Raw genomic sequence first — 58,115 nt, forward strand, 5'->3', positions numbered from 1 at the left:
GTGTTTAAGGTTCTGTGAGCAAACATGCTTTACATTCCTATGGTCTGCCCAAAATTTTACTTCTTCATAAACTCAGAAATGTCGCTGCAGTGGGATTAAAAATTAAAAATCCCAGATTAAAAATAAAAAATAAAAATACCGACTTCAGTTGTATACTTAAAAATGTTTATTCATTTTAAAAAGTCTTTAAAAAAATGTATCAACAAGCACTTCCCCTTATAAAAGCACCTACTAAAATGCAAAAAAACCCATGGCAAAAGATTCACATTGGAGTGCAGGTCCACAGCTCTGAACCACTTACAAGAGGAAGGGTAAAGTCTTCATCAAACAAACATCAGTGCTAACAAAAACACAGACACAGAAAAGCTAAATACCTAAACCGAAAGAACAGATAAAAAAAAAACTTAAAATAAATAAGACAGGTTTGTCTAAATTTCTCAATATCAAATCAGACTTGATGTTAAAGTGATACAATCTGCTTCTTTAGCAGTTAAAATTTCAACGTACTGCATTTATAATGTATCCAGACATTAATCTTAAATGTTACAATTATACGCATAGTGCCATTTCCACATTTTAAAGCAAGTGCAAACGTTTTCTGGGACTATTTTCTGCCAATATCCAGCTTTCAATCTTAAGAACAAAGTACAATTTTTCTCATTATTCACCACCAGATAGTTGGACAGAATATTTGCCGGGAAAAAGAAAAAGCTTTCCAAAACAAAACAAAAAGTACTGCACGGTGAGGGTCTGCTACAACTCTTTAAAATGTACGCTACAAAACACCAGTGCAGGCCCGATTACTGTGAATACACGAGAATATAAGGTTCACATGGCTACACCTTCTGTACAAACAACACGCTGAGAATAAATAGCAGGAAAGAAACAAAAAGCTGTTAAGAAACCGGTCACACTCCCAGTCTGAGGGACAAGTAAAGCAGTGCAGTGTGACCAAAAACCGGGGCTAACACTAACACAGAGACACAGTTCTTCAATAAGTTACAGTGGTTTTTTTTTTCTTTGCCTCCATTAAAAAAAAAAAACCTGCTGTGTTCACAAAAGCATCAGCAACAGTAAACAAAGAAATCCTTCACGCTCCCCAGATTTTTTTTTTTTTTTAGAGACAAATGTCTTTCCAGTGTGGTAAAAGTAAAAAAAAAAAGCTTCACTTTTCATCACATGACCGAGTGCAGTGCGTGTGTTACAGCTGTTACCGGGCGCGTCACTCCCAGTATGCACAGAACATACAGTGGGAGGAGGTTACATTACTTTACACTCACCATCATAGTGCATGTTGTTGTAGGTTACATCTTTGGCATGGACATAAGGCTCAGAAACCAGAACCAACCCCCCACCCCCACCCCCCCCAGAGGCATCTTTTGAGTCGGTGGCTGCTTGGCATCGGTGTAAGGTTAGACCTTACATTTAACGACTCCTCGGGACAGACAGTAAAACCTTTACTGCACAGGCCAAACACAGTGTATTTTTGTCCATTAACACAACAGATTGTCAGTGCTTTACATTGAGTGTAATTGGCTTACAACAGAGCATGATGGTGTAGATTCGTTTTGTCATCTTCAAATGAAACGTAATCATTTGAAACATACTACATGACAGTTAAATGACTTTTCTTCTTTTTAAATTCACAAGTGCAACAATTACCCATTTAAAGGTCGTAGTTTAATAATTGGGTTTTAATTTGAAAGTTTTCCTTTTTTTTTCTTTTTTTTTTCAATTAAGGGACATATGTTTGAGGCCTTGCCTACCACACAAAATCCCACAATCCTGCACAACTGTTGGTATGACATAACCACCACATTAATCCTTAGTGCATAATTAAAGCTATTTTTAGGGCATCGGGTCATCCTTCCTTTCGAGGCATCACCTGTTTATTTGACGTAGTGCAGCGTTTGTATAAAGCGTGTCATTTAAAGGGATTTCAACATCTTCACCATACCGAACAAATTTTTTTTTAAACTCGAAAAACAATCATAAAATACACAATATGAGGCCAAGCTATTTATCGACATCATCGACATGAGCTGTTTGAAAACAGGCCGACTCGGATCGTGAAGATTACCGGCCAGTTCAGGCACAAATTTTGTGAAACAAAATCAATAAAACATTTTAAAAAAAAAAAAGGGAATCCAAACCTTTGATTAACAGTTCAGGCTTATATTTCCCTTCGTTTTTGTGGTTCTTCCAAACTTTTAACAGATGTTTTTTGTATATTCACCAAAGTGGCTGACCTGTAAAAGAGACTAATTAGATGAATAGCTGGCACATCATTTCAAATGTTTTTAACATCCCCACTCTGATATACTGTGATTACAAGTAAATATTAAATGCATTTACATGGATGAAATTGGTTCTATGTGTTTATTACAACACGATGGGTCAATAAGTTATATGTGCATCTTGTTAGTTATTGTTAATATCTTAAAAAAATGCCAGTAAATAAGTTTGTGTGACACACAAATGTCTTACTATTAGTTAAACAGGTAATATATATTCATAATTCAGGCCTTTATCACATATTGACTGCAGTTCTCAGGCTTTATACACCGTGATATACTTTTATTGCAAAAGGCCTGTTAATCATTATCTGTCACTTCCACAGCTCTGGAATAATTGTCTTTGACCTCATAATGTTCACTGTAATATGAAACATTAATTTTAGGAAGATGTTTTCTCTTTTAGTTTAGTCTACTTGCTGAAAATGCTCTTGATGAGACGACGCACGATGACGTTCTATCCTTTAAGGGAAATGACCAGCATTTTACTCCGAGCGTTGCAGCGTCATCTCAGTTCAACCTGGCACTTAAACTGGATCCGCCTCAGCGTGTCCAGAGTGGCATTTTACAGTATAAATGCCTGAAAATAAAGAAAACCCACAGATTTACATCTTCAACACGACATTAGAAAAAGAAAGATATGTTCTCAGCCCATTAAGCCAACAGTTGGATGATCTTTACTCTCTAACCAGTCGAGTCCACCTGAATGTGGCGTCTCGCTGGTCATTTGCTGAAACAGCTGATCGTTCACCAGCTCCTCTGGAGTGGCGTTTTGATATTGTCCCCGCTGCTGGTTTGGGTCAAACAACAGGTTGGTGTCCAGCGCGTTGAGGTCATTGATGCTACTGGAGAGCTCCGATGTCATTCGGATTTCACAGGGAAAGTCTGTCCCGCCTGTAGTCAGCTCAGACACATGTTCCATGAGCTGACTGCTGTCTGTTAGAAGGTGCTGCGTGCTGCTGAAATCCAGCTGCTGCTGCTGGAGCTCGTTCTGCTGCTGCTGCTGCTGCTGCTGTGAGCTCAAGGCTAACATTACAGACTGGTATTGCTGTTGATGCTGCTTTCCAGAAGCTGACTGAACTTGGTTGTCGCCTCCTGAGAAAATCATTTGTTCTTTAACAGCGTTCTCTATGAAGTAATTTGGCCTCTGTGAGTTGCAGGTGCTGGTGGAGTCTGACGACATCGGGCTCAGGTGCCTGTCAGCGCAGGAGAGGTTTGGGTTGGACTCTAGGATCTGGGTGAGGTTCATCCGCGCAGTATAGGTGGAGGATAAATTATTGATGCCCAAACCCCGCAAAGTGTCATCGTGGTCCCCATCCAGCTTGCTCCGGAGGACATTGGTGATGTTTTTGCTGCTGCATTGTTGGCCCGCTGTGGGCAGGACCTCAGTTTGCATCATGATGTTGAGCGGCACAGAGCGGCTCCTCTGGGCCATGCTGCTGGCTCCAAGACTTGTCTTGCTGTTGGCAAAGATGTTTAACACCTCAGGGGTCACAGGAGAATTAAAGGGGGATACCACTGAACGTGGGACATTGGGATAGGCGGTGTTTCCAGTCAGATACCTCTGATGCACTGCAGGGCTCACGCTGCGACATCGAAAAGCTGCAGTGGACGTGTTGGTGGTTTTATTATCCAGAGGAGCAGGCACAGCGAAACCCTCCTGCTTGGTTATATTTGCCATGCTGGCCACCTGCTGCTGCACAGGTGAGATGGGAGTCAAGCGGCCAAAATGGCTGTCGAGGTGCCGTGTGTGAGGAATGGCGAATGCGTGAGGCTTTTGAAAATGGTCGTCTATCAGGCCTTGATAGCCGGGGAGGATTCCCATTCCACTGTTTGACTTGTTAGCGCTAACTGTGCTGCTGTTGTAGCTGTTATTCATCCACTCCAACCTCGCCTTGTCTGGGTGGGTCGCCATCGGTCTCTGCATTGGCTTGACTGGACTGCTGGATAGAGTGCTGCTGTCATGGAAACCGGGCATGCTGGAGTTGATGGGTGTGAAAGCAAATGGGTTCCTGCACTCCACTGGACTGGGAGGAACAGTGCTGCTGCAGTTGGAGTGCGGCGTTCCAACTGGGGTGTGGCGACTGCTTCCCAGAGCGCTGTCCACTGGGGTCGTGGAGGCAATGTGGGAGCAGGGGCTCTCTCCGGTCAGGCTGTGGGCTCCTCCCATCATCTCTGATGTGGGTGTGGGGGTTTGGATTGGGTTGCTGCTGTTGTTTGCAGCATGATAGAAAGAAGTCATGGCCTGATTGTTGGATGCTATGATGCCTGGAATCACAGCGTGTTGGCTTTGCACGGCGTCACACTTTCCAAGCCCCTGCAGGTGTTTAAGTTTCATCTGCTCCTCCATCTGCACCAGCTCCTCCACAATGCTGTCCTGAGTTACATCATCATCAAAGGGAAAATAGTCCATATGCTCCTGCATTGAGAGCTGACTGGACGATGCTTGATCCAAAAACTGTAAGGGGTCAGTAGCGTGATTGGACTGAGCGTATGTCTGTTGTTGAACTCCTTCCACGCTCCCTGTGGTGGTGCAGTTTAAACTTACCGCTGTATGTTTCAGAAAACCAGGGTTATGCACATTAGCCACCGTGTGCCCTTGCTGTTCCTGTACAACTGCATGACTGACTGAGGTGCCAATTTCCATAGCAGTGGATGTATTTTTCTTTTGCATTAAGTTATATGCTTTGACAACAGAGTCAAACCCACTGGTTCTGAAAGAGGAAGTGTCTTGAGTATGGACTTGAGTGGACAAGAAAGAGCTCATTTTCCTCTCAACCTCTCTGGTGGCTGGTGCGCTCTCAGATCTAGCTGGAACACTTGGCCTGGGGATGTTACCGACTGTGTTTCTGAAGTCATATCCAAGACCAGCAGTGCCCTCTGCTGGCTGCTGAGGCATGAAAAGCCTTTTAATTGGGGAAAGGTCTGGACTGAGGCCTGAGCGTTTCCTGAGGCTCTTTGTTGAGGAGAAAGCTTCCTTTGTTTGGCTGCTTTCTCCAAACAAGGATAATCTGCCGGTGTGAAGTGAAGAAACAGCGCTGGTATTCTGACAGGAGGCATTGAAGTGCAAAGTGCGTGTATCATTAGCTCTATTATTGCTGCTCTCAACCACGCAATTAGTGTCTGAGGAAGATTTTTTGCTACATCTAGTGCTGCTGGTTTCCTCGAGACCCAGGAAGCCTTTGGACTGTGGTATGGGCACACTGGCAGCCCTCTGTACAGCACCGTCAGCTCTATTTGCCATCGCTGCCTGGGCCAAAACTTGACAGCTGGGACTTTGCATTTGGCTGTTCTTATGTATAGCTTCAATTTCCATTTCAACATCCATGCTTTGAGTGTTAATGGCCTGTTCTGGCCTTCCCAATGTGGCCAGAATGGGGACCGCCGAAGCACTCCTCGTGCTTTGATTGGAGTCGATGTCTGCAGTAGCTGCAGAACTGATACAGGCAGACGCTGGGCGCAGTGTGGTGTTTGTAAGGGATGTGGTGGTTTCACTGCTGTTCGGTGCCAGTGATATAGCTGTCATCTTGACCAAACTGACTGGGCTGACGTGACATGTAGTCATCACAGTCTTGATGGGGCTGTTGGCGATGATCATAGTGGAGGGCGAGCGCAAAGTGATAGCGGTGGTGGCCGAAGGTTTGGGCAGGATCTGAGCATAGCGCTGCCGAGCTGTGCGTTCCCCCACTGGACTGGCTAAAATATTTTGGGCAGGTTTGGGGCTCTGTTTCAGCGCCTGAACTGGCTGGGTGACCATTTGGAAGTTGATAGGCAGCCCTTTGCTCTCCACTGTTCCCACAGGACTTGGAGACATCAGCTGCCTGCTTCTCTGTACCTGCAGAGAAAAGGAGAAAGTGGAACCACTGAATTCTATATGACATCACAAGGTTGTGGACAAAATACTATGTCATTTCTACTAGTTTAATTACCATTGCTTTTTAGATTTTTGATTGTTTGTTCATCCCTTATTAGTTTTAGTCCCCCATCATTCAGTTTTCCCTACTTTATTGATCCCAAAGGATATTTAGGCATCCAGCAGCTTATCTCACAAACAAAACACTATAACATCAAAGAATAACTGACATACTACACTGGAAGTAGGATTGCACACAAAAGTAACCCAAACCCCAAAAAAGTGTGAATTAGACTATACGATCTTTGGAAAATTTGCAGTGGGATTGCTGAGACTGACTCTCACTTGCTAACTGCTAAACAATTTAAAATGACCACCCATGAACTATATGGTGAATCAGCCATATTGTAGTATTGTTAAAAAAAATAAAATAAAAATAAATCAACTGAAACATCTCATTCTCTTTCTATAGTGCATTACATTTGCATCACGTGGTACACAAAAAGTAGTGCACGTAGTCAGTATTTGGATATTCTTACCCAGGCACAGTACAAATATTCCTCAGATGTCTCAACCATGAAGAAAATGCCTGGATTATTTATTTATTTATTCATTTTTTGCCTGAGATGCTTCCTTTTTTATTGGTGCGGATGGGAGCTACAACGTCATTCCATTTCATTTCAATCAGTTTTATCTTGGCTTTTTCTGGCTTTGATTCGATTTACATGTTTATGTTGTGGTTTCATGATTTGTCAGTGCATTCTCATTTAAATTTGAAATTTAGATCAACTTTGTTTAATCCTTATGCTTTAGTCAAATGTGGTGTAAAAGTGCTGATGCTGCTGTTTTTTCAAGGATGCTCTTGCAAGAGACTTATAACAATAATTATATATAATTATAATAATAAAACCATTATTATATAGTTACAGCTGCTGTCAAACGTTTGTGATGGATGTCAATACAGTACAATTAAAAAGACTATTGGTGTTATACAGTTTTTATGTCGGTGTTATATGGAGAGATGTAAATTACAGCATGTTCTCTACCAAAAACACCATATTGTGCGGTCTGTGTACTATTTTGTGTGTACGTATCCTTTGTTTATGCAACACGTAATTATGAAGCACCACTGCATTCAAGTAGTGTCCAAAAGACATCAGCATCTCTTCAGTCCAACACATCGGACACGATAGTGGAACAAGTGGATGATCTGGATCTGAACACAGCACAGTGTAAACGGATAGAGATGAGACAAGCTGCTGATTATCAAATGTCCATCAGCCGTGAGTTCAGAGGGGCGGCTGAGGTTGCCATGGTGATAGCGCAGCATTCACTCAAAGTCTGCCCCGAACCACAGCTATTTAAGAAAAAAAAAAAGAACAGCTGTGCCATTGTGAGCACTGTAAGGGTTTCCCACACACATCAGCGTGACATTTGTGTTTCTTCTGTACAAAATGTGGCAGAATAAATGAGTTGAAGATGGTTTTCATAGACAGTTGGTGGTATTCCCGTCATTTGGAGGCATTTCAGTCAAAAGGTTTACCCTTGTTGGCCCGGGAAGTTACATTATGAGTAAGAAAACAGAACTATCTTCTTATTCAGAAGATAGAACTTGTTGACAACTACGGCCTGCTGTTTTTCGATTTAAATGACCATGAATGTGTTTGATTGGAACTCTTTGAAATGCAGAAAGACACTAAAGTAAAACATCACTAACTGACTTTGTCAATGTTTTTCATCGTCGTCCGTTTAGTTTTACTGAAATTATATTGTGATTTTTAACACAATGTGTATTAGTATGATTACTTCAGCTTGATGCCAGCACATTCAATCTGTCATGATTCATTAGTATGGAAACAATATGTGACTCTAAAAGCAATTCTGCAGTCAACTGTGCTTGTCTTCACTCATCAATACTGAGTTGTTAGAAAGCATACGGTCTCTTGAAGTGCCATTTTACCTCTACTTTCTATCAAGTTAGGTTATTTTCTCCTTTTTTAAACAATGAAAAGGTATCTAATTCTATGTCCAGTTTTCTCACCGTGATGGGGCTCGGGACGGCAGCGACTACGATGCCTATGGCTGGCTGTGGAGACGGAGGGGTGGGACTACCACAAGGCACACTGTCATCTACCCTCTTAGCTTGTCCGTCTCCAGGTGGAGGAGAGTGCAGCTTCTGCTCCTGTTGCTTCCTCTGGATCTTCCTCTGCAGCTGTTGCTTTGCATCGACAGAAGGTGATGTCAGCATCGTCACGTGAGGCTGGAAGGGGTGAGCTTCTACTGTGGGGGCGAAGGCTGAGACGGTCTGAAGAGGTTTGACCTCTGATGGAAGAAAAAAAGAGACTTAAATGTGTAAGTATATGCGACTGCAATGAGAATGCTTCCTTTGCTAAAGCATTGTTTTACTCTGTTTTATAACCCACAAAATTTCTGAGTAAAATGATGAATTTCTAAAAACTTTGAACAATCACCTTTGAAAAGACAAGATCTCAAACAAGTGGTCAATCTAAAGAAATGTGCCTCTGGTCACATTTCAAAAGTCAAAATCACTCCAAGTCAGTCCAAAAAAGCCAAACTAAAAAGATCGCTGAAAGAAAAAGTCAACACATATCTTACCAGTGTTGTACTGGTACTTTTCAAAAAAAGTATATGAAAACTTTAACTACTATTACAGAAGTTTGACTCCTAATAAATCCATGTGGAACACGGAGTTTCCTTGGGAGACAGATGGAGGCAGTGGGTGCAGTAACAGACAGCTACCACCAGATGGCACTACCACCACCTTTGGTGGGCCTCAGCTGTCTTACCTGTTGCTGTGCCGGTCATAACGGTGAGCGCTGCCAAAGATTTGTTGCTGATGTTGTGACTGTCGATCAGAAAGCGAGCTAAGTCTTCCACAGCATCAAACTGACGTTTCAGAACCTTCTGGGCCCATTCACACACAAGATCACAGGCTGCGAACCGCACCTCCTCCTTGATGCTGCTCAGCTGGCCCGGTGACTCCAGTACGTCACACTGGTGCTACACAGGGAACACAGAGTTTGGTTCTATAGACAGGATTCAAAGAGAGTATTCTGAAATACAGACGAGGAACGGGTTAATGTTTTTACTCCATCCGATGTTTTATGGAGATCCAAAGTGGGTAAAGACGGCATGTGAACGAAGGGCCTCTTCCTCAGTCCACTATAGCAATATGTAAGTCAGAGTTAAGAGAAAAACACACAATTGCACAAAATAATTACATAAGAAGGAAATTATGGTTCATGTATGATCTGTCTAATACTTAACAGTTGATCAAAAACAGTTTTTGCTTTTATTTGTCGGATCAACTATAAGAACGCATCTGAATTAAGTTTTAAATTGGTAACAGTTCCGTAGACAACTGGATGGGCATAAAATAATTTAACAATAAGAACAATATTTTATATTGCTATTATATATATATGTGTGTGTGTGTATATATAAACATAACGCATATTTACTGTGGAGAGAGTTTGTTCACTAAACGTTTAGCACAGATAAAAATTTCAGGATTTTAAAAGTGCGACGTGTGTCACTCCAGGTCATGACGGGTTAAAGTAGAACACAACTGATGGTCACTTGGTGCTGGCTTCAAAACTTACCTGACACCAAATACATTTCAATTGTTTTCTTTTCCACTTATCAGATCAGATTGAGGTCCTTTTGAAAATACTTCCACAAAAATACGGTAGATAACAGGTCTCAGATGTGTATAGAACCCCTGAAGCTGTTCATGGAGACAGGCCAAGAGGAGTTACGTGTGCACTGTTTCGATTAAAATGTTAAGATGATCTTATAGAATTCTAATTAGCTGATGTGGAAACAGGCTGTGTATTTTTCCTATTGTTATTGTGCATTAATATTGTTTACGACACTCATCTTGTCGTGTTTGGTTGTTTTCAATGTGCTTTACGAATATGTTTAATTTGGATTTTTCTTTAAAATAAAAAAAATAGGGTTTTTATGTTGAAACACAATTCTTCTGAAGTGTTCTTTTTTCCAGATCTGATGTTCACAGTACAAATGAGGCTTAAATAAAAGTGAATCAACCGCCTTTACGACGGTGGTATTTTTTGTCCAACATGTTCAAAGGGAGCTCCCTTTAACTGGCTAATGTGCTGGGTTTTTCTTTTTTTTATTACATGACAGAAAAATAAAGATTACTGAATGATAATGCTAATACTATTGACCTCAACGGCCGTGAACACAAACCAAGTGTTGCACTTTGACGTCACCAACTTTACAGGAAAGGAAAAACGAGTAAGCACGAAGGTCAAGATCACAGAGCTTCCCCTGAGGGTCTCTGTATTATGCTTGTGCCTTTGAGGCAGAGGGGGACTTCATTTCATTTCACGTCTATATTTAGAGAGCTTATGAACTGCAGCAGCAGATGGTCTGCGACCAGACACAGAGGCCAGACTGATACAATCCATTCCAGTAAAGGATATTTTGATTTTCCTCTCATGCCAAGTCGGCGTGCCTTCATGTTCGGAAAGACGTTTTTCATCATCTTTCCAAAGTCTGCCGCGCTCAGTGGGTGATAGTTGAGGTTGTCACAGAAGCTCCTGAAACACAGATTAACATACACAGACAGAATGAACAGCACGAACAATGAATGACAGAAGTGGTGATGATCACCTGCCCTCTCACCTTCGCACGGCAAAGCATTTTAGTGTCTCAGCTCAGTGTGTGGCTTTATGGCCCCTAACGTCCTCACTTCCCTCTCATGGCTGCATACAGGATATGCACAATATGCACCATACACATTTTTGTGTACTCGTACCACAAGTGCTCATCAAGCACATTCCGATTTCTCTTTCTAAATGCTTAACTACACTTTTACTCTCTATTAGCAAACAAAACTCCAAAGTTTTACGCAACTTTAGCATCCGGCTCTTCTTTTGCTCAGCCTTTGTGGGGATGGTGTCGCGTATCTTTCAGCACGCTACTGCCAGCTGTGGATCACTGGCATTGTGTGAAGCTGACAGGACTGAGCATGAGCCCAGAAAAACAAAACACTACAACTGGTTAGAAACCACACACCCTTTTCATATAACGTTTGAAGTTTATTAATAGGTACTAATAAGCTTTATTTGACCTTTTTCTTCCATTACAGCATCTACTTCTGCAACTTTCACTGTAGAAAAATGATGTGCGTTGCATCTTTTTAAAGCCTTTTCAGCGGCCTGTCCTGAAGGCGCCAATGCTTCTGGAGGGTGCTGTATTTCTGTTCTAGTGGAGTTAAAAAGATAGTTACATAACACTGTCAGAGCATTTCAATGACTGTCTCAGATTTTCCATTCTAATATTACCAACACATGCTGCTCTGTGATTCTCATGCCTGCTGCGTCTATTTATACAGACGCTTTAGCCCGCAGTAATGTGGAGCAGAAAGACATGCAAACACCATCAGATGTCGCCCATGTGACAAAAAAGTTTTACAAAAAAGAACAATAAATGCGCAGTTTTTGTGACAAAATAGTTACTCTCTGTATCAGACACTTCTTCTCTTTGCACCTACTTGTATTCATCATAGACCTCCTGCTTGGGAAGAGAGGTCTCTGGATATTCTTCTAGATGATCGCGGATCCAGCTGAACGCATGCATCTGCTGTGTGCGGCTCGAAGACAGGGCACTCTGGTCACTAAGAAAAGATCTGAATCAGTAGCTAATTTGACAAACAACACATTATCTGGGCGATTCAAAGACAATGGAGGCCTACCGAGGCTATTTCTTTGTTCATAAGTCATATTGCATATTGTAATAAGCTTGTTATGGCTGTGGCTTGTTCTCAGTCATTGTTTAGAAAGTTCAAGAGACACAAACTTCCAAGCTTCCTGAATACTTTATAAATGACTCCTTACACCACATTTCCAAAGTCCTTTAAACAGCTGCCTAGCACTGAAATAGCTGATGCCCACAACACTGGCGAAGGACATGAGTGGAGTGTTAAGCTTATTCAAGTAGCTGCTGCTTCCTCGGTTTATAATGTAATTAAGAAATGGCAGTTTAGCTTTGGAGGTGAAGAAAAGGGCTGGAGGACCAATAAATAATAAAGACTGGAGGAATAATAAAGAGTGAACTGCTGGTAGGATGGCTAAAACAGCTACATCAAAAGACCTTCAGGAGGATTTAGCAGACAAGACTAAATAACCTTCAAGGATGACTTTTCAGAGGAAATCTCTCCTTAGTCCTCACTACAAAATTCTGCATCACAATCTGTACATTTAAACAAGTCTGCTATCTTTTAAAAACAAGTCCTGTGGAACAATGAAGTACAGATAGATTTTTTTGAAGGGAAAATGGTGCCAAATTTCATGAAAGGTCCACCACTTCCAGTGTTGAGCGTGGGAGCAGATCAACCGTGTTTTGGAGTTTTGTTTCAGAGACACAGGGAACATTTGACTGTAGAGGAAATCGTGGATTAAACTGAATGCAAACAAATCTGACAAGTAAAAAAAAAAAGAAGCTGTCTGTGAAAAAGCTGAGGATAAAGTGAGGATGGCTACTAAAACAAAACAATAATCTTGAACATACTGTACGTCAAAATTCATAATAGAAAGATGAAGGTTCTGCCATGACTCTGATCCTAAACATCCTAAAAAAGAGCTGTGCACGCACCATGACTCTTATGTAGACAGAATAGATGAAACTCCTCCCAACAAGAAGTGAGAAACTCTTAAGATGCGACAAAAAACCTTTATAAGCTGTGATATTTTCCAATGGTGTTTTTAACTCTACTGTCTTTTGGTAAGTCAGTCAAATGTTAACAGTTCAACAGCGAGGCCCAAATTATGGAGGGCAACTGTAATTAGCATCCTCTAATCATTCAGTGCTTCCCTGTTTCAAACATGCTTCTATGTAACTACCACACAGCAGGAGCGTTCTTACCTTTTGTCAGCGCTGCTGCTGGGACTCGAAGGCAACTTAAGGTAGAGGTAGAGTTTTTCAATGTCTGAGAACTTCTCGACATCTTGCTGCAGATTTAAAAAGGCAAAGAGAGACAGAGATGTAGTTGCTGTATTTTGCCTTGCTGTCCGTCAGTCTAAAGTCGTTTCCTGCCTGGATTTAAAAGGAGACGTGGTCAATGTCACACCTGCAGATCACAGGCTGACAGCAGCAGTCGCTCCTTCCATCAATACAGCTGCAAGACTGAACACTTACCTGAGAAATTTGCAACAATATGTTTCAATCAGCAGGACTTAGGGTTTTTTTCCCCTATTCGGTCTGAAAAAAAACCCGGTTCTTTGTGTAATCACTTTGCATCTTAACATCTGGAATCCAAATCTTCAATTTTCTTGAAGATTTCTACAATATAAAATCATGATTGCACATGAATATGAATAATATCAATTATTTTGAATTTTTAGACGGTGGAAACGGTGAACTGCTGGTAAAACCACGTCAGTATGGAGATTAAACAGCTCTCTGACAGTAGCAAAAAGGAAATTGTAGCTGACGCCGTCAATGGGAACTGCTTTAACATTGGTTACTTTATGCAAATAGTTTCAGAAAGATGGGAAAAAGCAGGAAGCAGCTTTGTTACTGTTAACTATGAGCACAGAGGAACTATTGTAATCCTCTGGTGGGGTCTCGCTCTGTGAGACTGCAGGGCTGGAGGTCAGGCTCGCCTTCACAAAGTAAAACGAATCCTGTGTTTACTTGTTTACGTGTAACTATAGAGACCTTTTCTAGTCAGTCTCTCACTTGATTTCACCTCACCTGTCAAGTGACTGCTGTGCGCTATACAAACGCACACAGCAAAGCCCATCAGTGAATGAAGGAAACGAGCATTAAAGCATGTCATATATAAGATGTGCCGTCAAACATTTCTTCTCTTTCAACACGCACTAAAGAGTGCACTAATCAAACCTCCGGCGTGCGACTCAGCCTGAAGCCTCGCCAATGCCATTCTACAAAGGAAAAAATAAACACGACGGTCTGAGGGGCCAGCAGGTGCTGTTTCAGATGGCTGCAGAGAACAGTGTTGAAAGAACATCCATACCCTTTACGAGTGAATTTAGCAACAGACTGTCTTTGCTGGCTATATTAAGTATCCAACTCCCCTTTTGAGGATAGATGGAAAACACTAGGGTGGAACTTTTTAGATCCATCAGAGGAAAAAAGATTGGATTTCAAAGTTGAACACATATTGGTTTTAATGAGACACTTAATTGGTTAATCTGACACGCAAGTGTTTTATTTGATTTTGTGATCACACACTTGTATCCGGTGGCCTTAACTTTTAGTGAGTGAGCACTGAGGTAAACCCTGAAAACCAGGGAGCGCTCAAAGCAAAGAAAAGGTGACTTCCAGCAAAGGGCACAGTACGAGTCAGTGTCTAGGTCACTGAACTATACTGAGTCCGGATATGAAATGAAGGGGAATTTACTGTTTGTTTATTAGTTTTAGAGGATGCTTGTGCAAAGGTAAAAAAAAAAAAAAAAAAGAATGTTGACAGCCTTCTGAGGCTGCAGAGGAAACTGTAAAATCTGATAAATGTCTTGCAGTGATTCCACCTGAGTCAGCAGAAGACTGAAAAACAATCAGTCAGTGGCAGCAGAGCAGAAAACAAGCGATTGTTTCACTTGTTTCTCTGACTGCAGCCCACTCCTCATTTAGCTACCACGAGCGTTCTGTTGGTGGTGGAGATGCAGTGTGGGTAATGTAGGCACTGTGTTTTTACAAGCAAACGTTTACAATAAATATGACATTATCTCAGGCTGTGCTGCATTCATTTCTGTCCTTGTTTGATAAGGGCAGAGCTAAATCAGTGGAGGACCCTAAATCTAAGGAGAACCATAAAGGATACCACGGCTGCATGGGTTGCTCACCGGTCTCAGCTTTATGGCGTTCACTTATCCGTTCAGTGTGAACTATACAAGCACGCACACACATTTAGTGCAGTAAAGAGCTGCAGACAGACAGGCTTCTGCAGGATGAACCCAAATCAGCTGCTGTTAACACTTCTCATGGAGCAGCTCAGCATGATGGGCACAGAGCAGCACATCTGCTCACAACACGTGTCCTCAGTCAGACACATTAACCTTTAAATTGGCTCCTAAGAATGATTACTCACCGCTCACACCAGCCTTAAAGTAACAGACAAGTAGCAGCATCAGTCATGAAGAACACCAGTGTATGCCTCAAGTTAAATTACAAACATCAATAAGGTGGCCAACCGCTGTGTGGAAATACCCAGAAAATGTCACCATCATTAGCCATGACATGGGACATGGGAGAAATATTGCAGCACAAGCTCTAGATTTAGTCTATAACATTACCATTAGTTATTTAGGAGGGCAAGACTTCAGAAAATTGAATCACAAAGGACTGAATATTCACATTTTTCATGTGTGACCTCTAAAACTCAGTGTACAACTGAAACAATGCATGGTTTTACTTTTATTTCCTTATGTTACAGGAACAATGCACTGTTGTCATTGTAAATGCATTAGGATGCCAACACCTAGATATCTGTTTATCTCCCTTACAGATCTGGAGTAAAGTTTGCCTTCTTCTATCTTCAATGCCTGTGGTGACATAATTTATTAAACACACGCAGAATGCTGAACAATATTGATCAAATTTAAAGACAAAGTCAATCATTTACAATAATATCTGAAAGACAAACCTCTCGTAATGTTTTTTATTTCATATTTAGAGTTGTTATTGACAGATTTGAGATTTTATTGGATTTTATTGACGACCCTCAGGTTTTATTTGTTTAATTCCTAAACTCTGCTCAGGATTCAAGGCACATTTTTAAGTTTAACATTTAAGGTCTGGATTATCGAATACATCCCATTTAGCTTGACCATCCCACATTTCTTCAACATTGATGGAAAAAAAAAAGATGCTGTTTTAAACCAGAGGGTCAGATTTAGCGGGAAAAACAGCAAAGTTCATCCATTCAGTCTGAAAACATAGTTTGTGCAGCAAAGTTTTTTAGGAATGTTACAACTTATGAAAAATACAAACACTGATAATTCACCTTGCTAAAACCTGAATATTTGACAGACGTCTCTTGCTCGGCACAGCTTCAAATGTGCCATCTTCAGGCGGCTCACAAAAGATGCTGCGTAGATGTTAGCCGTCAAATTTTTGTTTTTTTAACATTATAGCCCACTCTTGCTGACTCTTTCAGCTGACTCGCATAGTAAAAAAGCAAATTACGAGTGAGAAACACACAGGGAGCAGTGTGGGGTTGGTTTGGGACTTTCGGCAAAGACGGGGAGGGCACGACTACGGCGTCCTTGAAACATTCCCAAGCGCTGACGAATGTAATTAAGCGACACTAACTCCAACAACAGCTACTTTAGCTGTGTTCTGGCAACAGGGTGTCTTTTAAAATGGCTCAAGAGCACTTAATACGTACACAACAGAACAATTTAATATCAGATCAGGATTTTTGTATCGTTTCTATCAGATGAATAGGTCCAGCAGATCAGATTATAAACAATATAAAACAAAATATAAAAATGATCAAAAACTACTGTTCAGAGTCTGTATTGTGTTGCCACGGATACCTCAAAATGCAGAAGATGTTGGGGCTTGGCCACCCTACTTTGTGATCTGCTGCCACCCAAAATGAACATGCTCAACATGCTGGATCCACTTATCAATAAGAGAGGACTTTTGAACAAACAGCAGAAGTTTCATGGAGGATGTAGTCTATGATTGGCAAACAAACAGGGTTACTCACCAGAATGTTTTCCACTTTTGACTGAACAGATTTGCTGGAAAATAGAGACAAAGTACAAATTAGTACGAAGCTGGTGTAACATGAGCGCTTCTGTCTAAAGAGTATTTATTTATAAAGCAGAGGAATGCTTGGTATGAGACGACCCTCCCTTCAGCATCTCTCAGGTCATGTATCCCACCGCCAGGAACACATGTTGTCATGTGTAAGGGAAGAAAGACACAGGCTGTGTGCGGACATTGTTTAGGACAGAAGATATTCCATCATTCAGACACGACAAGTTGAGTCACAGACAGAGGGTACATGCTGTGTATCTGCAGTTTTATCCCATTTAAGTCTCATCTCAAAGAAGGACTACGATTAAAGATAATGTTCTTTCACCCGTTCCGCATCCTTTACCGGTAAAAGTGTCAAGAAAAGCTATTCGATGCATACTCATAACAAATGCTAAGAAATACTGTAAAGAGAGCGAGAGGGAACAAAGGCTGACAAAACATACTGTTTCCATTCAAAATCTTTTATGTAGGTGTAAGAAGTTTGTGCAGATGCATGAATAACTTCTGGAGGTTTCACCTCTAATCTACGGACTGTGAGACAGAGGGTAAATCACACTTAAAGACTCTTACTTGACGACACTGGGTAGGTCAGAATCAGGAGACGCTCTAAGCCATGACAAGAACGGTTCACTTTAATTCGCTGTTACCAGGGGGCCGAGGGTTTCCTGGTGCTGAAAGCTCGTCATTAAGCTGTTTGTGAGGCAGACTTGGCAGGTAAACTGAATGACACCTGATGCAACTTTTTGCAAGGATTTAGATCAGGAAATAAAGAAGTGATGCAACACCTCCCTCAACCCTCACCACAGACGAAAGAGGGTAATTTGTTCTGCCATTAAAAGGCTTGAATGAAGCAGCATCAGGACACTGGAGACTGTCGCTTCACATGAAGAAAGGCTGCAACTGAAAGTGGTGACCCTGATTAAAACTGTGTCATACTACCAACAGGATGTCAATAAGATGAATATCGCTATCTGTATAAATTATCTTTAATCGCTTTCAAGTTTTATCATTTACGAAGCATCACAAATATTCAACAACATGTCATCAGTAAAGTGGAACCTGCGCAGTGACATGTTTCTGTTTCCTGCAGACGTTTGAACCTGACCTGTTCCTCCCAATCCTTAACATTTTATGGCTGTTTGATATTTAAATGATGCCACTCGAGTTCACTGAGAAACGAAAGGTCAGATCATGGCCTTACACAACAGCAAACGCAGATACTGTAGGCTTTTAGTAATGATTTCCCTTCGGGGATTAATAAAGTATAATTGAATTGAGCCAAACTGAGTTGGAGTGATTTGAAAAGGCAGAGGATGGCTTTTCATATGCACCATACAGCAGCTCAAGCCTCACACCTCCGTGTCTCTCATCCCACAGCAGAGACTGAGCGGTTCAAAATAACCAACAGAATGTATCAGTACATTTACAGTGAGTTCTTAATCTGACCTGGTCAACTCTTAAGCACAGCTCTGTGTAAAGATTAAATCAGTTCTCTGGTAATGTGTTTCACTTCTGCAACAGGCACCGACTCAGTGATCTTTATCTTATCTTCTGTAAAGAGCATAAACAGGTGAATTTGCCACAAATGTGCTCCTGTCTGGTTTATCATGAATGCAAATCAAATAACCGTTAAATCATTAGTATGTATCAAAAACTTACACCAACTGATCATTCTTGTTTTGTTTATTCTGCAAGGCCAAAAAATGTCAAGAGGCTATAAGAAAAAAAAAAAAAAAAAACTAGGCTCAAAATGTCTGAATGTTGTCACGATAGTTGATGGAATTGATTTGCAATCAAGTTAATACAACAGGAGTCAACATTAAATGTGTTTCCTCAGTTCAATGAAAACAAGTTTAGCCAGAAAATAGGTGGTCATTGCCTTTAAAGACCTTTAAAGAACGGGCAAAGGATACAAGATGAGGAAGAAAGTGTGAGGTGAAGCACAATGTTTTGCATCTCATGCTATAAAAATTTCTTCTGGGTGAAAAAAAACTGTCAAAACTCAGTTTATGTTGCTTAGGTTTATAAGATCTCGTTTTGTCTTCTAAGTTAGACAATTTGCAAGTAGATAGATAGACATAATCCCATATTTTAGGTGATTATATCATCTGAATTTGATCTCACACGCTGAATCTTCAGAAATAACGATAACTGTTCATTCAATAAGGTGAAAACTGTATTTTTCTGCTGAGGTGACATAAAATTAGAGTCCACCGCTGTCCATTCTGTCCATAAAAATAAGGCCAGAAGCCAAGCTAGGCTCTCTGAGATCTGATTTCATCAAGATGAACAGATAACTCTCAGACTTTAACAAAAGAGAGGAGAGTTTGGGTGGATGCTGGAGAAGAAGTGTGGGTCACTCAGACCAAACGAGCACCAACTGTTTTTCTGTTTGTCTCTTACAGTCCATGAGGCATCAGGGTGTATGAGCTGTACCACTCTGATGTTTACAGATACGAACAGACTCTGTGTTCCCTCCCACATTTATGCATAATAAACTGGAAATGTTACATAAATTTAAAATTGAAATTAATTTTGAAAGACGACTTCTACTTTGGCTCATAAAGCTGAAGATCCCTCCTCTGGAGCTGAGCAGCTGATAACCAGACTGTGCTGGACTCTTATTCACACAAAACACACTTGGAGGTCCTTTGAGAAAGTTCAAGAAAGCCACGGTCAAATGAGGAGTTGATGATCTGGACTCCCAGCTTTCAGTCTGCACATGGTCGAGTAATTTCAGCTAATAAGGACTAAATGCATGGATTCCAGTCCAGTATTCCACTCCAAGTTTTGAGATACTTGTTGTTTACTTGAGAACTTCAACTCAGTGTCTCTACTGCTTACCTGCATTTCATATGAAAAGGCTGTACTTTTCTCTAAGAACATTTATCTGATGGAGGCTGCCAATCAATATCATACCTTGAGAAATTAAATCAACTTATGAAAAATAAAGCACTTTCATTGAACTATTAAACAGTGTGAACAGGTTCTAATCTGATAACGCGTTGGTAAAATTAATGCATTAGTTCAATTAGCTCAATGATGTTGGTGCCAAATATAACGAGTAATTTGACTTTTGCCATTTCATGATATTCGTCTTTTTACATACAAATATATACTTAAGCATGCAGGACTTTGACTTGTAACGGAGCACTATCAAACTGTTGCATGGCTACTTTTTCTAAGGAAACCATAAGATGTGAAAAAGTACATTAACTAGAACCTGAGGAGCGTCATTTCCCTTCCACTTGATAATCAATCTAACTTCGACTACATTTTCTGCTCAACAGGTCCTTTGAAAGACAGCTTCTCTAATGCGCTCTATGTGCATATTTTGGATTTAGTAGCCACAGTTTGAACATTACATTCTGCAGTCTCACACTGGCCACTCAATTTACTTCCCTTTCACACTTCACAAAGCGAAAGAGAGCATAATGATCCCGCTCCTTAGCGTGATAAACTCATTGATAAACTGAAAATAAAATAACCTGTCCCCTCCAGCATCACACCATCCACCTCAGTATCTGAACATCTCACCAGATGGAGTTCTTGATCCTGAGCTGCAAAGCGCTAGCCTCAGCACCCTGCACCCCGGGGAGCAGGCCGGGTAGGCTCCCCGCCCCGCGGTCCGTCTGCTGGGGGTCCTCCTCGGCCATTAGAACGCTTCGGACCGGGACGGGACTGGACTACACACGGGGCGTGGACGGGTGTAGTCGCCCGGCGGGGTTAAACGACATGAACCGCAGGACGTTGTGATGCTAACGGGACAGCAGCGCGCCCTGTTGTTGTTGTTGTTGCCACCCGGTCCTCCTTCGACATCGCTCGCTCCAAGTCCCAGACACTCAGCCACTTAAGAGGCTGTGCAGCTGAACTACGAGCCGCTGTCAGACCCGGCGTTATGCATGGATATATTTATATATATATATAAGAAAGTGTAAACAGTAAAACTGACAGCTTAATAATCATTAGCTAGTCCCTCCGGTGTGCTCTGCCTCGCACGTTGTGGGATTTCTTTGCATGTGCATGGTGAGTAGTAGCTGCTGGGTGGGCGCATGCGCAATGGGGGGTCCATCATCAAAAACAAGATGTAAGCAGAAGACATGTAAGCAGCAGACCGCAGGTTTAGTCGTCGAGGTTTCTGTTTTATTTACAAGTTGCTTACAATATTTTAATACATGATAATTGATCTTCCACATGAATTATCATTATCATTTGTTATTTATTGTTATTGTTCAATAAACAGGGTACAGTCAACTGCCTCTGACCGGGACCCATAAGCCACAGTTTTACTGCATGACAACTGTTTTTAGTCATTTGATTAACTGTGCAGCTGCTTTCAGTACCAGTTTATATATGATACGACATTTTAACGTAAGGTGCATTCAACAAGTTGAAGATTCTATGGGAAAAACAAAAAAAACATCCACCCTTTCTTACTCACCGAAACATTTCTATCATTTGTTTCCAAAGCTTAATAGTTTAAGTGATTTTGTCTCCTTCAGTAGTTTCTGGAAGTGTCTGAACCTTGTCAAATTATCTTTTTTTCTTTATTGATATGACTAAAACCACATCAGATTTTTAATTATGCTGAAAGTAGAGATTACTCTAGTTAAATAAATGAGACAGTACTTATATACTTGGTTATGCATTTAAGGAGGAAAATGATAGAATATTACATATGTGTGAGTGGCAAAAGTGTGTTCATGCATCTGATGTGAGTCCCTTAAAACTGCAACTAAATGTTGATTTCTGCACATTCCTTATACTCTGGATGTCGGTGGGTTTCTATACACAAACTGCTCCCCTCAGGACCTTCCATAATCTATGGATTTAGAGATTTCCAGCATTTTTGAAGCTAGGTCTGACTTTCTCTTGTAATATCTTGATTGTAATAAAAGATAGGTGCTAAAATCTTTGCATCAAACCTGTATTGAGGAAGGTCGATATGATCAACAAGATCAAACTCTAAACCATTGAACAATAATAACACAGGGCATGGATGCAATAATTGTGGGTGTCAATAGTTTACACCCAAATACAATACGACATGTGTTCCCCATCTAGTGAGTGGGGAACCATTAATATGCTAATGAGCTCCAGCCACATCTCCACCTTGTACCACCTCAGAGCCTCCTCCGACTCTGCAAAACTCTCTCTGCTACATTTATAATGGAAAGAACTAACAGCACTGAAATAATGATTAGGATAGCTAACTCTCTCTCACTAAGCATGAGAATCATGGGCAACAACTGCTCTGGTCTCAGTGACTTTCCTCCAAGAGAAGAGAGACAGTCTGCACAGGAGTCACTGCTGGAGAGGCTGCTTTGAGAGAAGTCTGACAGTATGCAGTAACCTCCTTTGAAAAAAGCAGCATTCACGTTTTTGTGTCACAGACAGTGTGTTTTCCTGGGAAAACGGTGGCCAAAACTTAGAAATACAGATGGTTTGCAGCTGTTGATTGTAGCTTTTTCGCCAGTGGCACAAATTACAATCAAGAATGAATTTGACAGATTAGAAAAAAATATTTGCAGACATGCCCTCTCATACTTGCAGTGTCTCCCAGATCTATGACTGGATTAGTGTTAGTCTTCATAATGAATTTAATGGCAAATCCAGATATTTTTTTTATGGTCAAATTCGAGAGCAGGACAGTGGACTTACTGTCTGTATGAGAGCTGTCTCCTTCAAGGGGAAGACGCTGGTCTGTGTCTCTTTGCCTCGGTCTTACAGAACCAGCAGTCACTGCTGGGGACCCTTGGTCAGCGGAAGGCTATACTGTTCATACTCGTGGTGTCTCTCAAATAAGTGGTTTGAACCGCGTCACACTTTATAATTAGTTTAGATGTAAAACCAAGCTGTTTCCAGGTTAAATTTGTGAAACTGATTTTTCAAAATGAAGACATTTGTCCTCTCTAGCATTTTTTGATCAGACACTGCAATCTTTCCAAATAAAGTGAATCTTCTTCTGCTGTAGATTAACTTCTTTCAATAAGACACAAAGGCTTACAGAATCCAATGTCATGTCATGCAATCACAAGAAAACACACAAGCTTGCTTCTCCATCTCGCTTGTGTTAGTTTTCCCTATAACCTGCGACAGCACCACCCAGCAAGTAGTCAGGATTGGTTGGTGCTGGTGCCTCCAAATAGTCTATGTAGAGCATTCAGACTGTCTAACCTCACCTTTTTAAAAGGTTAAGGGGGGTGGTCTGCAGATTCAAAGCTGAAATATTCAGCCATAGATTTTATGATTTCACACAGGATGTCTGTTGTAACACATAAAATAACACTATATGATGATCTTAATAGGTAGAAAGAGTTGATTTTTAGCAGAAGAGGACTTGATAGTCACTTTAAAGGTGGACACTGCGACTGAATGTGAAAACAGGCCTCTAGTGTCAACACATTTAGCATATAAATCATCAAAGATGAGGATGGTGTTTATGTTTAAGACACCAGAAGGAGGTTTTCAGAAGGACCCTATCCTTCTGAAAACCTCTCTGTCCTGAACTAACTATTTATAAAAGTATCACTGTTAACCACAGAAATGTAGGCTATTCAGTGATAAGATGCACTCTGAATCTAGTTGAAATGACGGGATTTAATTAATCAATTGAATGAATTTAAAAAATCGCATTCAAATGTCTTTTACCGGCTGCCGTACTGCATACGCGCGGCGAATATGTTGCTTGTTGCTATGCAACCTGAACTGTGTTGCCTCTCAGTGCGTTACAATGGCTGAAAGAAGCTCTCATAAAAAGGTGCAGTCCGCCGTCTCACAGGTGTGTAGTGGTTTGTTTCTCGTAGTCATGGCTCATGTGTTCAAACAGAAATATTTTTCGTGCTTCCATAAACAGTTTTATCTCTTTCCAACCGCTGAAATCGCTCAACTTTCTCCACAAGTGTATTTACTTCCGCCATCATGACGGTTGGAAAAATAATTCGTATAAAGATTATACAGGTGTTTAACCGCAAGCTCTAATTTACGTGGCTAAATGTTTCCAAAAGATTTATGATTTATAATAGCGCCTTTCTAACAAATTGATGTAAATGAAATGATGAATAAATGAAAATCAGCAAAACAATGACTCAGTCCCATTATTATTGCAGGAGGAAATAGTTAAATAAGCTTAATTTTACAGTCATTACCTATTATCATACTATGCTCTGTTGAGGGAAATAACATCATGTTGGGATTGTTATAAAAACTGTTGAGAAATTAAAATCAAAACTAAACACAATCCTGTAAAATGTAAATAAATAATAAACTCTGCTCTCCTGTATTGTCTTTGCAGACCGGGGGTCGGCCATCCTCAAACAGTAAAGCTGAGAGGTCCAAGAGGGTTGAGTTAAGACCACAGGCAAAACCTGCCTCAGGTCTAACACAGAAGCTCACAGATGACCTTTTAGCAAAGGAAGAACAGTACAAGTAAGACTGTCTGTCTGTTTATATCTGTTCAGTTTTAAAACAGATTAGAAACATTTATTTGCAGACATGCCCTCTCATACTTGCAGTGTCTCCCATATCTATGACTGGATTAGTTTGTTTTGATGTGATAAAATAAGCCCTTCTGACAAATGTTCACATTTAATCTTTACACATTTCAAACAAGTTTAGCACGTTTTTCTGTCAAAGCAGCACTAAATTTTGGATCAGAGTCATTAACCGTTGCTCTCTGTGAGCATGAGTGTGTCGTTTGATCAAACCTTGTGCATAACCCCTCTTTTGTAGAGTAGATTAACGTATACATACCTCTTCATAATACTCTTCATGTCAATGTACCAAAGCTTATAAAAGGACTTTTGTTCAACGGGTAGTTGTTCAGTGAACTGAAGCTGCTCATTTTCCATTATTTTCTCAAAATGCAGTGGATGAATTTTAGTTTTCTGCTCTCCTGTAGGTCTAAAATGTTTTGTTGTTAATGATGAAAATATGAATATATCCATAACTTATCTCTTATTTCCATCAGGCTTTTGAATGCGGAGCTGGAAGCCAAAACAGCAGATTTAGTAAGACAAGCAGAGCAACTCATGGTAAGTTCATGATGAAGATATTTGCAAACAAAAAGACACTAATTAAAGACTAAGCTAAAGTGATATTACAGTAAAGTTTGAAGGGCAAGTTCTCTTTAGAGGCTGAAACTGGCTCTCTGTGTTTATCCGTTTTTAGAGAGAACAGAGTGAAGTCCTGTCAAAGCCCTTATCCAACGTCCTGCTCTCGGATATTGAAGATGACGACTATTCTGGGTAACGAATATCTAAAGGTCACATTGTAACAGGGATGCGCACGCCATGACTTGTGGTTCATTTTCTTTTACCACTGCATGAGTTTACACAGGTTTAGACGATACACTGCGTATGTTTGTCTCTGTGTCCTCAGCTGCAGGGTGATGAAGACTCGACCCCGCGCCGCTGTGCACGATCTTGGCGTGAAGGTATCCAGACTGTAGAGCTGGGATGTCCGTACATTTTGCCCAAACATTACTGAATTATCTAGAGTTACATTTAGGCCAAAGACTTAAACGATGGTTTGCTGTTTTTATCGCCTCGATCTCTACTTAGGGAGCGACCAAAAAAAAGGTCACATCAGCTGCTCGAAACACGTACACTGGGAAACAAGGACAGAAGATTCACTATAAAGCCACGTTAGTTTGATATAACATCGCCTCCAAAATCATTACACTGTTTTTTTCCCATTAGGATTCTTTAAAAGGTCCCTAACAGTTCAAATGTTATTGGCTTTATTTAGAACTTCAAAGGACTCTCGTGTAGATGTGTCCGAGGCTGTAGAAGATGCAGCGGACCTTTTCTTGGCAAAGACGATTCAGAGCGTGGAGGAGAAGATGAACGAGGCCGATGCTCGTGAAAATGTTGTGGAGGATGCGCCTGATGTTGAAGACAATGTCGGATCAGGTAATGCTAATGATGCTTTGTAAAGACAGAGACTTCAGATTTACTTATCAGTAATGATGATTAGATAGAAGTTTATACAAATGCATACAGAAGACACATTTTCCACAACAGGTTACAATGAATTTAGCGAGATCAGTAAGGATCATTTTCTCTTTTGCATCATTTGTGTTTGTTCCTCTCTGAAGTACATAGAGTTCATGTTATTTGTTACATTTTCTGATTTTAAAACAAAGTGTCAGGATTCATTTATCAGGAGACTTCGCCACTCGAAAAACCTGAATGAAATCTGAATTGAAGCGTTCACCGTTCAAGTTCAAGTTTGTAGCGCTTCCTTTTGCACATGTGGGGGTCTGGTTGTGTTCATTTTGTTTTCTTTTCAGGCATTTTGGATGCTCAGATGCGAGTTCTTAAGGCAAAACTGCGAATTATGCAAGAAGAACTGGATCAGCTGTCAAGTGAATACTATAAGAAGGTTTCCGTATTTCAGTTTGACATTTGTTTTCACTGTCATGTTTGCAGCCCTCACACGTAGAGCCCTGAAAACCACTGTGATACAAATCGATGGTTGAGATACTGTTGAGCAGACTTTACGTTTTCTGCTGCTGCAGGACGATGAAAATGCAAAGCTCAATGCCAAAATTAAGGAGCTTGAGGAGGATCGAGCCAAACTGCAGAAGACAACAAGCATCCAGCAAACACAGATTGAGAAGCACAGAGCTTTAGCCGAGGAGTCGGCCAAAAAATGTGAGGGTCTTCAGCTGCAAGTGTCTGCTTTCCACAAGGTTTGAGACATGATCTGAGAGCAGTTTGACACATAAAGACTGACCAACCAGCCTTCTATTTCAAGCATTTTTGTGATACATTTACAATATTTCTTTGACACTTTCTCCCCAAACCTGGCTGTGCTCTGTGTAGGAGATAGAAAATCTAAATAGATCCCAAAAACAAGCAGCCGCTGTCCACAGCACCGCGGAGGTTCGCTTGAACAGAGCTCTGGAGGAGGTAGAGCGGCTAAAGACTCAACTTAACAAGACGGCACAGATGAACAAAGTAAGAACAGGGCACGGCTGACAAACACATGTTCTCGCTGTAATTAGAGTAGGCGCTCAAATTTGATGAGCGACTTTGCTGTATAGAGAAAGCATTGGGCCAAGTCAAAAATGTGTCTTTGTTTCAACTTTGCGATTACAAATCAAGGATGCAGAAATATTTAATCAGATGAAATTGGTTCACTTCACCGCCTCGTTGACAGTAAACACTGGAGACCATAATCATCCTTTAATAAAGACTCTATTCTGCGACTGATTCCACCAACATGTCCCTGGTCAGGGGACGGGGACAAGTCAAGACTGGAAAAGTCATGTAAAATGCTGTAAAAACAACAAAACAAAAACACTTGATCAGTACAAATGTACAGAATGGATTTCACGGTGCTGCAGATGTTCTCCCAAAGTCCAAACACATGCCTGTGAAGTTAACAGGTCATCTTAAATTGATACGAGTGTGTGTTGACCTGTGCAGGTGTAGCCCGCCTCTCTCTCTCAGCAGCTACTGTAACATGCCACATTACACCTCCTTTAGCCCACCATGATGTTTGCATCCAACAGATTCATCATACTGTTATCCCTTAAAACCTGAAGCGCTGCATTATAAACCATAATAATATTCTATTGTGGAACTGTCTGCACGGTCTCAGGAGCCCTTTTGACAGGAAGCCGTTTGTTTCTGCAAAATAAAACTCTGCAACTCAAAGAAGAAAACACCTAAAAACAAGATCCAGGGGTCTTTGTAGCAGTTAAAAGCAACAAATGATTTGCAAGTCATTGCTCTCTTTATTCGATATAAATGACTCCACTTTGATGTTTTACAGCGTCACAGGATGGTGTAACAGGGTTCGTTACCCTTTTTTATGATTTCTTTTGTGACATAAACCATATATGAAGATCTTCAGTGTAAAGCAGCTGAATTTTAAGCCACAAAGTGCATTTAGATGTACCCGGACAGTATGGACCATGTTATTGTCCGTCGTCCGCCTCTTTTCACACAGTTCAGTTAAACCCAAACTCGGACTGAATTTGACCTGGTTTACAACAGACATTTGAAACCCGACAAAGTTTGAAATCCGACAATGTTTCCGTTCAGCTTTCACTTCCTTTTCTTTTTTCTTTCATTTTCTCTTAAACAAGGACAAGAAAAGCGAGGCACATCAGAGTAAGGAAAACGTACTGGCTGAAAACAAAATGCTTAAGAAACAAAAAGCAGAACTCATCGTGGGTTTCAAGAAACAGCTCAAGCTGATCGACATTCTCAAAAGACAGAAGGTAAGCGTCTTTGAAGTTAAACCCTTAATCCATGTTTTGAATGAGGATATTAACTATTTGTGTGTGTGTGTGTGTGCAGATGCACTATGAAGCTGCCAAGTTGCTGTCCTTCACAGAAGAAGAGTTCATGAAAGCTTTAGACTGGGGAAAGTCATGAATCGAAATCTTTCTTTTTTTTCTAAAACAAAATGTGTTTTGTGGAGCGATGAGCCTCAGTCTGAGGTCTCTCAGAGTTCGATTACATATCTTGCTGTAGTCTTTTAAACGTGATACGATTAACTCACCAGGTCTTTTTGAACTGGTTTTAATGAATCTGTTATCAAGAAATTCCAAATAAAAACACGTATCTTTAAGAATGTTGTTATCACTGAATGCAAACAGGTTTAACATAATAATACTAACAAGAAGCCAGATTTAGTGTTCACTACAAACTGCATCGTACTCATTATGACCTTAAACTGCCCTCTAGAGGCAAACTGGAAAAGTTTAATCATCTCCATCTGAGTCGACGTCAGAGAAGATGTCAGCCGGACGGGTTTGGAATTTCTTCCTGAAATCTTCATCAAAGTGTTCCAGGTCATCTTCGCGGAGCAAACCCTGAAAAGAGACGCAGTGATGGGTCATTTATATCTTTATCCTCAGGTGTGTAACTGACTCACACACTGACTCATACCCTGGGAAGGTATCCGAGGAGCTTCTTTGCGTGACATTTTAAAAGTTTCTGCCTCTCTTCTTCGATGATCTTCCTACGATGTGCCTCCTTCTCCTGCTCAGTCGCTCTTTCTTTTGCCTCCAGTTCCTTGAAGAGAGACAGAAATATGTCTTAAACAAAGCGGGTCTGTCATAACTGGCTCTGGTATCAAAGATTTAAATATTCTGTGTTTTTAATTCAAACTCGGATGCTTTGATTCAGTGGTTTAACTTGCTAGAACCACTAATGGCAGTAAAACGCTACCAGCACCACTCTCATGTAGATGTAAATATGCACATAAATAAAGCGATTAGTACCAATTCAGCCTCTCGCTGTCGTCTTCTGTCCTCTATCAGTTTCTCCACTTCACGTTTGTGTTCAAGTTGCCTCATGCGCCGTTTATGGGCGTTCATCTGCTCGATGCGATCGTCCTCTGCAAACTTGGCCATCATTATCTTCCTGAAGGCCTCCTCCTCCTCTTTCTCTGCTTGCCTCCGCATCTCTTTGAAAGCCATTTGCTCCTGGCACGTCTGCTGCATCATCAACCTCTGTCTGATTTTTTTCTCCATCTCTTCCTGTTGGATCAAAGATTTTAAACATACATCAGGAGGCTTTGGAGATACTCCAGCTGTGCGGCTAAATCTGAAGTCCGAAGCACATCGAGTCTGCATGTGTCATGAACTGCTGCTCACGGAGATGTAGATCCTGGTTAATAATGAAGATCGTTCCCAAACCGGGGCGTTCAGACTGCTTTGTTCAACAGGTTGTGAAATTAAAAACAACAGCATGTGTCAAAATAATTAAAGTAAGGATTTGTAAGAACTTGGAAAAAAAAAACTGGATTTGAGGTTATTTGGAACTGCAGATAATCGTTACCTGCAGTCCACAACATAAAAGATCAACCGTCCTTATTTAAATGACATCAGCTAAAATAAAGATCCTTACAATGTCTTTCTGCCTCTTAGCCTCCTCTTGTTCCTCCAAGTACAGCTCCTCACGGACTCGCTCCATCTCTTCACGCTGGTGCCGCTCCTCTTCGATCTTCTCACACAGCTTGGGAACAGAGAGCAGGGATGTTTGTTACACATTAACTTATGCGTCTCTGACTGAATGGATAAGTGGATGGGCATCAAGAAAAAAAAAAGTCTGAACCATTTTACGAAGATTTTCCTTGGCTTCCTCCCTCTCTCTGATCTTGGTCATCCTGGTCTCCTCCATGTGCTGCTGTTGCTGCACAAACTCCATGATGCGTCTGTTCTCCGCCTCCATCCTTTCCTGCTCCATGCGCCTCCATTCTGCCTGCTGTCTTTTGAACTCCTCGATGTGCTGCTTGGTGGCTCTAAGCTTCTCCATTTTCAGCTGCCTCTCCCTTTTAGGGAAACGTTACATTTAAATGAATCCCTGACACGGTGCCATCTTTTTCATAGATAGATGGTGTAACATTGTTTGAAATGGATGACCACACTGTGTCAGGTCTCACAATAATATCCATAATTGTTAAGAAATACACTGTCTGTATACATTTTACATTCCTGTTTAAGAGCGCATTATTAATGACTTACATCTGGTCCTCCTCATAAATTTTCCTGATGATCTCATCCACCATGAGCTTCTCTTTGAGAAACTCCTCGTATGCTTCCTGTCTCTTGCGCTCCCTCTCCATGAGCTGCTCCTCCAGCTCTTTTTGATACCGCACCATCTCCTCGTGACGCTTCTGCTCCAGCTTCTGCTGCTCAATGGCTGTTCGCTCGTATTCAGTCTTCATCTTACGAGCAAAGTCGGATTCTTCCCGCTAACATCACAGAAAGGAGAGAAACAAAATAAATAGCCGATAGGCTTCACCGCAGTTTTTGTTCTCGGGACTTTGGGTCATCTTAACCCATAGATATAAACTTTCCAACCCCTTACATTTGTTGGGAGTAACAGGAACTTTTTACTTATAAGTTAGATCCACACAAAAAGTAAACAATCCCACAGTTGTTCTGTTTAGTATTTATCCACACTGGAATCAAAGTTTTTTGGAACCGATATTTTGGAGGATGGAACATTTTTTTTCCTTCACACTGTATGAACTAACAAGGGAGGTGCTCACCAAGGTCTCAAACCTCATAGCTTCGTGCTCAGCGATCTGTGCAGCTCTTTCCTTGTTCAAATAGGCAGACCTCAGTTTGGATTCCAGTTCTTTAAGCTCCAAGCTATACAAAAAATAAAAAATAAATCAATTGCTGTATTTGTTCACAGACCCAGAACATCCATTAAGTCAGGGTAATTATTGGTGTTTACCTATTCTCTTTGATATACTGCCTCATTTTCTCCTCCTTTAGCTTCTCATAGTTGATTCGGGCCAGCTCTTTAGCCATTCTCTCCTCTTGTTCCAGCTGCTTTTCCCTTTTTATTCTCTCCTCCTCTGCCTGCAAGTCAGATTTAATTCTCATTACCTGCATCCGAGTTAATATAAGACCCAATTAAAGCATTGACGACATGAGCTGGTGTTTCGTAAAGTAAGCTTTGAATCCCATCTGCCACAGTTTTTATTTGGTATGCGAGTGTTGACACAGAAAAAAATTCCACAGGAAAACACTGATGGAGAGATACAGTGTGGGCAAAGAACCCATTCAGTTTTCTCATAGATCCAGATTGTTGTCATTAAAAACTCTGAAAAAGGGGCCTTAACAGAGAATAAGCTTCCACATTACCCTCTACTTACTAAATATAACATAAATGACTGAGAATTGTCTCCCAGTCGCGCCATGCTTCCCAAAATATTACATTTTGTATGTAACATTTAGATGTCCACAACATTAAAGCGTCTACTCTAGTAGAGCTAGATCAACAACATCAGCTCATGTTGGCCTATCACAGATAAGTCCTGAGCAGTCTTTTTCTCCATGTTCTAACCAAAGCGTATCTGTGTCTTTACAGTAACTTACTCACCAGCAATTTGTGAACAGGAAAGTTAAACAATGACTCCACTATCTCCCATCAATCTATACAAATATTGGCAAATAACAATCTTACAGTATAACCCTTATTTGTACCGATTTGTACCTCTTTGACTATTGAGCTACTTGTCTGTCTTCACACGAAGGAGCTGCACAATGAAAAGACTCATTTGAAGTCAAACCCACTCAAACAATGTTTAGTTACAAATAAAATCCAAATACAGACACTTTGCTGGGCCGGTCTCTCAGTTGGATTCACAGCTTGATATCTTTTGACAATTTAACGCTTTCTCCAATTTGAATATAATTCACCACTTCCAGTAATAATGAACAGTTATCATTGTTCTGTTTTCATCTTTTCACAACTGCGTTTTAATCAAATCGGATTTAAGTGAATAAAATTCTGATCAAATTTTTTCATCACTTTAACTTTTAGCTGACTTTGATCTTTTCTCGAAGTTGATGTAGATCACTTACTCATAGTTGCAGAACTCTCATTCCCATTATTCCCACTAAATAAAAGTTATATTTAACTTGAAAGTTTAAAAAAGAAGAGATTTGATGTTACTTTTTAAGCATAATGGTGACAACTGCGTGCTGTCTGCTCTGGAGGGAGAAATTCAGATTAATCGTATATTTTTGTTTCTTTCTTTCTGTTTCTTTATACCGTATCTGCTGTGTTCGACTTAAACTAAGCAAAACCGGCGTTTAAATGTCACAGCAGAAACACAAACCTTCCGCAGAGTGGTCTCTATTTGTGTCTCCTTGAGCTCCTGCTGCACCTGTCGCAGGTACCGCTTCCTCTCAAAGCTCTCCTCGTTCCTCATGCTGGCCTCCAGCTGCCTCTCTTTGTCCACACGTCGGGCCTCCTGCTGCCTGTGCTGCTCCTGAGCCGCGCGCTGAGACATTAGTCTCTGCTGCTGGCTGTGCATCCAATTACGACTCTGTCACAATGAAAAAGATAAAAGCGAACGACATTAAGCGCTCAGCAGTCTCATAACTTGGCTAACTGCTCTGTTAGCAACAGTGATGCTAACTCGGTGTGGCAACTCGGACTTACCATGTTTGTAGTTATTTTCTTATATTCCCACCCTTTTAAGTTTACTCTATCAACATTTTTAAGCGTAAAAAAATAGACTGGCTGTTTCAAGATTAATTTCTATGGACCACCGTCATTAACTGTTCATTTTCCAAAGTTGACTCAAGGAGTCGTTGGGCTAATTCGGTCAGTTGTTTGGGGTCTGGTTGTCCTGGGAACAGTGCGTGTTCCGTGAATTCAGCCAATACAAATGAGCGCAGACAATGACGTCAGGTCCGGGAAAATCAAAACGTGATAGCCTACATGTTTATATGTTTTTATTCCAGTACTAATCACTCCTCATGCAAAGTGAACTCGAATGTGAAAAGGCGAAATCCACTGAATGTGTTACAAAAGTGTAATTCTCTATTGTATGATATACTCTTAATAATAATATGAACTATTTTCGTGTTTATTTCAAGGTCATAAATACGCTTCAAAAGTCTTGAGCCACCGCTCATTTCTTTATATTTTCCTTCCAAGCAGCCAGATTTTTTGGAATCTTTTAAAGTAGTCTTGAGCAATAGTTCTCCAGGCTTTTCTAAGGTTTTTCTTTGGACCATGGCTCCTTGTTCATCAATATCCAGTTCAGTCCTTGTACTTGGAAAGACTGAGGTATGCCAAATGACACCACATTTGGACTGAAAATCAGTGGCAACAGGTCATGTGGAGGGATGGATTCTACCCAGAGCCTGGAACTCCACATTACCAAAGCAGCGTGGGGTCATTTTGACAGAGAACGGAGGATCAAGCAGGCAACATCCAAAGGATAGCTTTGGCATGTCCTACAAGAAGCCTGGAGAACTACTATTTCTGAGGAACTACTAAGGAAATGACAGAAAGCTTTCAGCCTGTGTTGAAGAATAAAGGTAATATTGACAAATATTGACTGTCAAGCATGTTAGAATTTTGTACGAGCTCTGTATTTTCCTAATATACTATAATTACATTTATGTTTAAATATGTTTTCACACATTTTCTTGGCACTATATAAAGAAATGTGTGGGGGGGGGGGGGACTCCGGGCTTTTGGACCATCCAGTAAATTGAAATTCAAACTCGGGTACAACAAGAAGCACATAGCAAAGCATAGCAAAGCATGACTTTCCTAATTCGAGGAGCAAATAAAAAAAAGCAGTGAACAAATTAAAAATATGCCGTGACTTTTACACACACATATATATATACACACATATATACATGTGTATGTATGCCAGATTGAAGCAAAACTATGAAACTATCAACAGAACTTTGTCTGATCTAGAAAAACTTTCATCCAAGTAACACTCAATGAGTCTTGTATTAAAGATTTATTTACATAACACAATGGAAAGTCACTGACCTAAATCCAGTTTGTAGATCTTAGGATAATGGAGAATTCATTTTTTCTTTCTTTGGAATGTATTCGAAACATTCACGTAGCGTATTTACAAACTTGCTCTACTGTACAAGATGTCGTGAAAACCCTTTTCTTAAAAAGCTATGAAGTGACTTTTGACATATTTTTTACTCCACGGAAAATACTTAAATGTGTAAATATTCTCAAAACTACAAGAAGTTGGCATTTTACTAAGTCAATGCATCATTAAAACAGTATTGTACACATACTGAAAAAGTACTAGGAGCATAAACAGATGACAGATCTGATAAAACATGTTGCATACCTGCTCGAGTATTAGCGTGTACATGTTTCTTTTACAAGCTGGAACTTTCTAACCATTAAAGACATGAAATGTACTCGGATGCAGTGTTGGACAGCATTTACTTTACTATTCCTAAAATAATTGTAGTTATTTTCCCATGAATGCTTTCTCTCCCAAGGAACATATCTCTCAAAGCTGATCTGGTACCCATTTTCTTGTGGGAATAACATCTGATGCTCACCTTTCCTATGCAAGCCTCTCATAATGCTCATAATACGAATAAATGTGGCGTGTTGAAAACCAGCAGGTGATCATGAATCATTGCAGTAATACATGTGCGTCATCATTCATGGAATGAAGCCAGAAAGTGTCGGTAAACTGTCGGAAAAGTTCAGGGGTTTGAACATAAAAAAAAATAAAAGCATGTTATGGACACCTCAAATTCAATATAAAAGGGAGCACCTTAGTGATTACATGAAAAAATAAAAGGAAACATCACTCAATGACAGCAAAACACAAATGAAAGGAAGTCAAACTGCTGTCATTCACTTAAAAATCCCAGTCTCTAAAAATCCCAGTTCTCCTTTGAAAGTCAGACACAGCTTGCTCAAAGTAATAATTACATCATTTCAAGATGCATGAAAAAGAGACTGCATGCAGATTTCAAACTGAGACCTTGCTAAATACTCCGAGCATGTACATGCTGCACTTCTCAGTATTTTTTTTTTTCAGGGGGGGTCAAATCTGTTGGTCATTTTTCAGTTGAAGAGAAAGGAGTGTATAATGCATGAGGAACAGATGGCTGGACTTAAATAACATTAACCACTCTGGATGTTGGCAAGAATGTAGTTGAAACCTTTAAGAAATACAAAATGATCTAAAACCACTCAAGTGGTCGGTGGTCTGGAGTTACCCAAGGTGCAGAAGGTGCGTTTTTTTTCCTCTTTAAATCAAACGTTTTACATGTAAAATAACTAAATGGATGTGTTTTATTTAAAAATGTAGTTTAAGTGGTCGTGTAGGCTTCAAAGAAGTTTAAAGGAAAAACATGACAAAAGTTGTCTATTCCAGTTGTTCAAACTGCCATGCTATACTGCCAAAGTAACAGATGTTTAATATATGCAAAACAAATGATTTAAAATGAACCTCGTGCACATCTTTTATGCATGGTTTAGTTCATGTGCAGATTCATTCCGAGTCGGGCTGTTTTTCTCCAGTCGCGTCATGAAACAAAATCTCAGAGACGGGCAGCTGGTCCTGAACATGTAGGTTCTCTGAAAGACCCGCAGATTCATCACACAGATCTAAAACCCCATCTGATGCACAGGAAGGTGACGCAGCCGGCAGCAACAAATGCTTTAATTCTCCTTTGGAGGTACACTCAGTGGCACTCGTTTCTGTGGAATCCTTTTCCTGATTCCCTTCTGGCAACTTCGGATTTGCCTCTTGTTGGCCAACAGCGGCAACACTTGCACTTCCAGATGTGATGGACTCAGCCTGTTTTAAGTCTGTTTCTTCTATTCTTATAGCAGGCGGTGTCATCAACAGCTGGACTTTGGCTGGCTGCCGGAGATGGCTGTGTGAAATATAGAAGACAGCATCATGAAAACCTTTTCAGATTAACAGACAGCCAAGATGTAGAACTACAGGCAAACAGAGTTAATAAGAAACAAAGTTTTATATAAAGACGAGTAACGGAGAGTGAACGGCGTCTGTATATTTAGTGCAAATGAAACAAGAGTCCAGTTTATTGACACCTTATGGATATATCGTCTGAATTATGCAGAGGCAGAGACCGTCTCTGACATTATTCAATACTCACAATGTATAGAGGACGATGTAGTGCTGGATTTTTGTTTACTCTACATAGTGGGCTCAATGTAGCCCACTATGTTGAGTAAAAAGTAGCACAGTCTCCCATTTCCAGTAATAAATCCCAAATTGAATGTGTACATATACCATTACAGCTAGCAACCACGATCGCTCAACACTTAGGTACCCATGAAGCAGCTAGCCCCATGATGTTTGCCTTTGGACGTTACATTTCTTGTAAAAACTGAATTTTGTGTAGATATTCCCGCCCCCCCTTAAAAAAAAAAAAAAAAAAAAGAAAAGAAAAGAAAAAAAAAAGCCGAGTCTGCTCTGATTGGTCAGCTCCAGTGGCCTGATCGGACACAGCACAACATTCAGCATCAGCTCTACTGAGATCTGCAACTCAAATCAAGACCAAGATCGCAGGATGGGTTGTGAATATTTTTTAAAATCGCATTAAGGACACTTACCTACGGTCCTTTTTATTTTTGGCCTATGTTGATGGCGTTATGGGTGGGAAGGTGGGATGTAGCAAAGTAGATTGTATTATAAATATCTAAAATTTCAAAATATCAAATTTGTTTGCATGGGAATAATAAAAAAAAAAAAAAAAAACTGTTCTTTACGGTTCTTTGTTTTCTACCAAGTGAAGCAGAATCGTGTTGGAGTTTCACAGTTATACAATAGAAATATTGATTAGAATTTGACTTGTATCGCCTCAGGGACTAATGACACCACAGCAGGACTTGTTAAAAGGAGCAAAGATGTTTGCAAGTTTCAGGCTTTACAGTTCAACAGAAAGATTGTAACAGACTGTAATTATGTGTGAATGAACCTCCAGAGCATGTTGTCATAATAAGAAAGCAAAGATGCCAGCTACATGGATTGGAGGAGCCCTTTAAGGTAAATTTAGATCTTTTCGTATCAAAGAGCAGGGTAATTGTTGAGTTAAAGAGTGTTTAACTGCAATCTCACGGTTTATTGTTTGATTTTCAAATAAATCAGAGTCAACACTTAAATAGTCTAACATGGTGCAGTACACGCCGGGAGTTTGTACAAAAATCAAGCTGCATGACAGACAGTCAAACCTGAAGCTGTGCTAAAAACAAAGTTAATATGAGCTCCTTCCGTAAGACTCCTTTAACTGTCATCAACTCAGTGCTCTTAGAGCGAGAGGCATTGTGGATTTTAACCTGGTTAAATTCTCTTCAGGTATAATCTGCAGGTCTGTGGATATAAAAGACTTCACATTATGTCTGTATTTGTGCACACCGCCCTGTTTTATCAGACTAAATTAAATGAATGGATGACTTCTAGGAGTAGAAATGATCATACAGTATCAAGATGCATACAGAGCCGTTACAGCCTCATTTAATCAAACCGTCAGGAAAAAAGAACCTTCAACACCGAGAGGCACAATTCTTAGTCAGGGCTTCAATATTTTCTGGGACCTCATGAATAATAAAATTCTTACAAGCGGTTTCGAAATGTTTGGTTAAACTACAGATGTTATGATGCACAGCAAATAACTTCAAAGTCTTCAAAAGAAAAGAAGATGCATCTCATGCAACTTGAACCGCTCCAATTGGAAGTATGTTGGGGATCAAAATGCTCCTCAGGAAGGCGATTCACTGCTGCAGCCCAAATAAGTTACTTCAAATCAATAAAAAAAAAAAGAAAAAAAAAAGGGGGGAATCATAAAAGTACACTCCAGCTGTCACAGTACATTTACTCTTTAGGATTAGTAAAGCTATTTAGAAAGAGATGGGTCTGGTTTGGGTGACAAGTCCCACACAAGACGCCAAGAAGTGGGAGAATTTTAAGAATTGTATTCATCATAATTCAATCAAAGCCCCGGTTAGAGACTCTGAAGACTATCACAGCCATTACTGGCAATTTTACGTTCAACAGTGACACGACATTAAATAATCACAGGAAATATTTGACTAAAAAGCACCTCAGGAAGCCTAAATGTGCTCAAACAAAGAAGTGGTTCTCTCCCATCAGCGAGGCAAAAGCTGGTAGCTCAGGCCTGTTCAGCGACCCATTTAGATCCCAATACAACCGCTGTCCCAATAAAGCAGCTCTCATGCAAGTTTTCTGACAATACAAATCTGAATTTGTATTTAATGTCGACACATTAAGCAACAGTCACAATCTAAATGTTATCTTGTAAACACCCCCATGACCACACCCGAACCCTTTCACCGCATGCACACAGCAGAGTACATCTGAGTGATGTTTAAGGAAAAGAGGCCACCACACTTTTTTTTTTTTTAAATTTAACACATTCACAATAGAGAAGTAAACATAGCTACAAATTTCAGTAAGTCGCCAATAATCTGGACATTTTGTGAAAGGGCAAAATCCGGCCTGCTAACTGGCTGGTACTATTGTTGGACATCGATTTAGCCTCCAAGCCTCAATCTGAAGAGAGAACCCCTCCATGTCAGAACCAGAATCGCCTGATTCAGGGCCATCCTTGATCCAGAGGGCAGAGAAAAGCCCTAAACCAGGATATAGAGAAGGAGAGGCTGCTAAATTTAAGGGAGAAGATTGATGAAAAAAAAAAAGGGAAAAATAATAATGTTGTTCAAAAACTGATGGACACTAGGTGGTTTAAAAATTAAGTCTACAGAGCAAAGAAACGTCAGCATTCCATGAACTTTCTGTTGGTGTTTTAGTCTCATAGGGAAGACACAGATTAAAAAAAAAAGAAGACATTTACATTATCATCACCAAGTGAAACCATTTACGTAAAATCGGAATCAAAAGGTTTATTTGAAAGTGTTTTAACCAACTATGAGTCGTCTTCTTAATAATAGTCGTGGTCCTGAAGAGCATGAGGAGTGTTGTCTGGCGCTGAGAGGGCAGCAGCCATGCGTTCACGGAGCTCCTCGCCGCATTTCAGGTCTGGCCCAAGATGATCGCCGCCATAATCTGGCTGCAGCGACTCTACTTCGGGCTCGAATGTGTCTCCGTCTCTGAGACAGAAGTTGTGCAGTATAGCACAACAAGCAATGACCTGCACAGCAAAAACTGGGTGTACTTCCAGGACCTTAAAAAAGATCGACTGCCACCTGGTCTTCATGCTGCCAAAAGCCCTACTGATGGCAGAATGGGCTTTAGCGTGATGCACGTTGAACTTTGCTGCAGCTGCACTTGTCACCGGCTCCCTGTAAGGCGTGATGATGGCAATGGGTTGTTCCATACAAGGGTATCCGCCATCTCCCAGAATGCAGTAGCCTTTAGGTGGGTACAGTCTTTGTTCATATAATGGACTGTTTTCAAGAACTTTGGCATCGAGGGCAGAGCCTGGGTAGCCAACAAATATATTAAGGAACTGGCACTGGTGGTCACAGACGCCTTGTATCTGAATGGAATGGAACAATTTTTTGTTGAGGTAGCGCCGAGCATCGTCACTGGGGAGCTTGATCCTTACGTGACAGCCATCGATACTGCCCACGACCCTGGAGAACGCCGCAGATCCGGCGAGGCTTTCAAAGCCAGCGGCCGCAGTTTTGAGCTCGCTCTGCGATGGTAAGCAGATGATCTTCTTTTTGAGCTGGATTACTTTGTTTGCAACACTGTGGACGATATCATTCACGGTGGCGCGTGGGATCTCGAATGCTCTGGACACGACTCCGTTTGAGGTTGCACTCGACAGCCAAAACAGAAACACAAGAACCTCCAGGTCGTGACCCCAGCCTTTATTTGGTGAAGAGCTGAGGACCTGAATCAGATGGCAGACTGTCGGTCTGGAGAGGCGGAAGTCCGGTCTCAGGTCTCTTTGTTCATCAAAGTACAAGGCCAAGACATCGGCATGGGGGTTCAGAGCACAGTACCGACATGGTTGTTCACACTGTAAATAAAGATATTAAAGCTTATAACATGGTGTTATGAAAGGATATGTATCACTACAAGCTCTGTGACAATCAATCACAATGTGCTCTAACAGGTTCTGTTATACAGGATGTGGAAACAAAATTGCACCATGTGATGATTTGAGTAGGTGTGTCCAAACTTTTGACTTTATTCATGTGAGAAATGTGAAAACCTAACAAGACCTTTAGCTTTTCACTTACAAGGTGGCGATGTCTTGCTAGAGCAGCAAGAGCAATACTTCTCAGTTTTCTTCGTTTAGAAATCCCGTTCCCAATCCTGATCAGAAATATTTGAATGATGGTGAGAACAAACAAAGAAAGGATGACGTTGAACGGCATTTTTTACGGCGTTCTAAACACTGTTGAAGAGTACGGAGTGGCTCTTGTAAAATAGGGTTTTAGTTTTAGTTTTTTTTTCGTGATTCCAACAAGACAAAACTCACAAGCTGTCGTGAAAAGGTAACTTAAGGCCCCCCGAGGCTCCTAATCAACTTCAGCGGTGGCCAAAGGCCAAAGGTACAACTCACCAGCACAGACGAAGGCTGTGGTCTATGTACGTTATATTTAAAGAGGGGAAACTGCACAGATTAAATACAAATTCACATAAAGCTGCATAATATGTTTGAATAAAGTCCTTAATCAGTGCAGTTTGTAGCATCAAGCATGGTGTCCAGTTTAGTTATGCATGTTCAATATTTTCAATAGACTATTATAAAACTGCGTTTCAGTTTAAATTAACACAAAAAATAAATTGTTCTGTACATTTATGCTCTTATTAGGCACACAGACACACACAAAAACACATTAAAGGGGCAGTCAGAGCTCATTCACCTATGCAAAACAGTCTATCAGTGATCTTTCTCAGTGACAGACCCGTCTGTTTTCTTCTAACATGAATTGAATGAACCAGGTGTGTCTCAACCTTTAAATGTCATATTTAAAAGGAACCAAAAAAATTTAAATCGGTCTGCATTTGTTCATTTGAAAGAATAACCTGGAATACGGTCAGTAGATCGTGAAAAATGCATACTGGTATAAACCTGGTGCGTTTAAATTGTGTGATGTCATCATTCGCGGCGCCGTGAAAATGCCTTTAGTCGTGCAGAAAAGCATCGACTGTGAAGTTGCCCTCGTACAATCCTCTGCTTAAGCTGCCCGAGTGGTCGCTAAGGTTTAGTGAAGAAGTGACCTCAGACACAGCCTCAGACTTGTGTCATCTCTGAGCAATGATGTCATAGTGATGTCATCAGAATGACCTCAGCCCGGCATGAGTGACGTCTACACAGAATTAATCACTGCATGGTATGTGTTCATCAGAATTTTCTTTTTTTTTTTTTTACTGTTGTCAGCAGTGACCTCCTGAGGTGGGAGACCTCAGTGCATTATGGGAAACACATGGTCGTCCCCTAAAACGCCCAACTGGTTCGAATGTTTCCCTGGGAACTTTCACTGGAACGTGTTTAGTAATAAATATTTCTCCCAGAGGGACTGACGCGCTTAAATACAAACAGTACAGAAACAATATGAATAAAAGGGCTTGAAAGAACTCAGAAACTGTGAAGCAGCTCAACTTTTTGAGTGACAACTCTTATAAAAAGTATTGTATTTTACACCTTTACATGGTCAGTTTGTAACTGTGAGCATAATTTAACCGTATGATGGCGCGTTTCATGTAGGAAGTCTGTTTAAGAACCATGGCGTTTGTGATATTCATCCCATGTAGCGCAAGTCAGGAAATCTTGGCCTCTGCTGACTCTACATGTTGACGTCACAGCTGCACTCCTTTTAAGAGACTAAAGCGAGTGTTTTACATAAAGACGAAGAGGGTGAAATGTAAGTTTCTACTCACTCTTCTTCTTGGTCTTCAGTTTTCACGTCTGTTGTGTTAAACAGAGGAAGAAGAAACCTCTTAAAACTAAACTCACATGGATGCGACTGTTAGAACTGTGAAAGTATTAAAAAAGAAAGAATTTATCAATAAATAGACAAATACAAACATACCTCTCTCCTGAATGACTCTGCATATGTGATTTGGTTGATCGGTTAAATGTTTGGTCATCAGGTCGCCACCTGACGCATCAACGAGGAGGTCGCAGTCGAGACAGAGGAGGGTAAATCTGAAGGAAAAAAGAAGGTGCTTCTTCAGTTTCTGTTTCTCCATTTTTTTTTTTTTAACTTAAATGCAACTCGTTCTCACCTTAATGGCGGTGAGTGTTTCTTCTGGTCCATTTTCAGAAATTTCTGTTTGCTGATGGTGCTATGAAATCTAACAAAAAAAAAAAAAAAAAAAGGACAAAGACGCCTCGTCACGCCAAGCTTAATCAAAGCGATTGCTAAAACAAAAGAAACAAAACAAGCCGGGTCTTACTCACTTTATCATGTGATTCCCGATGGAAGTTTTGCAGCTCGTCCGATAGTTGCACGCGCCGCACCGTGAAACCATCGGGAAATGCGAAAAGAAGTCGTCCACTTTCCCGTTGCACTCGATGCATGTGTAGCGGCCTCCGTTGATGCTGAAAACACAGAACTCGACGTTATTCGGTCTGTACGGTCCAACTCGGATGCTTTCACCTTGAGGAGAATTTCTCACTTTCTCTCAAAGCTCAAGTCAGATTTGAGAAGCAGTAAAAGCCGAATGATCTGAAACTCCGTCGTTAGGCCAGGACACCGCTTTTGATGGCTGAGGCCAATTACCTTCATTTTTTTTTTTACATGGAAGTAATCCTGCTATACGTCAACATATTTTTAGCCAGCCTAATGAAGTGTCCAGATAATTAATTGAAAACACAATTAGCCACTTTGCGTATTGCTGCTATTTAATAACGCCCATTAATTCACCCTCTCCCTGTCATGAGTAGCCTGGATGTCGGGATGAGGACTGTGATTCAGTGGTTCAAAGCTGGATTTATTAGGGAAAAGAGTTTGTTTTTTTTCTAACCCACCATGTTCCCTTAATCAATTAACAACATGTTGCCAAATATGGCTTTAATTACAGTAAACTTGTGTGCAAAAAGAAGAGATTCAGCATCTAACTTTGCTAAACTGTACAAAAACCATAAAATCCAACTCCACACATATTCAGACCCAACTGATGCTCACTGAAGAAACATCTCAGGTGTGTAATTATCAGTCCTCACCCGATACGTTTACATAAAACCAACTGAAAGCTGCTAACCCATGAATATGCATAAGACATGTGGCCTTCTGTAGATTTCGTGCTCCAGCGTGTTAAAGTCTCTGTTAATATGAGTCGGCGTAGCATTTTGGAAAAGCTCAGTTAACAACCTGAGATTCTTGAGTGCCAGGTTGTGTTTGGTGGGTGGATGATATCGCTTCTTGTTCTGAGCCGCCTTGGCTTTTCCTGCTCCGGAGTTGTTTGGTTTAGACTTGGATACACCAACTATGAAACTGGAGACGGTCGGTGGGTCTGGACGGACAGTAATGGCAGATCGATCGGGTGAGAGAGGCGTTACAGACGACTTTCCTACGAGGGAGGCTCGGATGGTCACCTGTGGTGAGAGCAAAAGAAGAACCGACAGTGAATCAAGTCTTATTAACATCAGAACAGCTAAAACTCCACGGGTACGGCTGACTGTCTCGGACCTTTGTACCCGGAGGAAGGCCCTCCAGGGCTCTGGGTTTCCTGAAAGTCTTGTGGACGTGAGTCCTGTGCTCCACTTTTTCCTTGTAGGTGAGGAAATTCAGTCTGCATTTTCCACAGCGATGGATCCCTTTTTTCTGAAGCAGAACAAACAACCATTAAGTGTGACTAAAGGCTAAGTGCATATGCATTTGTTTGTGATTCACTTCAATTCAACAACCAGTAAAAAAAAAAAAGGAAAAAAAAGAAACCATTTTTATTTCAATTAATTAAGTACAAATTCCTTCGGCTTGGCTCCGCCTCCCTCACATTTATTGTCTCTTTGGAGCAGATTTAAGACCAAATCAATCAATCTGAGCTTACTCTGAGCCATCAGTACAAACAAAAAGGCAGGTCACACTAAAATATTAACAGAAACAGTGGAACTGCTGCTTTGAAAAGATACTTTGAGGCAGATTTTACCATCTTTACAACCACGGGGGGCGTAATTCACAGCATACCTGATGTTTCATGTAGTGCTGCATGTATATGTGGCTCGTTCGGAGAACTTTGAGGCAGAAAGGACACAGCAGGTCTTTCGTGTTTTCGTGGACGCTTCGGAAATGCGTCTCCACTTCCGAGAAGAAAGACGATCTGTAGCTGCACACCTTTAGAATGAGTAAAGCACAGCGTCAGTATCGGGGATCGTTTGTCTCGAAACATTAAGTCGAACAACAACGAGGGGGCGACCTGGCAGACATAAGGCATTTCCCCGGGTTTGTGGTTCCCCTTCATGTGTTCCAGGAGCACCTGCTCAGACTCAAACGCCAGCTCGCATATCTTGCAATTGGCTGCAAAAGGAAAAAAAATAAAAAATTAACATAACTCAATGGCCAATAAGAGTGTAAGCAAACGATCAAACCAGCCGATTATCTTACATGAGGATTCGATCGGGCTGTGAGCACTTTCGATGTGACACTGCAGCTGGAACGGAGTCATGTACTGTCGGTAGCAGTGCTGGCAGGTTGTGTGGCTTTCCCAGCTCTCGCTGTTCTGCTTTTCCAGCTCCAGGTGGTGTTTCATGTGGTTCATGAACCTGCCAGGAAAAGAACCCACATACACACACGGTGAGGAAGGAAAGAAAGAAGCGTCACATCACTGCTCAACCCGATGAATTTACGTCCATTCAGACAGAATTTCACTGCAGTGATTGTTGCACAAGGATTTAACGACAGGATGTATTCAGTAGGCTTTAAAGGGTTTGACAATTGATCAACTGGTTAAATCTGACATTTATGTGTTAATCAGTTACTTATTCAAATCATTTTTAACACAAAGGATGATGTTCGTTTGCTATAAAATAAGAGATTTCCTTATGGTGAACTCTACTTTTTCCTGTAATAACCAAATCATCATTACGAGTAAGAAACTCATCATTCATTGTAGAATAAAAAATAATAATAATAAGTAAATTAAAAAAAAAAAAAATCAAACTAACAACAATACACCAAACTGCAAAATATTAACAAAATGTCAAAGGTGTTGAGTGCAATGCTGAGAACCTTTCTTTAAGAACTAAACATCAGGAATTGTGGGGAAATAGAGGGCTTAACAGATAAGGATAAGGCGTTAAGGAGTGGGGAAAAATTCATTATTAGCGGCTTATGTAGATGCAGCAGTTATGGTGCCGGTCCCAAAGGTTTTTAAGATAAATGAGGAATTCTCCTCACGCCTCACTTTCTAAGCATGTATAATGGCCGTCATAATATCGGCAATTACACAGAGATTTTCCTGTTTTTCCTAATGATGTAGTGCTACGTGGCACCCCAGCAGCAAACCTGCCACTGTTGCCCCGACGACGCACGGCCCATTTCTCAGCCTGTACATTGTGCTACCTCAGCTCCCCAAATAGAAAGTTTCATGCGGATGAACTATGACCGCGACAGTGAGAGCGTAGCTGAAGCACAAATGTGTTTCCCCATTAAAAGCAGCTTACAGAAGCCGTTTTCTGCAACGCTCAGAAGCAAAGTTATTTAATCAAAGGAGCAGTTTTTACGCTACCTAAACTAACAGTAATTTTTCATCCTCTGGTCCTTGAGGGAAAAAAACGGTCCAATACCGACATCCATCTGAGAGGAGAGCTGAAGTTAGGGGGAGAAAGATGTCCGCCCTCTCTTTATCGGCACAGGACAGATATCTCAGCCCCTGTCTAGCTTTTTGGGGATAGATTTATCACTGCATGTAGGTAGTTTCTGACAGAAAACTCAATAAATTTAACTATTTTCATTATAACAATAAGATAAAAATATTTTAAAAAAGCCATTCTGCATCACTGCAAATAAAAACAAAGAATTAAAAATAAGCTAAAAACTCAGCAAGGCCTTGGCCAGAAGACTGGAGTCATATCTTCCCCGTCTTGTTGACAAAGATCAAAATGGCTTTGTCAAAAATAGACATGGATTTCATAATGTTCGGCGTGTTCTGAACATATTGTATGAAAAACACAATTCTAGAGATCCAGCTGTGTTATCCTTAGACGCGCATCAAGCCTTTGACAGGATCGAGTGGCGTTCCCTTTTTAACGTGCTCCCACGGTTTGGAATTGGTGCAAATTTTCTAGGATGGATAAAGCTCTTGTATACAAACCAAACTGCTGAAATATTTACCAATAATAATGTCTCGAAACCATTTACTCTCCACCGATCACTATCGCCTTTGCTATTTGTGTTGGCTATGGCCATAGCCACAAGAGCTCATAAAGACATCACGGGTAGAACTATTGGAGGATATGAGCATCGCATAGCTTTATACGCAGATGACATAATTACTTAATTTCTTTCTTTTTTTTTTTTTTTTAATTAAACTTAAAAGATAGTATCCCCCAATTAGTGAATTTGATAGAAACATTTGGAAACATATCAGGGTATGAAATAAACAACTCCAAATCCGCCCTAATGTTTTTGAATGACCGTGAAAGACTGCAGCCCATTATAAATACACCATTCACAGCCACTAAAGAAGGCTTTACATATTTAGGGGTTGAAATCAGTCCTGATGTGCAATAAATAGTTCCTTTAAATGACCCCCTGGTGGACGGGGTGAGGGAGATGCTGAATCGATGGACCAGGATGCCTGCATCTATGATTGGTCGCATAAACATAATAAAAACGTTGGTCTTTCAATCACTTCCGCTTCCTTTACCCGAAATCTTTTTTCATAACATTAATAATATATTGAACCAATTCATCTGGAATGACAAAAAAGCCAGGCTACAACTAAAACTATTACATTTACCAAATGAAAGAGGGGGGCTTCAGCTCCCCAATCTAAAACTGTATTACTGGGCAGCTCAGCTAAGGACAGCAATGTATTACTTTTCAGTAACTTCTCCTCCTGCTTGGGTGACTATAGAGGAGACTTCCGCTCAAGCTTTATTTATAGCTTTATTTATATTCAGCAAGAGTCGGGAGACTGGTTAAACAAACATAAAATCCCTTTCTTCGAAATACCATTTCAGTGTGGTTCTCTGCACACCGACAGGTCGGAGACACACCAACATTATCACAGTTTAGCCCTATATGGAGCAATAACTGTTTTGTACCCGGGAGAGCAGATGGTGGATTTAGGATGTGGTTTAACAAAGGTGCTGCAAAAATTTCAGATTTGTATGCAGAAGGTAGCTTGATGTCATATAATGACCTGTGTGAGAAATACGATATTCCAAGAAGACGCTTCTTTAAATACCTCCAACTGAAACATTTTATTTGATCCATCCATAAACATCCGTCTGTGCTTCCAATATCTAAAATCGAGAAATTGACTCTATCCCACATGGATGGCAGAGGACAATTTTCACTGTTCTATGGTTTACTATTACAACATTCAAAAAGATGGAGGCACAGATAACTGTTTTAAAGGAGAATATCCAAGAAGCTGACTGGGAAGGGGCTTGCTTTAAGGCTCAGACCCAGTCAGTTAATACCAAATATAAGCTGCTACAATGAAAGTGGTTAATGCTTATCTTACATCTTGCAGATTGAAGCACATATACCCTAATGTACCTGATATTTGTGTGAAATGCAGAGAAGAAAAGGCTACACTAATTCATTATTTATGGGCATGCTTAAAGATAAACCAATTCTGGAAAGGTGTGTTACATTGTATCAGGCTCATAGTTGGAAGGGAAGTCCCGTTGCGAGCCAAAATATTTTTACTTGGAATGTATCCAGAAAACAAAAAATAATTTTTTTTTTTTTTTTTTCTTAAAATTGCACTATTGTGGAACAGTATGGACATACCTTCTACTGGAATGAACAAAAGAAATGATGTCCTGTCTCGCTTTGGAGAGATTAATATATATTGTAAAAAAGAAAAATAATTTTGCTCAATTGTGGAGACCTTACATAGATTTTCTGGAAACTCACAACCTTGAATTGTGATTAATTGTAAAAGTTCTGTAACTTGCACTGCTGTGATCTTCTTGAAATTTATTATTGTTTTATTTAATTATTATTTATCTACATTGTTACCATTATTTTTTTCCAGATGGGGGTATACTGTATTAAAATGCCCATGTTTAAATGTCAATGAGTGTATGAATAAAAATAGTTTAAAAAAAAAAAAGAGAAAAAAAAGAGCTAAAAAACAATTTGTTTGAGCTGTTTTACCTTTAGTTTCCCTAAATAAAATAATTACTGTAAAGAATTCCCAATGACCTGGAACAAAAATAATAATAATATGGATTATTAAGAGCTCTTAATGCAGTGACACATAAGCTGGTGACTTGAACAACATGCGATTTAGGCAAACAATTTTTGGTGTATTCGAGGTAAGACCATAGAATAAACACACCTAAAGAAATCAGGCGTGACCCTCTGTGCAATAGTGACTTAGCATCATACAGAAGACTAACCCTCACAAGCTGATGAAGGTCAACTTCTGTCATATTAAAATGAACAGGCTCCATATGAAGTCCAATGCTTCTGTATAATCAAACACTGGTTTCACATTTAGTTGTCCAGCGGGACAGGCTAATATATCAGGCTAATACGTTCAATGGAAACCTTGACAAATTGATTCATGAATAAGAATAATCACTGTCCTGATACAGTGTGACCAAAAAAACATGTTGATGCTTCAATATCAATATGCAGAAATAATTAAATTAAGCGTATTAAAGCATGTAAATGACACACAGAAGATTACAAGATTCCTCTGAGAATTTCATCTCTGATCTGAAGGATGACATATTAACAGGAAATTATAAATATCTATGTATAAATACGATTGGTCGCTACCAAAAAAAAAAAAAAGCCCTAAAAGAAACTGAAACAAAGTAAAAAACACCAAGACCCAAATGGTTTGAAATTGTTGGAGAATTTTTTTGTTAATAGAAAAAAATGACACATAAGCAGAGATCACAAGAGAACAACTAGATACAAAACGTGCAATACTTTAACGCTCGATGGTGGGCGGGGCCTTCTCCTTGGAATTGTAGAAGTAATCGCAAGATCAGACGCACAAATAGCAAGCCGATTCGATCGGTTGGCGCTTCTGCTGCCGTGTGAACCTTAAAGATATGTGCCTTTGTCTTGTTTTGAAGTACATCAAACCCATTCCAGGACCTGAAACTGTCCTGGAGAGCTCGAGGGCAGAAATACCGCAGTTCACAACTTTGGTTTTCAAGGCTGCAGAGTCAGTTAAAGCGCAGCAACTTGGTACGTGAACCTAAAACTAAAGGCAATTAGCACCCAAAAAGCCCACTCTTTGGAAAGAACCCGAAAACTTGCTTCCTATTCTGTTATTTTCTAAGAGGATCGTACCTGATGTTGTTCTTGAGAACTTTTAAACAGCTTTGGCACTTGAAAGTGGTGTTGGTCTTCGGCGCTTCCTTCTTTTGTGTGTCCCCCTCATAGCGTCCGTAGTAAAAATCTGAGACAAGCATGATGAGCTTGTTTGCACTCGAGTTCGGGCCCGACGGAGCTGGATGTCCCACACTTCCACGGCATCGCTGAAATAAAAAGAGATGGTCCTGCATCACTTAAGATTCAATTAAAAACGGTTCCCCAAGTGGTTCTGGCCTATTTTTTATCCCAGTGACACACACGATTTCACAGGTTTACACACCACTGTATGATACTTCTGGGCCTCTTCTGTAAGAAGTTCTTCTTGACATTTGGGGCACTTTTTCTTTAGGATGCCGTTCTCCACCTTGACGATGACTTTTGCCGTTGCTACAGAAAAAAACAGTTAGATTTTACAACTAATAAGATATTAAAACCCAGAGGGATTAGATCCCCCCCAAACAGTAGTGAGATTGGCAGAAACTTACACAAATCAAGCTTAGCTTTTTTCGCCACATTTTCACCTTCTAGCGACGTCGACTCTTGTTTGACTGAGGAGTGATCTAAATGAAACCAACACGAAATGTTTGCATTTAAATCATTTAAATCAACACCACTTCAGCTTGATGCGATGCTTGCGTCACACACATTCAAGACACAAGAACAATTATAATCGTTTTCCAACGGTTTAACTTCTCATTTCATGTTTCTGGTTAACTGAGAAATTACAGGTTTTAGATGACAGTTTAAAACATTTGAGAAAGCTTTTAATAAGTTCTTATCTAGTTCATAATGAGTTGTTTTTTTACCTCTGTTGTTGCTATTCTCCTTGACGGGCGCAGAAACAATCTGAAGCGATTGCGAGTTGGAGCGTTTGGCCTGTAGCTGACCGGACTGTATTGAATACACAGCAGGAGTCTGGACGTTAGACAGAGTCACTACGTTGTTCCTAATCTGTTGCACCTGAGGCCTGTGGACCACTCCGGGCAACGCTGTGGCTGAAGAAACCTGCTGGAAAAGCTGCTGCTGACCTGCTGAAAGACGAGAGGACGGACATTTGACATTAAACTTTCAAACTGAGAGCAGGGGGACAAAAATGCACTCCTCAGAAGTACGGCATACTCAGATTTACCTGGAACAATTGTAAATGACGTCCCAGGTGGATACTGAGACCCAAGGGTGGCAATAAGCTCATTGTTGTTGGTTATTTGTGGAGAAGTGACAATAAAACCCTGAGAAAAGAAACCAATTCACATTCACTACGAAACACCTTGTTCACTTATCATTTTACAAACCTGGAAATATCAAACCTACCTGATTATTAACTATGACAGGCTGCGGAGTCACTGTTGTCAGGTTAGACGGTGCAGTATTCACTGTGGTTACGGGTACGCTCAATGGCAGCACTATTGGTGCGGGGCCAGCAGCAGAAGCCTGGGGGGGAGGGCGCTTTATGTCTTGCTTCCTTGCACTGTTCTTCTGAGGAGGTGCTGGCTGATTCTTACCATCCTTCTGGCTACTAGCTGCAAGAACAAAAACAAAAAAAAAAAAACAGGGCCAAAGTAAGCGTCTCAGGAAATGAAGCCCCTCTACATGTAAGAAAACATACACGTTTTATTAATCAACCTCGTTTGCGATTGAGAAAACCTTCCAGAAACTCTTAGCGGACCATGTGAGACATACAGCATATATAGTATACAGCAGTATAGCATGTATATTGTATGCAGCAGATATATATAGACAAATCAAATGTAAAGGATTAAATATCAACTAGAAAAACAACTGTAATTGAAGTCAGTATGACGATATACTAACAATAAGCTAATACAAGAGCATATTCAAAACAGAGGCCGATTAATCACGCAACAAGTTTTCCCATCAACACATTTCGCTGTTTAAATACTTTGCATGAACGTGTTAAAAATACGCTTCGACATACAGAGCACGCCGACGAAGATGGGCTCGTCGTCATCATCGTCTATCAGGTGAACTTGAGGAACTTGTTTCTGCCACGGCTCCAGCTCCTCCTCTACACACTCCATAAAAAGTTCAGACATCCTGGACCTACAACAGACCAAATTTTGATAACTTCTTACAACTGTCGCTGCAAACAATAATCAATCACCAGTTAAAAAAAAGTCTCGTATCTACCCCCAAAGTTCATTATTTGGCTGGAGGAGAGCGGATTATCTAATTAGGTGTTTGATAAGATACAGTTAGAGATTATATAAGTTGTTATTTAATCAAATATTCTGACAAGACAACTGATAAGTCACATTATTCCTCAACATTTTCAGCGTTTGGTCAGTCCAAAACTATTAGAAAAAAAAAATAAAAAAATAGAAATCAAGTATAAAACTGACATTTAGCCTTGTGTTTTTACGTGAAATTACACGAATGAACCCTTTACCTGAGCTGAACGAGTTTCACCTGAAAAAGAAAACTTTAAAAAAAAAAAAAAACTTTAATCAAGAAGAATTATGACAACTCAACAGTAAGTTTATGCATAAATCTGGTTTTGTCTGTTCTAGTCAGGTTATGAAAGCAGAAAACATAAAAGAGAAAGAGGCGAGCGACGGACCGATGCCCACCGAGGACTGAGAAAAAGAAAAAGGTTGTCTACTCTGACTTGGCCAAACTTAACACGGTTTACTGCGCAGCATGTTCAACATATTTAACATGTTAACATAGATCCTCTTCCTGTATTCTGTCTTCAAAAACTCCAAAGTCCTGAGATAAATTCTCCTCTAATTTCCCCAGCATCCATATTTTCACCCCGTTGCCGTTTAAAGCTGATGGTTGTCCTACTAAAGTTCAACAAAGCCAGGCTTTCTTTGTGTTCGCTGGCTTGATGAAACTAAAACTCCACTCAGAGATAACGGATCCTATGACGGGTCTTCCACACAGACCATTACGAGGACCGGGTTGTTTAGATGTGTGACCAATGTAAAAATCATTAATGCAAAAAAAAAACAAACGAACAAAAAAAAAACACTAATACAGCAATTAAGGCAAGAAAAGAGACAACGGATTCATTCTTACAAATAAAGGCAGTTAATATTTGGCTGTTTATGGCCAAAAAGAAAGCTGCAAATAAAGCTCTAAACTTTAAACATCATCTATCCAAACATAACAGCCAACTCAGCACTTAGATCCGACACTATCCAACTAACCAGGTATACTGATTAATCTTCTAAACCGTGTTATAGTTAATCCAATATCAGTAAAGAACCAACTTGTTGGCATAATGTGAACAAAGTGCACTTCAGCAAAGTCAATTTGGCCTCAAAGTCAGACCTCAAATCCGACTCAATACTTTAAATTGATCGCATTCAACTGCTGTTAAACTTCTGAGCAAAACCACAACAAGTTCTGCCTTTAGTCTAACACATCATCGTGATTTTGGTATGTTCAAAAGAGAGTCACCTTCGGGTCAGCCCCTCTGAACAGGTATCGTATTGTGTTTTAGGAATGTAGGCATTTTGAATTTGTTGCAACACAGCCTTGCGGGGAGGTAAAACCAGAACAATGGGCTGAAAGTTGTTAAAGAGGTCAGTAGTGGAGACAAGTGATCATTCCTTCTGGTCATTGATTCTAATGATAGTCATTTAAATCTCTAATTCAAACCTCTAAACCTCCTTTAGTGTTAACTAAAAGCTTTGATAATGGCAGAGTAACCTATAATAGTGCTTTATAACGAGATATTTTCCTGGACAGCCAATCAGAGCACATGTAACCGTCAGGATAATGTAAACATATTGTTTCATACAAACCTTAATGGGAGACAAACTGAACTATCAGTGTAAGATAATTGATCAGTAAAGCCACTGAACAGGGCCGGTCAACTGCCTCCCAAGATGGCGTCAGCATCGATTATTGATGCTGTTTTCAAACCACTGCAAAGACCAATTTACGCCTTTCTGGAATCCAGTACTTTTAAAACCTCAATGTCAGTAGTTTTTATTAGTTACTTATGAATGGTGGCCTATGATACAGCAAATCAATTTGGATAACAGTAAGCTTTTTCCTTGCAAGAAAGAACAATTGGGTGAAACTGTGCAAGATTGAAAAGATGCTGCTTTAGCCTAAAGCTAGCTAACCTCCTAGCACTATTTATTGTGCTTCTGGACATTTCTTAAAAACAAACGAAACACAGCAATTGTTGTTTGGTACTTTGAATAGACTGCAAAGCCAACTTCCACTAGCTAACACGAGCTAATACTCTCTGAGCCTAGCTAAGCTGAGCAGCGCTGTGTGCCTTTTATCTTCTCGCCTCTTTTCAACAGCTGAGAAGCTAATGCTAACGATCATATTACATGTGAAGCTCCCACTCTTCAAACCACTGCACACCGCTGCGGCGTTGAAGCAAGAGTCAGATTTTAACCCGTCTCGTTTTATTTCTAAACCGGGCTGCCAATAAGTCGCTAAAGTTACCGATCATTGACCACAGATCCATAAAATTAGCCAGCCTCCGTTAGCATGCTCACGTTCTTTGGGAGGTAGATCCGAGACAAAGACTTATTGAACGGGGTTTGTGTTTCAGTTTACCTCTTTCTCTCCCAATCTTTGGGACAGAGCCTTTATAGATACGGGTTTGGGCTCAGTCCTTGGCCTGTGGACGATGGTAATCACGCACTGCGGGTGTACATCTCTTCGAAGGGGGTGGAGGGGGGTTATCTATATGGCTGGTCCAAGACAGCGGAAATGCTCGGAATGTTTGCACCAATCAGGAGCCCGGGAATAGAGTGCTTCCCAGTCCCTCTGGCGGGTTTTCTTATCTTCTTGGTATTATATGATATATAAAAAACAGTTTCCGCTCCCAAGTCAATCCGAACCTTAATCAGAACCAGTCTCTTTGTAAATGAAGTCTCGTGGCTTGTGTGACCTTAACGTTTAAACCGTGGATCAAAAACTGAACATATACAGTACATGTATCATATAATAAAATCATCCATTTTTAATCATAAACAATTATATATAGGTTTAAAAGCAGGGTGTAATAGTAACAAACAAAGATCTGAGTGAAACTGAGTGAAAATATGTTTATGATAATATCTTAATAACTTTTGTTGTTGTTATTTTTGCATGCAGGAAGCAAAGGGAACCGGAGTCAAATTCCTTGTTTGTGAGCACAAATTTGGCCAAATAAAGATGATTCTGATTCTTGTTTTACTTAATGGATGGTTACATATGTATTACCGTAGTTTCCATATAATAAAATATATTTTTCCACAACAGGCCCAAACTACACATGAGAACAGACATGTTTGTGCCACCATTTTGTGCCGTTAAAAATCAAGAGCCCATCTACATAGATTCATTTGTTGCCCCAGTCGCCTGAAGAACAAAGAGTATCCACTTCCAGTTCTAAGGTTTTCACGTAGGTTTCAGAACTTGATAAAATATTATCTTGGCCTTACCAGGTCTGAAAATGAGCGAGATACAATCTCAGATTAACAGCAACACTTGTGTTACATCGTATGATTATTGATGTAGCAGAAACTAAGTCAAAATGCAGAGGCAGCGTGTGAGTAACTATGTTCAACTGATCGTCCGTAAGTGTGAGAACCTCTGTGAAAGCAGAAGTTTTGCCACTTTTTTTGGCCTGGAGCATTCAGGTGAGTGTTAATACAATGCTAAGGAGGAAGGACAACAGCAATTATTTTAAAGAAGCTATAGTTACTGTCCTTCAATCTTTTAAGAGCTTTGAGGTAATTTTCAAACAAATTGCAGTCAATCATTAAACAATGAGAAAGATGATTTGGGCTTGTTCTGCAGACACAGGACTTGGACACCTTTCAGTCACTGAGTCGACCACGAACCCCTCAGTAGACCAAAGTATTGTAAAGTCAAATGTGAGGCCGTGTGTGCGACAGCTAAAGCTTGACTGAAATTGGGTCATAAACAGCATGTCTGAAAAAGAAAAGAATCAAAGTGTTGGAACGGTCCAGTCAAAGTCCAGATGTCAGCCTGATTTATTAAAGTATGGGAAGTATGGGAGAGTGTTTCACTGGAAAGAGTTGGTGTCCTCAGTTCCAAGATGCTTAAAACGTGTTGTTAAGGTGATTCAACACAGTGGTTACCATGCTTGTTTCAACTCTTTGAAAAGTGTCGCTGGCATCGAATTCAAAAGATACATAATTGAGAATGAATGACAATAGAAAATGACTAAATGATCAGTTTCAGCATTTATAATGATGTCTTTCTACAAGCTCCAATCAAACTTAGTGTTTAAAGTAAGTGTGGGATAATTGGATATACAGAAGATGTAGATAGTGACCATCTCAAGTGCCATCTACCCACCATCAACAGTTTATCAACAAATTTTATATATCGCGACATAGAAAGAAAAGAATCTGATCCTGAACAACAAGATATTACACTGTGTCAATATATTTGTAACTAAACTAACTGATTTACTAATTGTCTTCTGTATAAAGCATCAGTCTCGCTGTCATTGTGGATTAATTCTGGCCCACTCTTCTTTACGACTTTGTTTCAGTTCACTGTTTATGAACAGCTCTCTTAAAAGCATTTCATAAATTCAACGTTTTCAATCAATCTTGTTTGTGCCAAATGCTGAGTATGACTAAGATCTGTATTCTGCCACATTAAAGGCATCTGTGTCGCATTTCTAACTGCTTTATTTTTTATTTTAGTGTGGAAAATACTGCAATCTGGCTACAGTGACCCAAAGATAGATTTCCTACACCAGCAGTAAATTAGTGCTCTGTTTCTGATCAAAGCCTGATGACACACAGAGAACAGCAACATTTTTTCCACCGAGATTGCCGCTCATTGAAGTGAAATATAGCCTCCTATTAATAAAGCATTATTATTTTTGTTTAACTGTCTTGATCATACCAACATCTTTTTCTGTAACAGCACTGCAGGTTAACCTTTAAAGTAGTTATGTTCATTAAGAAGTCATAAGACATGAAGTTTTGAGTCTAGCGGTTTTACACATTCCCAATGAACAAATGTCCATAAAGACAATTAAATGCGGTGGCCACCACAGACTTCTTGATCAATATGAGATCATTTGAACAAATCAGACTAAAAATAATGACGTTGCTACTATTTGTTGAAAGGAATTTTTTTATTATTTTGGGCAAACATGGCTTTGAACTTTTCTAAGGAAACATGACAAGCAGTTCGCATTTGTGGGTAGGGTTTGTCACAGTGGGATATTGTCCAAATAAGGACCTCAAAAAGTATATTTTTTCTTTTGAAACACAGCATCAGTACGTGTCTAACAAGTCTAACATCACCAAACAAGGCTCCTTGTATTGGAACACTCCAAACAGTTACATGACAGTCATGGATGTATTCATGCTAACTAGGTTTGATGAAACAGAACGTTTTTACCACATAATTTACTTTTCTAGATATGCTTACTAAGACCTTTAAGTCTGAGGTGGAATGAAACTGAAAGTCTGTTGTTTAATGAAATGTCATTTTGTTATTTGATCTTGAAAAAAAGGGTAAGCTGCTCTCACACAGGGCAGATTGCAGCTACACCCACGCAGATGATTCAATGTGAAAATAATTTCATCTTATCAGTTGTGTCTTAGTCACACGTGTGTTACACTTACATACAAGGTGGGATAGATGATCAACAACATAATTAGGTAGTTTTACATAAATCCTGTGGTTAGGACTGGCTCAGGTGACCATTTAGCTATGCTGTCAAAGGCCTAGATTGCTGAGGAACTGTCCATGATGCACTGAACGCCTCCAGTTACTCGGCTCTCTTTACTCCCCATGTACTGTGCATCAAATGCAACATTTTCATGTAAATAATCACACGCATCTGCATGCACTTCTTACTAGCCTAATCAACTCATGTGGCTACATGTTACTTTGAACTGTCAGTGAGAGATATTCTAGCAGCTCACCTATTCAGAAGAAGAACAGCAAGCGTTGTACCTCTTTAAGTTATGACTGATGCAATCCTAAAGTTCTCTCCATCTATTAAACTCTCTGTAGATATTAACACGTTTTTTTACTGTGTTTATCGCTGAACTTGACAAGTCTGTCTTCTTAAGATAGTACAGACTGTTACTGCCGATGCTGGAGCATCCTTTCCTTACAGGAGTGATCGACTAAAGTCTACTGTCACAGAGTCCGGCAGAGTAGCGGGAGTTTTATTTCCTTTCAGACCATTTGAATTACAATATGATGAAATCTTTTATGGAACAATGCCAAGTGGTCTAATTTTCATATATACACAGTATGTTTAAAACTGCAATAAGTGGTACACAGTATGAAATAATACAAACTTATAGTCTGACTAACACCACCAACGACAACAAAATCACATCAATAAAATTACAGTTTCACTGGCCAAAAAAACGAAAGTGTCACGGTGCTGAGCTGGTGTCTGAACCAGACTTTTTCCCATCATTCCCTGTGTACCTACAGCTGGAAGAGATCAAGGGTCCGGTCAAAGAAGGTGTTTTGATTTGGAACCTTCCTAACTGA

General features: G+C 40.2%; 4 protein-coding genes across 9 annotated transcripts; 1 reads left to right on the top strand and 3 right to left on the bottom strand.

The window, feature by feature from the left end:
• Nucleotides 1–1,626: 1,626 nt before the first annotated feature.
• LOC140301873 (DNA-binding protein RFX7-like) lies at nucleotides 1,627–20,926 on the bottom strand. Its single transcript, XM_072380513.1, has 9 exons — nucleotides 20,464–20,926; nucleotides 16,874–16,907; nucleotides 13,060–13,145; nucleotides 11,690–11,812; nucleotides 10,617–10,733; nucleotides 9,258–9,342; nucleotides 8,955–9,168; nucleotides 8,189–8,469; nucleotides 1,627–6,129 (listed from the first exon to the last, which is right to left on the bottom strand). The coding sequence occupies exons 1-9, from the start codon at nucleotides 20,580–20,582 to the stop codon at nucleotides 2,941–2,943; spliced, it is 4,248 nt and encodes a 1,415-aa protein (XP_072236614.1). The 5' UTR covers nucleotides 20,583–20,926; the 3' UTR covers nucleotides 1,627–2,940.
• Nucleotides 20,927–23,646: 2,720 nt separating this feature from the next.
• Nucleotides 23,647–28,659, top strand: tex9 (testis expressed 9). Of its 2 annotated transcripts, XM_072380517.1 has the most exons (12): nucleotides 23,647–23,707; nucleotides 24,221–24,354; nucleotides 24,896–24,959; nucleotides 25,096–25,172; nucleotides 25,306–25,360; nucleotides 25,488–25,570; nucleotides 25,675–25,838; nucleotides 26,219–26,310; nucleotides 26,447–26,620; nucleotides 26,754–26,888; nucleotides 28,025–28,159; nucleotides 28,239–28,659. In XM_072380517.1, exons 1-12 carry the CDS (start codon nucleotides 23,660–23,662, stop codon nucleotides 28,314–28,316), a joined length of 1,239 nt encoding a protein of 412 aa, XP_072236618.1. In that variant the 5' UTR covers nucleotides 23,647–23,659; the 3' UTR covers nucleotides 28,317–28,659. The 2 variants fall into 2 exon arrangements, with proteins under 2 accessions (XP_072236618.1, XP_072236617.1); XM_072380516.1 differs by having other exon boundaries at nucleotides 28,025–28,326.
• On the bottom strand, nucleotides 25,490–33,029 carry mns1 (meiosis-specific nuclear structural 1). Of its 2 annotated transcripts, XM_072380515.1 has the most exons (11): nucleotides 32,853–33,029; nucleotides 32,527–32,736; nucleotides 31,134–31,261; nucleotides 30,943–31,045; nucleotides 30,413–30,642; nucleotides 30,003–30,219; nucleotides 29,796–29,903; nucleotides 29,168–29,425; nucleotides 28,833–28,958; nucleotides 28,602–28,756; nucleotides 25,490–25,533 (listed from the first exon to the last, which is right to left on the bottom strand). In XM_072380515.1, exons 1-10 carry the CDS (start codon nucleotides 32,853–32,855, stop codon nucleotides 28,646–28,648), a joined length of 1,494 nt encoding a protein of 497 aa, XP_072236616.1. In that variant the 5' UTR covers nucleotides 32,856–33,029; the 3' UTR covers nucleotides 25,490–25,533; nucleotides 28,602–28,645. The 2 variants fall into 2 exon arrangements, with proteins under 2 accessions (XP_072236616.1, XP_072236615.1); XM_072380514.1 differs by lacking the exon at nucleotides 25,490–25,533 and having other exon boundaries at nucleotides 28,288–28,756.
• Nucleotides 33,030–34,164: 1,135 nt separating this feature from the next.
• znf280d (zinc finger protein 280D) lies at nucleotides 34,165–54,327 on the bottom strand. 4 transcript variants are annotated; one of them, XM_072380519.1, is made up of 20 exons: nucleotides 54,180–54,327; nucleotides 51,571–51,695; nucleotides 50,946–51,154; nucleotides 50,764–50,863; nucleotides 50,441–50,665; nucleotides 50,120–50,194; nucleotides 49,915–50,021; nucleotides 49,611–49,798; nucleotides 44,727–44,884; nucleotides 44,539–44,639; nucleotides 44,310–44,456; nucleotides 43,812–43,946; nucleotides 43,494–43,717; nucleotides 42,581–42,721; nucleotides 42,406–42,474; nucleotides 42,210–42,325; nucleotides 42,058–42,085; nucleotides 40,410–40,485; nucleotides 39,126–40,186; nucleotides 36,012–36,088 (listed from the first exon to the last, which is right to left on the bottom strand). In XM_072380519.1, the coding sequence occupies exons 2-19, from the start codon at nucleotides 51,686–51,688 to the stop codon at nucleotides 39,140–39,142; spliced, it is 3,264 nt and encodes a 1,087-aa protein (XP_072236620.1). In that variant the 5' UTR covers nucleotides 51,689–51,695; nucleotides 54,180–54,327; the 3' UTR covers nucleotides 36,012–36,088; nucleotides 39,126–39,139. The 4 variants fall into 4 exon arrangements, with proteins under 4 accessions (XP_072236621.1, XP_072236622.1, XP_072236620.1 ...); XM_072380521.1 differs by lacking the exon at nucleotides 39,126–40,186 and having other exon boundaries at nucleotides 35,907–36,088; XM_072380518.1 differs by lacking the exon at nucleotides 36,012–36,088 and having other exon boundaries at nucleotides 36,636–40,186.
• Between the last annotated feature and the right edge of the window lie 3,788 nt (nucleotides 54,328–58,115).

Source organism: Leuresthes tenuis, unplaced genomic scaffold (assembly GCF_036924035.1).
Source record: "Leuresthes tenuis unplaced genomic scaffold, fLeuTen1.0.hap1 SCAF_2, whole genome shotgun sequence".
Taxonomy (NCBI): domain Eukaryota; kingdom Metazoa; phylum Chordata; class Actinopteri; order Atheriniformes; family Atherinopsidae; genus Leuresthes; species Leuresthes tenuis.

Coding starts and splice junctions, on each gene's coding strand:
- LOC140301873 (XM_072380513.1), bottom strand. CDS start 20,582: ATGGCCGAGGAGGACCCCCAGCAGACGGACCGCGGGGCGGGGAGCCTA. Junction 16,908..20,463: donor AGGATCAAGAACTCCATCTG/GTGAGATGTTCA, acceptor TCTATTTTCCAG/CAAATCTGTTCAGTCAAAAG. Junction 10,734..11,689: donor GAGGTCTATGATGAATACAA/GTAGGTGCAAAG, acceptor TCTGTGTTTCAG/GAGCTTCTGTGACAACCTCA.
- tex9 (XM_072380516.1), top strand. CDS start 23,660: ATGGCTGAAAGAAGCTCTCATAAAAAGGTGCAGTCCGCCGTCTCACAG. Junction 24,960..25,095: donor GACAAGCAGAGCAACTCATG/GTAAGTTCATGA, acceptor ATCCGTTTTTAG/AGAGAACAGAGTGAAGTCCT. Junction 26,889..28,024: donor AGACGGCACAGATGAACAAA/GTAAGAACAGGG, acceptor CTCTTAAACAAG/GACAAGAAAAGCGAGGCACA.
- mns1 (XM_072380515.1), bottom strand. Junction 29,426..29,795: donor CTAAGAGGCAGAAAGACATT/GTAAGGATCTTT, acceptor TTGATCCAACAG/GAAGAGATGGAGAAAAAAAT. Junction 28,757..28,832: donor TCCTCGGATACCTTCCCAGG/GTATGAGTCAGT, acceptor GTCTCTTTTCAG/GGTTTGCTCCGCGAAGATGA.
- znf280d (XM_072380519.1), bottom strand. CDS start 51,688: ATGTCTGAACTTTTTATGGAGTGTGTAGAGGAGGAGCTGGAGCCGTGG. Junction 44,640..44,726: donor CAGCCCGATCGAATCCTCAT/GTAAGATAATCG, acceptor TTCCTTTTGCAG/CCAATTGCAAGATATGCGAG. Junction 42,086..42,209: donor CAGAGTCATTCAGGAGAGAG/GTATGTTTGTAT, acceptor TTAACACAACAG/ACGTGAAAACTGAAGACCAA.